At 34.4% G+C, this 70,748-nt stretch overlaps 9 protein-coding genes across 9 annotated transcripts; all 9 read left to right on the forward strand.

The window, feature by feature from the left end:
• Positions 1–1,255: 1,255 nt before the first annotated feature.
• Positions 1,256–2,431, forward strand: LOC145127825 (putative 1-phosphatidylinositol-3-phosphate 5-kinase FAB1D). Its single transcript, XM_079062948.1, has 4 exons — positions 1,256–1,319; positions 1,424–1,700; positions 1,787–2,285; positions 2,426–2,431. Exons 1-4 carry the CDS (start codon positions 1,256–1,258, stop codon positions 2,429–2,431), a joined length of 846 nt encoding a protein of 281 aa, XP_078919074.1.
• A 3,831-nt stretch (positions 2,432–6,262) lies between these two features.
• Positions 6,263–7,439, forward strand: LOC145127826 (putative 1-phosphatidylinositol-3-phosphate 5-kinase FAB1D). The gene is made up of 4 exons (XM_079062949.1): positions 6,263–6,326; positions 6,431–6,707; positions 6,794–7,292; positions 7,434–7,439. The coding sequence occupies exons 1-4, from the start codon at positions 6,263–6,265 to the stop codon at positions 7,437–7,439; spliced, it is 846 nt and encodes a 281-aa protein (XP_078919075.1).
• Positions 7,440–11,271: 3,832 nt separating this feature from the next.
• On the forward strand, positions 11,272–12,447 carry LOC145127827 (putative 1-phosphatidylinositol-3-phosphate 5-kinase FAB1D). The gene is made up of 4 exons (XM_079062950.1): positions 11,272–11,335; positions 11,440–11,716; positions 11,803–12,301; positions 12,442–12,447. Exons 1-4 carry the CDS (start codon positions 11,272–11,274, stop codon positions 12,445–12,447), a joined length of 846 nt encoding a protein of 281 aa, XP_078919076.1.
• A 3,830-nt stretch (positions 12,448–16,277) lies between these two features.
• Positions 16,278–17,453, forward strand: LOC145127828 (putative 1-phosphatidylinositol-3-phosphate 5-kinase FAB1D). The gene is made up of 4 exons (XM_079062951.1): positions 16,278–16,341; positions 16,446–16,722; positions 16,809–17,307; positions 17,448–17,453. Exons 1-4 carry the CDS (start codon positions 16,278–16,280, stop codon positions 17,451–17,453), a joined length of 846 nt encoding a protein of 281 aa, XP_078919077.1.
• Positions 17,454–21,287: 3,834 nt separating this feature from the next.
• Positions 21,288–22,464, forward strand: LOC145127829 (putative 1-phosphatidylinositol-3-phosphate 5-kinase FAB1D). The gene is made up of 4 exons (XM_079062952.1): positions 21,288–21,351; positions 21,456–21,732; positions 21,819–22,317; positions 22,459–22,464. Exons 1-4 carry the CDS (start codon positions 21,288–21,290, stop codon positions 22,462–22,464), a joined length of 846 nt encoding a protein of 281 aa, XP_078919078.1.
• A 3,832-nt stretch (positions 22,465–26,296) lies between these two features.
• Positions 26,297–27,472, forward strand: LOC145127831 (putative 1-phosphatidylinositol-3-phosphate 5-kinase FAB1D). The gene is made up of 4 exons (XM_079062953.1): positions 26,297–26,360; positions 26,465–26,741; positions 26,828–27,326; positions 27,467–27,472. The coding sequence occupies exons 1-4, from the start codon at positions 26,297–26,299 to the stop codon at positions 27,470–27,472; spliced, it is 846 nt and encodes a 281-aa protein (XP_078919079.1).
• A 3,833-nt stretch (positions 27,473–31,305) lies between these two features.
• On the forward strand, positions 31,306–32,481 carry LOC145127832 (putative 1-phosphatidylinositol-3-phosphate 5-kinase FAB1D). Its single transcript, XM_079062954.1, has 4 exons — positions 31,306–31,369; positions 31,474–31,750; positions 31,837–32,335; positions 32,476–32,481. The coding sequence occupies exons 1-4, from the start codon at positions 31,306–31,308 to the stop codon at positions 32,479–32,481; spliced, it is 846 nt and encodes a 281-aa protein (XP_078919080.1).
• A 3,832-nt stretch (positions 32,482–36,313) lies between these two features.
• Positions 36,314–37,489, forward strand: LOC145127833 (putative 1-phosphatidylinositol-3-phosphate 5-kinase FAB1D). The gene is made up of 4 exons (XM_079062955.1): positions 36,314–36,377; positions 36,482–36,758; positions 36,845–37,343; positions 37,484–37,489. The coding sequence occupies exons 1-4, from the start codon at positions 36,314–36,316 to the stop codon at positions 37,487–37,489; spliced, it is 846 nt and encodes a 281-aa protein (XP_078919081.1).
• A 3,829-nt stretch (positions 37,490–41,318) lies between these two features.
• LOC145127834 (putative 1-phosphatidylinositol-3-phosphate 5-kinase FAB1D) lies at positions 41,319–42,494 on the forward strand. Its single transcript, XM_079062957.1, has 4 exons — positions 41,319–41,382; positions 41,487–41,763; positions 41,850–42,348; positions 42,489–42,494. Exons 1-4 carry the CDS (start codon positions 41,319–41,321, stop codon positions 42,492–42,494), a joined length of 846 nt encoding a protein of 281 aa, XP_078919083.1.
• The last annotated feature ends 28,254 nt before the right edge of the window (positions 42,495–70,748 follow it).

Below are 70,748 nucleotides of genomic sequence, written 5' to 3' on the forward strand. Positions count from 1 at the left end.
ACCGAATTAATTTTTTTAAAGAAGCAACTAGAACACCAACCAAAATGACAACAAAAACTCCAACGACAACTCGATCAACTGTGATGTGATAGCGTTATTAAGCAAAAACTCATATGTAGACGGGTACTCCAAAAGCTCGAAAAGAAACAAAGTCGAATATAAACAAAAAGAGTTTGCGGGTGATGCTTGGAGTTGTAATGAACATGAAAATGTGAGGTGGTTTGCGCCATGAGACAACGACCACCACTTACATATAAAAAATGTATATAAATACAACATAATAACATATATATAAACGAAAATATACCCAAAATGCATATAAAATTTTACTTGGACTTAATATGTATAAATAGAAAAACAATAATGACTTATTTAGTTCATCAAGTCATAAGGACCTGGTATACACAAATCCATTAACTATAAGGACTTATTAAGCAAAGAAGAAAACAAGAAGGACTTATAATAGAGAAAACTGAAAGTCATTTTCTCATTTTTTTTACCCACTTTAAGTTCCCCGAAATTACCTTTCATGCTCTACACGTCCGCTTTCTTATTCTTCCTTCATCACCTTTCTTCCCTAAGCTCATAGTAGGGTTTTGTTTCAGTTAATATACTACTTGGCTGGCTGAGATTTAATCATAAACGTTGCATTTTCATAAACAAGAAGGACTCTACATTGGTAAGTATCACATTAACCTTCTCCAGTTTTTGTTGAATAAGTTTCAAGTCTCTGTTTCTTGATTTTTAGTTCATCAAACTAGTGTAGTACTCAGTTCTTGTTCTTGACTTATTTTTAACCTGTCATTGTGATTTTGCGTTCGTAAGTTTGCCAAGAACGTCTGTAATATTTAACTATCAAATTTCTGTAATATTTAACTATCACCTTTCTTCTCTATCTAAGATAACAAGAATAGGGTTTTTGTTTCAGTTAATATACTACATAACGATTGCATTTTTATATTTGGGTTCTTTACCGGGAAGTATATCATTACCATTCCCCAGTTCTCGTTGAATAAGCTTCAAGCTTCTCCTTTCTTGATTTCTGGTTTATCCGATTAGGGTAGGACTCGGTTCTTGTTCTTGACTTGTAGTTAACCTGTCATTGTGCTTTTGCGTTCGTAAATTTGCCAACTGTAATATTTAACTATCAAATTTCATGTTGCGCAGAATGTTAATTAGCTGATATCTACTTTGCAAAACCCCAATTTGTGAAGTTTTGGAGAATTCGACGCCCTAAATGAATGTAAACGATATAATGGAGAATCATCTTGTGGAATTCAATAACAGAAAAGGAGATTTAGAACGTGGAGAAACTTCTGGTACGTAAAGAAAAGGGTTTTCTTCTTCGTAATCTATTTTTAATACATTTCATTAACATGCATTTAAAGTTATTAACTTTAGCTTGTTTGTTGTGTGAAAACAGAGCGTATTGAAACAGAGTATCACTGTATCAATGATCCCGACATTTGGCTTCCCCCTGAAGTGGGTGACGAAGAGGATGATGTTGATGAGGTTATAAATGAAAATTTAAAGACTCTTCTGAAAAATATTGTTAAATCAACGGAAAAATATGGTTATAATTGGGTGGATCTAATTACATCTTTATTATGGAACGTTTCTCCTTTTTCGAAAGGGGAAGTCATGGATCCTGATTGTTACGTGAAGGTCAAATGTCTTCCTACTGGCTCTCCAAGTCAAAGGTTGACTTTTCATTCCCTTTATTTGTTGTATATACTCGTACTATTTTTGTTTGCTTGTTTTGACGATGCTAATTGTGTTTTTTCAGTGAAGTGTTTGATGGGTTGGTATTCAAAGCAAGTGTTTTAGAAGAAATGCCAAGAAGACTTGATAGCGAGATTAGAGAAAAGGCAACAAGATTTGAAAGCCCAAAACTAATATTGATCAAGGGTGCTATAAATGATTTTGAAGGGTTGTTATCTGTTAAGGAAATTGATGACGAAAGGAACAGACTCCGTTTGTTTATTGGGATGATAGAGAAATGCAATCCAGATGTGATGATAGTAGAAAAAAACGTTTCACGTGATATTCAGATATACACTTTTGAAAGAAAGATGGCATTAGTTTATGATATGAACATTAGCCGATTAGAGAGAATTGCTAGATGTACGGGGTCATCCATTTTGTCATATGGTGATCAATTCAGTGATGAAAATTTGGGAAAATGTGATTCGTTTTATTTAGAAGAACATGGTGTTTCTGAAGGTGGAGAAAAGCCAAAGACGTTAATGTTTCTTAAAGGATTACCTAATCGAATGGGCTGCACGGTAATTCTCATTATCTTTCCTTATATTATTTATTTATCTATAAGTTCACAGTGATTACTAAAATGAAATCGCAAGTTACAAAAGTGGCCCCCGTGTGTTTTTTTTTTGTTTTTTACCTTTTGTTTAGTTGATTGTTTCAGTTTTGATCCTTGTTTTAAGGTTCAATATTGATCTTAGCCCCTGGAACTTTGAAATAAGGACCAAAATTTAAAAAGTCCCTATATCATAAAGTACTAGTGACCAAATTTCATAATAGAAAAACCTTAAAATATCTACGAAAATTAAAATAACTATTCATTATGGAGTGAACACAGTAAATACAAGAAAGCACAGGGACCATGTTTGTAGCTTACTATTTAAAAGTTTAAAAGGAGTAAAGTATACGTTTGATCCTCAAAAACTCTTTTTTGCACTTTTGGTCCTTATTTGAGGTTCTTTTGCAACATTTTTTTTTCTCTTTTCCCATTGGCCCCTGAGTGTAGCTGTGTTTTACAATTTTTGTCCCATAGAGAGTCATTTTATTTGAGATAGGGACAAAAAGGTAACAAAAACCTCAAATAATGACCAAAATTGCAAGATAAAACTTTATGGTATCAAATTAAAAACAATCAGATATACTCAGGGACGAAAATGGTAATTCTCTCAATTAGAAGTTTTCAATTCTATCTGATGTTTTGTGTATGAACTTGCAGATTTTGCTGAAAGGATCCCAGAGTGATGAACTCAAAAAAATAAAAAATGTTGTTCAGTTTGCATATCATCAAATCCTTGAAGATTCATTTCTTCTACATCAAAGGGTAATATTTTCCACCATTTCATCTATATATTTCCTACCAAAATCCCCACCATAGACATCATTCCATCAATTAAAAATCATTTTCTTGATTTAGAATTTTATGATTCAATAATCGAGCCATACACATACACCCCTGTTTTCTGTCTCATCTCTCAAAGTTTCGTTAATAAAATAGTTGTAATTCGTGTTAGTGTATATATTTATTTGTAAGGTGTTACGTTAGTCCACTCATTATCTTGTTAGTGTATTACATTAGTGAATGCCCATGTTGTGTGTATTTTATGAGGCCTGGTTCCTTTATTATCTATTTATTTTGTAAGCCTGTGTTAGTGTATATATTCATTTGTATAGTGTTACGTTAGTTAGTAAAGGCCCATCTTGTATGTGTCTTATGAGGCCTAGTCCATTTATTATTTTGTATTATAACCATATATATGTTTTAGTGTATATATTTATTTGTATAGTGTTACGTTAGTAAAGGGCTAAAGGCCATCTTGTATGTATTTTATGAGGCTTAGTCCATTTAATATCTTGTACCCTATATATAAGTTTTCGGTCATGTTTTAATTTGTCCTATGTCACTAAAATGTATATAATGGTAACTTTACAACTAATTAAGTTAGTGTGATTGTATATATGTACTACTACAGTCACAATTATAAAAACATTACGTGACTATAAAAGATTCACATCAATGGTCTTAATCATGTATATATGACGACTATGATAAAAGTAAGTCACACTGAATAATTTCTGAGTGTCTAAATAATAAAATTGGTCACACTGAAAAGCAATTTGTTGTGGGCATGAGGTGCACAGCACATACACTTGTGTCTATAAATCAATTATAGTCACTTTCTAATTCTAATTGGTTTCACGTGTTAAAACATATAATTCACACTTCTACATTTTTTTATATATTTGACTAATAGCAACGACCATGATAAAAAAATATGTGTAGCTGTAAGTTACACGATTACCATAGTCAAAAGAAAGTTGTGCGTCTTCAACATAGTTTTAGTCATGCTTAATGTTTTCTCAACGATAGACAATAGTCATAATAAGCAAAAAGAAAATATAACAAATAACTAGCCTAACGTCACAGTTAAAAAAAATTCATGTGACCATTTGGTTAACAAAGCCATCATTGGCCTAATTGTGTGTCTCTAAAAGATAGCAACAGTCATAATAAATAATTTTTTTTGTGTGACAAATTACTATCAAAACACCGCACTGAAAAATAACTATGTTGTCATTTGGTGAGACACAGTCACCGAGAATTTTGAAATGTGTTTACCGCTACAATAATAGATAAAATGATTAATTATAACAAAAAAATTAATACCCAATAGTCATATTTTCATGCTACCGTCACATTTTTTCATAGGCCACAATATTTTGAAATGACCATAAGAATACCAAAAGTGACACGACCTTCGCTGATATTTTCAATAAAAAAATGTGTCACTATATAAAAATATTATATATATTTGTTATTTTTGATTATCTCGTTTAGTATTAAACCACACTGCTATTAAAAAAAAAAAAAAAAAAAAACAAAGATATGATTAAACTCACGGAAGACCGAAGGTTGAGCCAACCTTAAGTTAAAAGCAAGGTACTATGCTCACTAGATTACAAATAATTAAATGATGATTCCCCTCGATTAAGAAGGAACTATGTTCCTCGATGATTATGTAAAGGCCTCTATTGGAAAAAAAGAAATAAAGAATATTCTCGCTCAAGGCTACTGTTGTGTCGCAAAGTAAATTAAGGAGAAGAGTCAACCTAAGGGGCATAAAGAGCCTACTAATGATATGGTTGGCATGTTGCCATGTTGGCAAGAAAGTTTCATTAGTTTTTTTTATAACCTTATAAAGTTTCCTAAAGATGGTTAACATAACACGTACTAGACAAACGACGGTAACCGAATTAATTTTTTTAAAGAAGCAACTAGAACACCAACCAAAATGACAACAAAAACTCCAACGACAACTCGATCAACTGTGATGTGATAGCGTTATTAAGCAAAAACTCATATGTAGACGGGTACTCCAAAAGCTCGAAAAGAAACAAAGTCGAATATAAACAAAAAGAGTTTGCGGGTGATGCTTGGAGTTGTAATGAACATGAAAATGTGAGGTGGTTTGCGCCATGAGACAACGACCACCACTTACATATAAAAAATGTATATAAATACAACATAATAACATATATATAAACGAAAATATACCCAAAATGCATATAAAATTTTACTTGGACTTAATATGTATAAATAGAAAAACAATAATGACTTATTTAGTTCATCAAGTCATAAGGACCTGGTATACACAAATCCATTAACTATAAGGACTTATTAAGCAAAGAAGAAAACAAGAAGGACTTATAATAGAGAAAACTGAAAGTCATTTTCTCATTTTTTTTACCCACTTTAAGTTCCCCGAAATTACCTTTCATGCTCTACACGTCCGCTTTCTTATTCTTCCTTCATCACCTTTCTTCCCTAAGCTCATAGTAGGGTTTTGTTTCAGTTAATATACTACTTGGCTGGCTGAGATTTAATCATAAACGTTGCATTTTCATAAACAAGAAGGACTCTACATTGGTAAGTATCACATTAACCTTCTCCAGTTTTTGTTGAATAAGTTTCAAGTCTCTGTTTCTTGATTTTTAGTTCATCAAACTAGTGTAGTACTCAGTTCTTGTTCTTGACTTATTTTTAACCTGTCATTGTGATTTTGCGTTCGTAAGTTTGCCAAGAACGTCTGTAATATTTAACTATCAAATTTCTGTAATATTTAACTATCACCTTTCTTCTCTATCTAAGATAACAAGAATAGGGTTTTTGTTTCAGTTAATATACTACATAACGATTGCATTTTTATATTTGGGTTCTTTACCGGGAAGTATATCATTACCATTCCCCAGTTCTCGTTGAATAAGCTTCAAGCTTCTCCTTTCTTGATTTCTGGTTTATCCGATTAGGGTAGGACTCGGTTCTTGTTCTTGACTTGTAGTTAACCTGTCATTGTGCTTTTGCGTTCGTAAATTTGCCAACTGTAATATTTAACTATCAAATTTCATGTTGCGCAGAATGTTAATTAGCTGATATCTACTTTGCAAAACCCCAATTTGTGAAGTTTTGGAGAATTCGACGCCCTAAATGAATGTAAACGATATAATGGAGAATCATCTTGTGGAATTCAATAACAGAAAAGGAGATTTAGAACGTGGAGAAACTTCTGGTACGTAAAGAAAAGGGTTTTCTTCTTCGTAATCTATTTTTAATACATTTCATTAACATGCATTTAAAGTTATTAACTTTAGCTTGTTTGTTGTGTGAAAACAGAGCGTATTGAAACAGAGTATCACTGTATCAATGATCCCGACATTTGGCTTCCCCCTGAAGTGGGTGACGAAGAGGATGATGTTGATGAGGTTATAAATGAAAATTTAAAGACTCTTCTGAAAAATATTGTTAAATCAACGGAAAAATATGGTTATAATTGGGTGGATCTAATTACATCTTTATTATGGAACGTTTCTCCTTTTTCGAAAGGGGAAGTCATGGATCCTGATTGTTACGTGAAGGTCAAATGTCTTCCTACTGGCTCTCCAAGTCAAAGGTTGACTTTTCATTCCCTTTATTTGTTGTATATACTCGTACTATTTTTGTTTGCTTGTTTTGACGATGCTAATTGTGTTTTTTCAGTGAAGTGTTTGATGGGTTGGTATTCAAAGCAAGTGTTTTAGAAGAAATGCCAAGAAGACTTGATAGCGAGATTAGAGAAAAGGCAACAAGATTTGAAAGCCCAAAACTAATATTGATCAAGGGTGCTATAAATGATTTTGAAGGGTTGTTATCTGTTAAGGAAATTGATGACGAAAGGAACAGACTCCGTTTGTTTATTGGGATGATAGAGAAATGCAATCCAGATGTGATGATAGTAGAAAAAAACGTTTCACGTGATATTCAGATATACACTTTTGAAAGAAAGATGGCATTAGTTTATGATATGAACATTAGCCGATTAGAGAGAATTGCTAGATGTACGGGGTCATCCATTTTGTCATATGGTGATCAATTCAGTGATGAAAATTTGGGAAAATGTGATTCGTTTTATTTAGAAGAACATGGTGTTTCTGAAGGTGGAGAAAAGCCAAAGACGTTAATGTTTCTTAAAGGATTACCTAATCGAATGGGCTGCACGGTAATTCTCATTATCTTTCCTTATATTATTTATTTATCTATAAGTTCACAGTGATTACTAAAATGAAATCGCAAGTTACAAAAGTGGCCCCCGTGTGTTTTTTTTTTTGTTTTTTACCTTTTGTTTAGTTGATTGTTTCAGTTTTGATCCTTGTTTTAAGGTTCAATATTGATCTTAGCCCCTGGAACTTTGAAATAAGGACCAAAATTTAAAAAGTCCCTATATCATAAAGTACTAGTGACCAAATTTCATAATAGAAAAACCTTAAAATATCTACGAAAATTAAAATAACTATTCATTATGGAGTGAACACAGTAAATACAAGAAAGCACAGGGACCATGTTTGTAGCTTACTATTTAAAAGTTTAAAAGGAGTAAAGTATACGTTTGATCCTCAAAAACTCTTTTTTGCACTTTTGGTCCTTATTTGAGGTTCTTTTGCAACATTTTTTTTTCTCTTTTCCCATTGGCCCCTGAGTGTAGCTGTGTTTTACAATTTTGGTCCCATAGAGAGTCATTTTATTTGAGATAGGGACAAAAAGGTAACAAAAACCTCAAATAATGACCAAAATTGCAAGATAAAACTTTATGGTATCAAATTAAAAACAATCAGATATACTCAGGGACGAAAATGGTAATTCTCTCAATTAGAAGTTTTCAATTCTATCTGATGTTTTGTGTATGAACTTGCAGATTTTGCTGAAAGGATCCCAGAGTGATGAACTCAAAAAAATAAAAAATGTTGTTCAGTTTGCATATCATCAAATCCTTGAAGATTCATTTCTTCTACATCGAAGGGTAATATTTTCCACCATTTCATCTATATATTTCCTACCAAAATCCCCACCATAGACATCATTCCATCAATTAAAAATCATTTTCTTGATTTAGAATTTTATGATTCAATAATCGAGCCATACACATACACCCCTGTTTTCTGTCTCATCTCTCAAAGTTTCGTTAATAAAATAGTTGTAATTCGTGTTAGTGTATATATTTATTTGTAAGGTGTTACGTTAGTCCACTCATTATCTTGTTAGTGTATTACATTAGTGAATGCCCATGTTGTGTGTATTTTATGAGGCCTGGTTCCTTTATTATCTATTTATTTTGTAAGCCTGTGTTAGTGTATATATTCATTTGTATAGTGTTACGTTAGTTAGTAAAGGCCCATCTTGTATGTGTCTTATGAGGCCTAGTCCATTTATTATTTTGTATTATAACCATATATATGTTTTAGTGTATATATTTATTTGTATAGTGTTACGTTAGTAAAGGGCTAAAGGCCATCTTGTATGTATTTTATGAGGCTTAGTCCATTTAATATCTTGTACCCTATATATAAGTTTTCGGTCATGTTTTAATTTGTCCTATGTCACTAAAATGTATATAATGGTAACTTTACAACTAATTAAGTTAGTGTGATTGTATATATGTACTACTACAGTCACAATTATAAAAACATTACGTGACTATAAAAGATTCACATCAATGGTCTTAATCATGTATATATGACGACTATGATAAAAGTAAGTCACACTGAATAATTTCTGAGTGTCTAAATAATAAAATTGGTCACACTGAAAAGCAATTTGTTGTGGGCATGAGGTGCACAGCACATACACTTGTGTCTATAAATCAATTATAGTCACTTTCTAATTCTAATTGGTTTCACGTGTTAAAACATATAATTCACACTTCTACATTTTTTTATATATTTGACTAATAGCAACGACCATGATAAAAAAATATGTGTAGCTGTAAGTTACACGATTACCATAGTCAAAAGAAAGTTGTGCGTCTTCAACATAGTTTTAGTCATGCTTAATGTTTTCTCAACGATAGACAATAGTCATAATAAGCAAAAAGAAAATATAACAAATAACTAGCCTAACGTCACAGTTAAAAAAAATTCATGTGACCATTTGGTTAACAAAGCCATCATTGGCCTAATTGTGTGTCTCTAAAAGATAGCAACAGTCATAATAAATAATTTTTTTTGTGTGACAAATTACTATCAAAACACCGCACTGAAAAATAACTATGTTGTCATTTGGTGAGACACAGTCACCGAGAATTTTGAAATGTGTTTACCGCTACAATAATAGATAAAATGATTAATTATAACAAACAAATTAATACCCAATAGTCATATTTTCATGCTACCGTCACATTTTTTCATAGGCCACAATATTTTGAAATGACCATAAGAATACCAAAAGTGACACGACCTTCGCTGATATTTTCAATAAAAAAATGTGTCACTATATAAAAATATTATATATATTTGTTATTTTTGATTATCTCGTTTAGTATTAAACCACACTGCTATTAAAAAAAAAAAAAAAAAAAAAAACAAAGATATGATTAAACTCACGGAAGACCGAAGGTTGAGCCAACCTTAAGTTAAAAGCAAGGTACTATGCTCACTAGATTACAAATAATTAAATGATGATTCCCCTCGATTAAGAAGGAACTATGTTCCTCGATGATTATGTAAAGGCCTCTATTGGAAAAAAAGAAATAAAGAATATTCTCGCTCAAGGCTACTGTTGTGTCGCAAAGTAAATTAAGGAGAAGAGTCAACCTAAGGGGCATAAAGAGCCTACTAATGATATGGTTGGCATGTTGCCATGTTGGCAAGAAAGTTTCATTAGTTTTTTTTATAACCTTATAAAGTTTCCTAAAGATGGTTAACATAACACGTACTAGACAAACGACGGTAACCGAATTAATTTTTTTAAAGAAGCAACTAGAACACCAACCAAAATGACAACAAAAACTCCAACGACAACTCGATCAACTGTGATGTGATAGCGTTATTAAGCAAAAACTCATATGTAGACGGGTACTCCAAAAGCTCGAAAAGAAACAAAGTCGAATATAAACAAAAAGAGTTTGCGGGTGATGCTTGGAGTTGTAATGAACATGAAAATGTGAGGTGGTTTGCGCCATGAGACAACGAACACCACTTACATATAAAAAATGTATATAAATACAACATAATAACATATATATAAACGAAAATATACCCAAAATGCATATAAAATTTTACTTGGACTTAATATGTATAAATAGAAAAACAATAATGACTTATTTAGTTCATCAAGTCATAAGGACCTGGTATACACAAATCCATTAACTATAAGGACTTATTAAGCAAAGAAGAAAACAAGAAGGACTTATAATAGAGAAAACTGAAAGTCATTTTCTCATTTTTTTACCCACTTTAAGTTCCCCGAAATTACCTTTCATGCTCTACACGTCCGCTTTCTTATTCTTCCTTCATCACCTTTCTTCCCTAAGCTCATAGTAGGGTTTTGTTTCAGTTAATATACTACTTGGCTGGCTGAGATTTAATCATAAACGTTGCATTTTCATAAACAAGAAGGACTCTACATTGGTAAGTATCACATTAACCTTCTCCAGTTTTTGTTGAATAAGTTTCAAGTCTCTGTTTCTTGATTTTTAGTTCATCAAACTAGTGTAGTACTCAGTTCTTGTTCTTGACTTATTTTTAACCTGTCATTGTGATTTTGCGTTCGTAAGTTTGCCAAGAACGTCTGTAATATTTAACTATCAAATTTCTGTAATATTTAACTATCACCTTTCTTCTCTATCTAAGATAACAAGAATAGGGTTTTTGTTTCAGTTAATATACTACATAACGATTGCATTTTTATATTTGGGTTCTTTACCGGGAAGTATATCATTACCATTCCCCAGTTCTCGTTGAATAAGCTTCAAGCTTCTCCTTTCTTGATTTCTGGTTTATCCGATTAGGGTAGGACTCGGTTCTTGTTCTTGACTTGTAGTTAACCTGTCATTGTGCTTTTGCGTTCGTAAATTTGCCAACTGTAATATTTAACTATCAAATTTCATGTTGCGCAGAATGTTAATTAGCTGATATCTACTTTGCAAAACCCCAATTTGTGAAGTTTTGGAGAATTCGACGCCCTAAATGAATGTAAACGATATAATGGAGAATCATCTTGTGGAATTCAATAACAGAAAAGGAGATTTAGAACGTGGAGAAACTTCTGGTACGTAAAGAAAAGGGTTTTCTTCTTCGTAATCTATTTTTAATACATTTCATTAACATGCATTTAAAGTTATTAACTTTAGCTTGTTTGTTGTGTGAAAACAGAGCGTATTGAAACAGAGTATCACTGTATCAATGATCCCGACATTTGGCTTCCCCCTGAAGTGGGTGACGAAGAGGATGATGTTGATGAGGTTATAAATGAAAATTTAAAGACTCTTCTGAAAAATATTGTTAAATCAACGGAAAAATATGGTTATAATTGGGTGGATCTAATTACATCTTTATTATGGAACGTTTCTCCTTTTTCGAAAGGGGAAGTCATGGATCCTGATTGTTACGTGAAGGTCAAATGTCTTCCTACTGGCTCTCCAAGTCAAAGGTTGACTTTTCATTCCCTTTATTTGTTGTATATACTCGTACTATTTTTGTTTGCTTGTTTTGACGATGCTAATTGTGTTTTTTCAGTGAAGTGTTTGATGGGTTGGTATTCAAAGCAAGTGTTTTAGAAGAAATGCCAAGAAGACTTGATAGCGAGATTAGAGAAAAGGCAACAAGATTTGAAAGCCCAAAACTAATATTGATCAAGGGTGCTATAAATGATTTTGAAGGGTTGTTATCTGTTAAGGAAATTGATGACGAAAGGAACAGACTCCGTTTGTTTATTGGGATGATAGAGAAATGCAATCCAGATGTGATGATAGTAGAAAAAAACGTTTCACGTGATATTCAGATATACACTTTTGAAAGAAAGATGGCATTAGTTTATGATATGAACATTAGCCGATTAGAGAGAATTGCTAGATGTACGGGGTCATCCATTTTGTCATATGGTGATCAATTCAGTGATGAAAATTTGGGAAAATGTGATTCGTTTTATTTAGAAGAACATGGTGTTTCTGAAGGTGGAGAAAAGCCAAAGACGTTAATGTTTCTTAAAGGATTACCTAATCGAATGGGCTGCACGGTAATTCTCATTATCTTTCCTTATATTATTTATTTATCTATAAGTTCACAGTGATTACTAAAATGAAATCGCAAGTTACAAAAGTGGCCCCCGTGTGTTTTTTTTTTGTTTTTTACCTTTTGTTTAGTTGATTGTTTCAGTTTTGATCCTTGTTTTAAGGTTCAATATTGATCTTAGCCCCTGGAACTTTGAAATAAGGACCAAAATTTAAAAAGTCCCTATATCATAAAGTACTAGTGACCAAATTTCATAATAGAAAAACCTTAAAATATCTACGAAAATTAAAATAACTATTCATTATGGAGTGAACACAGTAAATACAAGAAAGCACAGGGACCATGTTTGTAGCTTACTATTTAAAAGTTTAAAAGGAGTAAAGTATACGTTTGATCCTCAAAAACTCTTTTTTGCACTTTTGGTCCTTATTTGAGGTTCTTTTGCAACATTTTTTTTTCTCTTTTCCCATTGGCCCCTGAGTGTAGCTGTGTTTTACAATTTTTGTCCCATAGAGAGTCATTTTATTTGAGATAGGGACAAAAAGGTAACAAAAACCTCAAATAATGACCAAAATTGCAAGATAAAACTTTATGGTATCAAATTAAAAACAATCAGATATACTCAGGGACGAAAATGGTAATTCTCTCAATTAGAAGTTTTCAATTCTATCTGATGTTTTGTGTATGAACTTGCAGATTTTGCTGAAAGGATCCCAGAGTGATGAACTCAAAAAAATAAAAAATGTTGTTCAGTTTGCATATCATCAAATCCTTGAAGATTCATTTCTTCTACATCAAAGGGTAATATTTTCCACCATTTCATCTATATATTTCCTACCAAAATCCCCACCATAGACATCATTCCATCAATTAAAAATCATTTTCTTGATTTAGAATTTTATGATTCAATAATCGAGCCATACACATACACCCCTGTTTTCTGTCTCATCTCTCAAAGTTTCGTTAATAAAATAGTTGTAATTCGTGTTAGTGTATATATTTATTTGTAAGGTGTTACGTTAGTCCACTCATTATCTTGTTAGTGTATTACATTAGTGAATGCCCATGTTGTGTGTATTTTATGAGGCCTGGTTCCTTTATTATCTATTTATTTTGTAAGCCTGTGTTAGTGTATATATTCATTTGTATAGTGTTACGTTAGTTAGTAAAGGCCCATCTTGTATGTGTCTTATGAGGCCTAGTCCATTTATTATTTTGTATTATAACCATATATATGTTTTAGTGTATATATTTATTTGTATAGTGTTACGTTAGTAAAGGGCTAAAGGCCATCTTGTATGTATTTTATGAGGCTTAGTCCATTTAATATCTTGTACCCTATATATAAGTTTTCGGTCATGTTTTAATTTGTCCTATGTCACTAAAATGTATATAATGGTAACTTTACAACTAATTAAGTTAGTGTGATTGTATATATGTACTACTACAGTCACAATTATAAAAACATTACGTGACTATAAAAGATTCACATCAATGGTCTTAATCATGTATATATGACGACTATGATAAAAGTAAGTCACACTGAATAATTTCTGAGTGTCTAAATAATAAAATTGGTCACACTGAAAAGCAATTTGTTGTGGGCATGAGGTGCACAGCACATACACTTGTGTCTATAAATCAATTATAGTCACTTTCTAATTCTAATTGGTTTCACGTGTTAAAACATATAATTCACACTTCTACATTTTTTTATATATTTGACTAATAGCAACGACCATGATAAAAAAATATGTGTAGCTGTAAGTTACACGATTACCATAGTCAAAAGAAAGTTGTGCGTCTTCAACATAGTTTTAGTCATGCTTAATGTTTTCTCAACGATAGACAATAGTCATAATAAGCAAAAAGAAAATATAACAAATAACTAGCCTAACGTCACAGTTAAAAAAAATTCATGTGACCATTTGGTTAACAAAGCCATCATTGGCCTAATTGTGTGTCTCTAAAAGATAGCAACAGTCATAATAAATAATTTTTTTTGTGTGACAAATTACTATCAAAACACCGCACTGAAAAATAACTATGTTGTCATTTGGTGAGACACAGTCACCGAGAATTTTGAAATGTGTTTACCGCTACAATAATAGATAAAATGATTAATTATAACAAACAAATTAATACCCAATAGTCATATTTTCATGCTACCGTCACATTTTTTCATAGGCCACAATATTTTGAAATGACCATAAGAATACCAAAAGTGACACGACCTTCGCTGATATTTTCAATAAAAAAATGTGTCACTATATAAAAATATTATATATATTTGTTATTTTTGATTATCTCGTTTAGTATTAAACCACACTGCTATTAAAAAAAAAAAAAAAAAAAAACAAAGATATGATTAAACTCACGGAAGACCGAAGGTTGAGCCAACCTTAAGTTAAAAGCAAGGTACTATGCTCACTAGATTACAAATAATTAAATGATGATTCCCCTCGATTAAGAAGGAACTATGTTCCTCGATGATTATGTAAAGGCCTCTATTGGAAAAAAAGAAATAAAGAATATTCTCGCTCAAGGCTACTGTTGTGTCGCAAAGTAAATTAAGGAGAAGAGTCAACCTAAGGGGCATAAAGAGCCTACTAATGATATGGTTGGCATGTTGCCATGTTGGCAAGAAAGTTTCATTAGTTTTTTTTATAACCTTATAAAGTTTCCTAAAGATGGTTAACATAACACGTACTAGACAAACGACGGTAACCGAATTAATTTTTTTAAAGAAGCAACTAGAACACCAACCAAAATGACAACAAAAACTCCAACGACAACTCGATCAACTGTGATGTGATAGCGTTATTAAGCAAAAACTCATATGTAGACGGGTACTCCAAAAGCTCGAAAAGAAACAAAGTCGAATATAAACAAAAAGAGTTTGCGGGTGATGCTTGGAGTTGTAATGAACATGAAAATGTGAGGTGGTTTGCGCCATGAGACAACGAACACCACTTACATATAAAAAATGTATATAAATACAACATAATAACATATATATAAACGAAAATATACCCAAAATGCATATAAAATTTTACTTGGACTTAATATGTATAAATAGAAAAACAATAATGACTTATTTAGTTCATCAAGTCATAAGGACCTGGTATACACAAATCCATTAACTATAAGGACTTATTAAGCAAAGAAGAAAACAAGAAGGACTTATAATAGAGAAAACTGAAAGTCATTTTCTCATTTTTTTACCCACTTTAAGTTCCCCGAAATTACCTTTCATGCTCTACACGTCCGCTTTCTTATTCTTCCTTCATCACCTTTCTTCCCTAAGCTCATAGTAGGGTTTTGTTTCAGTTAATATACTACTTGGCTGGCTGAGATTTAATCATAAACGTTGCATTTTCATAAACAAGAAGGACTCTACATTGGTAAGTATCACATTAACCTTCTCCAGTTTTTGTTGAATAAGTTTCAAGTCTCTGTTTCTTGATTTTTAGTTCATCAAACTAGTGTAGTACTCAGTTCTTGTTCTTGACTTATTTTTAACCTGTCATTGTGATTTTGCGTTCGTAAGTTTGCCAAGAACGTCTGTAATATTTAACTATCAAATTTCTGTAATATTTAACTATCACCTTTCTTCTCTATCTAAGATAACAAGAATAGGGTTTTTGTTTCAGTTAATATACTACATAACGATTGCATTTTTATATTTGGGTTCTTTACCGGGAAGTATATCATTACCATTCCCCAGTTCTCGTTGAATAAGCTTCAAGCTTCTCCTTTCTTGATTTCTGGTTTATCCGATTAGGGTAGGACTCGGTTCTTGTTCTTGACTTGTAGTTAACCTGTCATTGTGCTTTTGCGTTCGTAAATTTGCCAACTGTAATATTTAACTATCAAATTTCATGTTGCGCAGAATGTTAATTAGCTGATATCTACTTTGCAAAACCCCAATTTGTGAAGTTTTGGAGAATTCGACGCCCTAAATGAATGTAAACGATATAATGGAGAATCATCTTGTGGAATTCAATAACAGAAAAGGAGATTTAGAACGTGGAGAAACTTCTGGTACGTAAAGAAAAGGGTTTTCTTCTTCGTAATCTATTTTTAATACATTTCATTAACATGCATTTAAAGTTATTAACTTTAGCTTGTTTGTTGTGTGAAAACAGAGCGTATTGAAACAGAGTATCACTGTATCAATGATCCCGACATTTGGCTTCCCCCTGAAGTGGGTGACGAAGAGGATGATGTTGATGAGGTTATAAATGAAAATTTAAAGACTCTTCTGAAAAATATTGTTAAATCAACGGAAAAATATGGTTATAATTGGGTGGATCTAATTACATCTTTATTATGGAACGTTTCTCCTTTTTCGAAAGGGGAAGTCATGGATCCTGATTGTTACGTGAAGGTCAAATGTCTTCCTACTGGCTCTCCAAGTCAAAGGTTGACTTTTCATTCCCTTTATTTGTTGTATATACTCGTACTATTTTTGTTTGCTTGTTTTGACGATGCTAATTGTGTTTTTTCAGTGAAGTGTTTGATGGGTTGGTATTCAAAGCAAGTGTTTTAGAAGAAATGCCAAGAAGACTTGATAGCGAGATTAGAGAAAAGGCAACAAGATTTGAAAGCCCAAAACTAATATTGATCAAGGGTGCTATAAATGATTTTGAAGGGTTGTTATCTGTTAAGGAAATTGATGACGAAAGGAACAGACTCCGTTTGTTTATTGGGATGATAGAGAAATGCAATCCAGATGTGATGATAGTAGAAAAAAACGTTTCACGTGATATTCAGATATACACTTTTGAAAGAAAGATGGCATTAGTTTATGATATGAACATTAGCCGATTAGAGAGAATTGCTAGATGTACGGGGTCATCCATTTTGTCATATGGTGATCAATTCAGTGATGAAAATTTGGGAAAATGTGATTCGTTTTATTTAGAAGAACATGGTGTTTCTGAAGGTGGAGAAAAGCCAAAGACGTTAATGTTTCTTAAAGGATTACCTAATCGAATGGGCTGCACGGTAATTCTCATTATCTTTCCTTATATTATTTATTTATCTATAAGTTCACAGTGATTACTAAAATGAAATCGCAAGTTACAAAAGTGGCCCCCGTGTGTTTTTTTTTTGTTTTTTACCTTTTGTTTAGTTGATTGTTTCAGTTTTGATCCTTGTTTTAAGGTTCAATATTGATCTTAGCCCCTGGAACTTTGAAATAAGGACCAAAATTTAAAAAGTCCCTATATCATAAAGTACTAGTGACCAAATTTCATAATAGAAAAACCTTAAAATATCTACGAAAATTAAAATAACTATTCATTATGGAGTGAACACAGTAAATACAAGAAAGCACAGGGACCATGTTTGTAGCTTACTATTTAAAAGTTTAAAAGGAGTAAAGTATACGTTTGATCCTCAAAAACTCTTTTTTGCACTTTTGGTCCTTATTTGAGGTTCTTTTGCAACATTTTTTTTTCTCTTTTCCCATTGGCCCCTGAGTGTAGCTGTGTTTTACAATTTTTGTCCCATAGAGAGTCATTTTATTTGAGATAGGGACAAAAAGGTAACAAAAACCTCAAATAATGACCAAAATTGCAAGATAAAACTTTATGGTATCAAATTAAAAACAATCAGATATACTCAGGGACGAAAATGGTAATTCTCTCAATTAGAAGTTTTCAATTCTATCTGATGTTTTGTGTATGAACTTGCAGATTTTGCTGAAAGGATCCCAGAGTGATGAACTCAAAAAAATAAAAAATGTTGTTCAGTTTGCATATCATCAAATCCTTGAAGATTCATTTCTTCTACATCAAAGGGTAATATTTTCCACCATTTCATCTATATATTTCCTACCAAAATCCCCACCATAGACATCATTCCATCAATTAAAAATCATTTTCTTGATTTAGAATTTTATGATTCAATAATCGAGCCATACACATACACCCCTGTTTTCTGTCTCATCTCTCAAAGTTTCGTTAATAAAATAGTTGTAATTCGTGTTAGTGTATATATTTATTTGTAAGGTGTTACGTTAGTCCACTCATTATCTTGTTAGTGTATTACATTAGTGAATGCCCATGTTGTGTGTATTTTATGAGGCCTGGTTCCTTTATTATCTATTTATTTTGTAAGCCTGTGTTAGTGTATATATTCATTTGTATAGTGTTACGTTAGTTAGTAAAGGCCCATCTTGTATGTGTCTTATGAGGCCTAGTCCATTTATTATTTTGTATTATAACCATATATATGTTTTAGTGTATATATTTATTTGTATAGTGTTACGTTAGTAAAGGGCTAAAGGCCATCTTGTATGTATTTTATGAGGCTTAGTCCATTTAATATCTTGTACCCTATATATAAGTTTTCGGTCATGTTTTAATTTGTCCTATGTCACTAAAATGTATATAATGGTAACTTTACAACTAATTAAGTTAGTGTGATTGTATATATGTACTACTACAGTCACAATTATAAAAACATTACGTGACTATAAAAGATTCACATCAATGGTCTTAATCATGTATATATGACGACTATGATAAAAGTAAGTCACACTGAATAATTTCTGAGTGTCTAAATAATAAAATTGGTCACACTGAAAAGCAATTTGTTGTGGGCATGAGGTGCACAGCACATACACTTGTGTCTATAAATCAATTATAGTCACTTTCTAATTCTAATTGGTTTCACGTGTTAAAACATATAATTCACACTTCTACATTTTTTTATATATTTGACTAATAGCAACGACCATGATAAAAAAATATGTGTAGCTGTAAGTTACACGATTACCATAGTCAAAAGAAAGTTGTGCGTCTTCAACATAGTTTTAGTCATGCTTAATGTTTTCTCAACGATAGACAATAGTCATAATAAGCAAAAAGAAAATATAACAAATAACTAGCCTAACGTCACAGTTAAAAAAAATTCATGTGACCATTTGGTTAACAAAGCCATCATTGGCCTAATTGTGTGTCTCTAAAAGATAGCAACAGTCATAATAAATAATTTTTTTTGTGTGACAAATTACTATCAAAACACCGCACTGAAAAATAACTATGTTGTCATTTGGTGAGACACAGTCACCGAGAATTTTGAAATGTGTTTACCGCTACAATAATAGATAAAATGATTAATTATAACAAAAAAATTAATACCCAATAGTCATATTTTCATGCTACCGTCACATTTTTTCATAGGCCACAATATTTTGAAATGACCATAAGAATACCAAAAGTGACACGACCTTCGCTGATATTTTCAATAAAAAAATGTGTCACTATATAAAAATATTATATATATTTGTTATTTTTGATTATCTCGTTTAGTATTAAACCACACTGCTATTAAAAAAAAAAAAAAAAAAAAAAAACAAAGATATGATTAAACTCACGGAAGACCGAAGGTTGAGCCAACCTTAAGTTAAAAGCAAGGTACTATGCTCACTAGATTACAAATAATTAAATGATGATTCCCCTCGATTAAGAAGGAACTATGTTCCTCGATGATTATGTAAAGGCCTCTATTGGAAAAAAAGAAATAAAGAATATTCTCGCTCAAGGCTACTGTTGTGTCGCAAAGTAAATTAAGGAGAAGAGTCAACCTAAGGGGCATAAAGAGCCTACTAATGATATGGTTGGCATGTTGCCATGTTGGCAAGAAAGTTTCATTAGTTTTTTTTATAACCTTATAAAGTTTCCTAAAGATGGTTAACATAACACGTACTAGACAAACGACGGTAACCGAATTAATTTTTTTAAAGAAGCAACTAGAACACCAACCAAAATGACAACAAAAACTCCAACGACAACTCGATCAACTGTGATGTGATAGCGTTATTAAGCAAAAACTCATATGTAGACGGGTACTCCAAAAGCTCGAAAAGAAACAAAGTCGAATATAAACAAAAAGAGTTTGCGGGTGATGCTTGGAGTTGTAATGAACATGAAAATGTGAGGTGGTTTGCGCCATGAGACAACGACCACCACTTACATATAAAAAATGTATATAAATACAACATAATAACATATATATAAACGAAAATATACCCAAAATGCATATAAAATTTTACTTGGACTTAATATGTATAAATAGAAAAACAATAATGACTTATTTAGTTCATCAAGTCATAAGGACCTGGTATACACAAATCCATTAACTATAAGGACTTATTAAGCAAAGAAGAAAACAAGAAGGACTTATAATAGAGAAAACTGAAAGTCATTTTCTCATTTTTTTTACCCACTTTAAGTTCCCCGAAATTACCTTTCATGCTCTACACGTCCGCTTTCTTATTCTTCCTTCATCACCTTTCTTCCCTAAGCTCATAGTAGGGTTTTGTTTCAGTTAATATACTACTTGGCTGGCTGAGATTTAATCATAAACGTTGCATTTTCATAAACAAGAAGGACTCTACATTGGTAAGTATCACATTAACCTTCTCCAGTTTTTGTTGAATAAGTTTCAAGTCTCTGTTTCTTGATTTTTAGTTCATCAAACTAGTGTAGTACTCAGTTCTTGTTCTTGACTTATTTTTAACCTGTCATTGTGATTTTGCGTTCGTAAGTTTGCCAAGAACGTCTGTAATATTTAACTATCAAATTTCTGTAATATTTAACTATCACCTTTCTTCTCTATCTAAGATAACAAGAATAGGGTTTTTGTTTCAGTTAATATACTACATAACGATTGCATTTTTATATTTGGGTTCTTTACCGGGAAGTATATCATTACCATTCCCCAGTTCTCGTTGAATAAGCTTCAAGCTTCTCCTTTCTTGATTTCTGGTTTATCCGATTAGGGTAGGACTCGGTTCTTGTTCTTGACTTGTAGTTAACCTGTCATTGTGCTTTTGCGTTCGTAAATTTGCCAACTGTAATATTTAACTATCAAATTTCATGTTGCGCAGAATGTTAATTAGCTGATATCTACTTTGCAAAACCCCAATTTGTGAAGTTTTGGAGAATTCGACGCCCTAAATGAATGTAAACGATATAATGGAGAATCATCTTGTGGAATTCAATAACAGAAAAGGAGATTTAGAACGTGGAGAAACTTCTGGTACGTAAAGAAAAGGGTTTTCTTCTTCGTAATCTATTTTTAATACATTTCATTAACATGCATTTAAAGTTATTAACTTTAGCTTGTTTGTTGTGTGAAAACAGAGCGTATTGAAACAGAGTATCACTGTATCAATGATCCCGACATTTGGCTTCCCCCTGAAGTGGGTGACGAAGAGGATGATGTTGATGAGGTTATAAATGAAAATTTAAAGACTCTTCTGAAAAATATTGTTAAATCAACGGAAAAATATGGTTATAATTGGGTGGATCTAATTACATCTTTATTATGGAACGTTTCTCCTTTTTCGAAAGGGGAAGTCATGGATCCTGATTGTTACGTGAAGGTCAAATGTCTTCCTACTGGCTCTCCAAGTCAAAGGTTGACTTTTCATTCCCTTTATTTGTTGTATATACTCGTACTATTTTTGTTTGCTTGTTTTGACGATGCTAATTGTGTTTTTTCAGTGAAGTGTTTGATGGGTTGGTATTCAAAGCAAGTGTTTTAGAAGAAATGCCAAGAAGACTTGATAGCGAGATTAGAGAAAAGGCAACAAGATTTGAAAGCCCAAAACTAATATTGATCAAGGGTGCTATAAATGATTTTGAAGGGTTGTTATCTGTTAAGGAAATTGATGACGAAAGGAACAGACTCCGTTTGTTTATTGGGATGATAGAGAAATGCAATCCAGATGTGATGATAGTAGAAAAAAACGTTTCACGTGATATTCAGATATACACTTTTGAAAGAAAGATGGCATTAGTTTATGATATGAACATTAGCCGATTAGAGAGAATTGCTAGATGTACGGGGTCATCCATTTTGTCATATGGTGATCAATTCAGTGATGAAAATTTGGGAAAATGTGATTCGTTTTATTTAGAAGAACATGGTGTTTCTGAAGGTGGAGAAAAGCCAAAGACGTTAATGTTTCTTAAAGGATTACCTAATCGAATGGGCTGCACGGTAATTCTCATTATCTTTCCTTATATTATTTATTTATCTATAAGTTCACAGTGATTACTAAAATGAAATCGCAAGTTACAAAAGTGGCCCCCGTGTGTTTTTTTTTTTGTTTTTTACCTTTTGTTTAGTTGATTGTTTCAGTTTTGATCCTTGTTTTAAGGTTCAATATTGATCTTAGCCCCTGGAACTTTGAAATAAGGACCAAAATTTAAAAAGTCCCTATATCATAAAGTACTAGTGACCAAATTTCATAATAGAAAAACCTTAAAATATCTACGAAAATTAAAATAACTATTCATTATGGAGTGAACACAGTAAATACAAGAAAGCACAGGGACCATGTTTGTAGCTTACTATTTAAAAGTTTAAAAGGAGTAAAGTATACGTTTGATCCTCAAAAACTCTTTTTTGCACTTTTGGTCCTTATTTGAGGTTCTTTTGCAACATTTTTTTTTCTCTTTTCCCATTGGCCCCTGAGTGTAGCTGTGTTTTACAATTTTGGTCCCATAGAGAGTCATTTTATTTGAGATAGGGACAAAAAGGTAACAAAAACCTCAAATAATGACCAAAATTGCAAGATAAAACTTTATGGTATCAAATTAAAAACAATCAGATATACTCAGGGACGAAAATGGTAATTCTCTCAATTAGAAGTTTTCAATTCTATCTGATGTTTTGTGTATGAACTTGCAGATTTTGCTGAAAGGATCCCAGAGTGATGAACTCAAAAAAATAAAAAATGTTGTTCAGTTTGCATATCATCAAATCCTTGAAGATTCATTTCTTCTACATCAAAGGGTAATATTTTCCACCATTTCATCTATATATTTCCTACCAAAATCCCCACCATAGACATCATTCCATCAATTAAAAATCATTTTCTTGATTTAGAATTTTATGATTCAATAATCGAGCCATACACATACACCCCTGTTTTCTGTCTCATCTCTCAAAGTTTCGTTAATAAAATAGTTGTAATTCGTGTTAGTGTATATATTTATTTGTAAGGTGTTACGTTAGTCCACTCATTATCTTGTTAGTGTATTACATTAGTGAATGCCCATGTTGTGTGTATTTTATGAGGCCTGGTTCCTTTATTATCTATTTATTTTGTAAGCCTGTGTTAGTGTATATATTCATTTGTATAGTGTTACGTTAGTTAGTAAAGGCCCATCTTGTATGTGTCTTATGAGGCCTAGTCCATTTATTATTTTGTATTATAACCATATATATGTTTTAGTGTATATATTTATTTGTATAGTGTTACGTTAGTAAAGGGCTAAAGGCCATCTTGTATGTATTTTATGAGGCTTAGTCCATTTAATATCTTGTACCCTATATATAAGTTTTCGGTCATGTTTTAATTTGTCCTATGTCACTAAAATGTATATAATGGTAACTTTACAACTAATTAAGTTAGTGTGATTGTATATATGTACTACTACAGTCACAATTATAAAAACATTACGTGACTATAAAAGATTCACATCAATGGTCTTAATCATGTATATATGACGACTATGATAAAAGTAAGTCACACTGAATAATTTCTGAGTGTCTAAATAATAAAATTGGTCACACTGAAAAGCAATTTGTTGTGGGCATGAGGTGCACAGCACATACACTTGTGTCTATAAATCAATTATAGTCACTTTCTAATTCTAATTGGTTTCACGTGTTAAAACATATAATTCACACTTCTACATTTTTTTATATATTTGACTAATAGCAACGACCATGATAAAAAAATATGTGTAGCTGTAAGTTACACGATTACCATAGTCAAAAGAAAGTTGTGCGTCTTCAACATAGTTTTAGTCATGCTTAATGTTTTCTCAACGATAGACAATAGTCATAATAAGCAAAAAGAAAATATAACAAATAACTAGCCTAACGTCACAGTTAAAAAAAATTCATGTGACCATTTGGTTAACAAAGCCATCATTGGCCTAATTGTGTGTCTCTAAAAGATAGCAACAGTCATAATAAATAATTTTTTTTGTGTGACAAATTACTATCAAAACACCGCACTGAAAAATAACTATGTTGTCATTTGGTGAGACACAGTCACCGAGAATTTTGAAATGTGTTTACCGCTACAATAATAGATAAAATGATTAATTATAACAAACAAATTAATACCCAATAGTCATATTTTCATGCTACCGTCACATTTTTTCATAGGCCACAATATTTTGAAATGACCATAAGAATACCAAAAGTGACACGACCTTCGCTGATATTTTCAATAAAAAAATGTGTCACTATATAAAAATATTATATATATTTGTTATTTTTGATTATCTCGTTTAGTATTAAACCACACTGCTATTAAAAAAAAAAAAAAAAAAAAAAACAAAGATATGATTAAACTCACGGAAGACCGAAGGTTGAGCCAACCTTAAGTTAAAAGCAAGGTACTATGCTCACTAGATTACAAATAATTAAATGATGATTCCCCTCGATTAAGAAGGAACTATGTTCCTCGATGATTATGTAAAGGCCTCTATTGGAAAAAAAGAAATAAAGAATATTCTCGCTCAAGGCTACTGTTGTGTCGCAAAGTAAATTAAGGAGAAGAGTCAACCTAAGGGGCATAAAGAGCCTACTAATGATATGGTTGGCATGTTGCCATGTTGGCAAGAAAGTTTCATTAGTTTTTTTTATAACCTTATAAAGTTTCCTAAAGATGGTTAACATAACACGTACTAGACAAACGACGGTAACCGAATTAATTTTTTTAAAGAAGCAACTAGAACACCAACCAAAATGACAACAAAAACTCCAACGACAACTCGATCAACTGTGATGTGATAGCGTTATTAAGCAAAAACTCATATGTAGACGGGTACTCCAAAAGCTCGAAAAGAAACAAAGTCGAATATAAACAAAAAGAGTTTGCGGGTGATGCTTGGAGTTGTAATGAACATGAAAATGTGAGGTGGTTTGCGCCATGAGACAACGAACACCACTTACATATAAAAAATGTATATAAATACAACATAATAACATATATATAAACGAAAATATACCCAAAATGCATATAAAATTTTACTTGGACTTAATATGTATAAATAGAAAAACAATAATGACTTATTTAGTTCATCAAGTCATAAGGACCTGGTATACACAAATCCATTAACTATAAGGACTTATTAAGCAAAGAAGAAAACAAGAAGGACTTATAATAGAGAAAACTGAAAGTCATTTTCTCATTTTTTTACCCACTTTAAGTTCCCCGAAATTACCTTTCATGCTCTACACGTCCGCTTTCTTATTCTTCCTTCATCACCTTTCTTCCCTAAGCTCATAGTAGGGTTTTGTTTCAGTTAATATACTACTTGGCTGGCTGAGATTTAATCATAAACGTTGCATTTTCATAAACAAGAAGGACTCTACATTGGTAAGTATCACATTAACCTTCTCCAGTTTTTGTTGAATAAGTTTCAAGTCTCTGTTTCTTGATTTTTAGTTCATCAAACTAGTGTAGTACTCAGTTCTTGTTCTTGACTTATTTTTAACCTGTCATTGTGATTTTGCGTTCGTAAGTTTGCCAAGAACGTCTGTAATATTTAACTATCAAATTTCTGTAATATTTAACTATCACCTTTCTTCTCTATCTAAGATAACAAGAATAGGGTTTTTGTTTCAGTTAATATACTACATAACGATTGCATTTTTATATTTGGGTTCTTTACCGGGAAGTATATCATTACCATTCCCCAGTTCTCGTTGAATAAGCTTCAAGCTTCTCCTTTCTTGATTTCTGGTTTATCCGATTAGGGTAGGACTCGGTTCTTGTTCTTGACTTGTAGTTAACCTGTCATTGTGCTTTTGCGTTCGTAAATTTGCCAACTGTAATATTTAACTATCAAATTTCATGTTGCGCAGAATGTTAATTAGCTGATATCTACTTTGCAAAACCCCAATTTGTGAAGTTTTGGAGAATTCGACGCCCTAAATGAATGTAAACGATATAATGGAGAATCATCTTGTGGAATTCAATAACAGAAAAGGAGATTTAGAACGTGGAGAAACTTCTGGTACGTAAAGAAAAGGGTTTTCTTCTTCGTAATCTATTTTTAATACATTTCATTAACATGCATTTAAAGTTATTAACTTTAGCTTGTTTGTTGTGTGAAAACAGAGCGTATTGAAACAGAGTATCACTGTATCAATGATCCCGACATTTGGCTTCCCCCTGAAGTGGGTGACGAAGAGGATGATGTTGATGAGGTTATAAATGAAAATTTAAAGACTCTTCTGAAAAATATTGTTAAATCAACGGAAAAATATGGTTATAATTGGGTGGATCTAATTACATCTTTATTATGGAACGTTTCTCCTTTTTCGAAAGGGGAAGTCATGGATCCTGATTGTTACGTGAAGGTCAAATGTCTTCCTACTGGCTCTCCAAGTCAAAGGTTGACTTTTCATTCCCTTTATTTGTTGTATATACTCGTACTATTTTTGTTTGCTTGTTTTGACGATGCTAATTGTGTTTTTTCAGTGAAGTGTTTGATGGGTTGGTATTCAAAGCAAGTGTTTTAGAAGAAATGCCAAGAAGACTTGATAGCGAGATTAGAGAAAAGGCAACAAGATTTGAAAGCCCAAAACTAATATTGATCAAGGGTGCTATAAATGATTTTGAAGGGTTGTTATCTGTTAAGGAAATTGATGACGAAAGGAACAGACTCCGTTTGTTTATTGGGATGATAGAGAAATGCAATCCAGATGTGATGATAGTAGAAAAAAACGTTTCACGTGATATTCAGATATACACTTTTGAAAGAAAGATGGCATTAGTTTATGATATGAACATTAGCCGATTAGAGAGAATTGCTAGATGTACGGGGTCATCCATTTTGTCATATGGTGATCAATTCAGTGATGAAAATTTGGGAAAATGTGATTCGTTTTATTTAGAAGAACATGGTGTTTCTGAAGGTGGAGAAAAGCCAAAGACGTTAATGTTTCTTAAAGGATTACCTAATCGAATGGGCTGCACGGTAATTCTCATTATCTTTCCTTATATTATTTATTTATCTATAAGTTCACAGTGATTACTAAAATGAAATCGCAAGTTACAAAAGTGGCCCCCGTGTGTTTTTTTTTTGTTTTTTACCTTTTGTTTAGTTGATTGTTTCAGTTTTGATCCTTGTTTTAAGGTTCAATATTGATCTTAGCCCCTGGAACTTTGAAATAAGGACCAAAATTTAAAAAGTCCCTATATCATAAAGTACTAGTGACCAAATTTCATAATAGAAAAACCTTAAAATATCTACGAAAATTAAAATAACTATTCATTATGGAGTGAACACAGTAAATACAAGAAAGCACAGGGACCATGTTTGTAGCTTACTATTTAAAAGTTTAAAAGGAGTAAAGTATACGTTTGATCCTCAAAAACTCTTTTTTGCACTTTTGGTCCTTATTTGAGGTTCTTTTGCAACATTTTTTTTTCTCTTTTCCCATTGGCCCCTGAGTGTAGCTGTGTTTTACAATTTTTGTCCCATAGAGAGTCATTTTATTTGAGATAGGGACAAAAAGGTAACAAAAACCTCAAATAATGACCAAAATTGCAAGATAAAACTTTATGGTATCAAATTAAAAACAATCAGATATACTCAGGGACGAAAATGGTAATTCTCTCAATTAGAAGTTTTCAATTCTATCTGATGTTTTGTGTATGAACTTGCAGATTTTGCTGAAAGGATCCCAGAGTGATGAACTCAAAAAAATAAAAAATGTTGTTCAGTTTGCATATCATCAAATCCTTGAAGATTCATTTCTTCTACATCAAAGGGTAATATTTTCCACCATTTCATCTATATATTTCCTACCAAAATCCCCACCATAGACATCATTCCATCAATTAAAAATCATTTTCTTGATTTAGAATTTTATGATTCAATAATCGAGCCATACACATACACCCCTGTTTTCTGTCTCATCTCTCAAAGTTTCGTTAATAAAATAGTTGTAATTCGTGTTAGTGTATATATTTATTTGTAAGGTGTTACGTTAGTCCACTCATTATCTTGTTAGTGTATTACATTAGTGAATGCCCATGTTGTGTGTATTTTATGAGGCCTGGTTCCTTTATTATCTATTTATTTTGTAAGCCTGTGTTAGTGTATATATTCATTTGTATAGTGTTACGTTAGTTAGTAAAGGCCCATCTTGTATGTGTCTTATGAGGCCTAGTCCATTTATTATTTTGTATTATAACCATATATATGTTTTAGTGTATATATTTATTTGTATAGTGTTACGTTAGTAAAGGGCTAAAGGCCATCTTGTATGTATTTTATGAGGCTTAGTCCATTTAATATCTTGTACCCTATATATAAGTTTTCGGTCATGTTTTAATTTGTCCTATGTCACTAAAATGTATATAATGGTAACTTTACAACTAATTAAGTTAGTGTGATTGTATATATGTACTACTACAGTCACAATTATAAAAACATTACGTGACTATAAAAGATTCACATCAATGGTCTTAATCATGTATATATGACGACTATGATAAAAGTAAGTCACACTGAATAATTTCTGAGTGTCTAAATAATAAAATTGGTCACACTGAAAAGCAATTTGTTGTGGGCATGAGGTGCACAGCACATACACTTGTGTCTATAAATCAATTATAGTCACTTTCTAATTCTAATTGGTTTCACGTGTTAAAACATATAATTCACACTTCTACATTTTTTTATATATTTGACTAATAGCAACGACCATGATAAAAAAATATGTGTAGCTGTAAGTTACACGATTACCATAGTCAAAAGAAAGTTGTGCGTCTTCAACATAGTTTTAGTCATGCTTAATGTTTTCTCAACGATAGACAATAGTCATAATAAGCAAAAAGAAAATATAACAAATAACTAGCCTAACGTCACAGTTAAAAAAAATTCATGTGACCATTTGGTTAACAAAGCCATCATTGGCCTAATTGTGTGTCTCTAAAAGATAGCAACAGTCATAATAAATAATTTTTTTTGTGTGACAAATTACTATCAAAACACCGCACTGAAAAATAACTATGTTGTCATTTGGTGAGACACAGTCACCGAGAATTTTGAAATGTGTTTACCGCTACAATAATAGATAAAATGATTAATTATAACAAAAAAATTAATACCCAATAGTCATATTTTCATGCTACCGTCACATTTTTTCATAGGCCACAATATTTTGAAATGACCATAAGAATACCAAAAGTGACACGACCTTCGCTGATATTTTCAATAAAAAAATGTGTCACTATATAAAAATATTATATATATTTGTTATTTTTGATTATCTCGTTTAGTATTAAACCACACTGCTATTAAAAAAAAAAAAAAAAAAAAAAACAAAGATATGATTAAACTCACGGAAGACCGAAGGTTGAGCCAACCTTAAGTTAAAAGCAAGGTACTATGCTCACTAGATTACAAATAATTAAATGATGATTCCCCTCGATTAAGAAGGAACTATGTTCCTCGATGATTATGTAAAGGCCTCTATTGGAAAAAAAGAAATAAAGAATATTCTCGCTCAAGGCTACTGTTGTGTCGCAAAGTAAATTAAGGAGAAGAGTCAACCTAAGGGGCATAAAGAGCCTACTAATGATATGGTTGGCATGTTGCCATGTTGGCAAGAAAGTTTCATTAGTTTTTTTTATAACCTTATAAAGTTTCCTAAAGATGGTTAACATAACACGTACTAGACAAACGACGGTAACCGAATTAATTTTTTTAAAGAAGCAACTAGAACACCAACCAAAATGACAACAAAAACTCCAACGACAACTCGATCAACTGTGATGTGATAGCGTTATTAAGCAAAAACTCATATGTAGACGGGTACTCCAAAAGCTCGAAAAGAAACAAAGTCGAATATAAACAAAAAGAGTTTGCGGGTGATGCTTGGAGTTGTAATGAACATGAAAATGTGAGGTGGTTTGCGCCATGAGACAACGACCACCACTTACATATAAAAAATGTATATAAATACAACATAATAACATATATATAAACGAAAATATACCCAAAATGCATATAAAATTTTACTTGGACTTAATATGTATAAATAGAAAAACAATAATGACTTATTTAGTTCATCAAGTCATAAGGACCTGGTATACACAAATCCATTAACTATAAGGACTTATTAAGCAAAGAAGAAAACAAGAAGGACTTATAATAGAGAAAACTGAAAGTCATTTTCTCATTTTTTTTACCCACTTTAAGTTCCCCGAAATTACCTTTCATGCTCTACACGTCCGCTTTCTTATTCTTCCTTCATCACCTTTCTTCCCTAAGCTCATAGTAGGGTTTTGTTTCAGTTAATATACTACTTGGCTGGCTGAGATTTAATCATAAACGTTGCATTTTCATAAACAAGAAGGACTCTACATTGGTAAGTATCACATTAACCTTCTCCAGTTTTTGTTGAATAAGTTTCAAGTCTCTGTTTCTTGATTTTTAGTTCATCAAACTAGTGTAGTACTCAGTTCTTGTTCTTGACTTATTTTTAACCTGTCATTGTGATTTTGCGTTCGTAAGTTTGCCAAGAACGTCTGTAATATTTAACTATCAAATTTCTGTAATATTTAACTATCACCTTTCTTCTCTATCTAAGATAACAAGAATAGGGTTTTTGTTTCAGTTAATATACTACATAACGATTGCATTTTTATATTTGGGTTCTTTACCGGGAAGTATATCATTACCATTCCCCAGTTCTCGTTGAATAAGCTTCAAGCTTCTCCTTTCTTGATTTCTGGTTTATCCGATTAGGGTAGGACTCGGTTCTTGTTCTTGACTTGTAGTTAACCTGTCATTGTGCTTTTGCGTTCGTAAATTTGCCAACTGTAATATTTAACTATCAAATTTCATGTTGCGCAGAATGTTAATTAGCTGATATCTACTTTGCAAAACCCCAATTTGTGAAGTTTTGGAGAATTCGACGCCCTAAATGAATGTAAACGATATAATGGAGAATCATCTTGTGGAATTCAATAACAGAAAAGGAGATTTAGAACGTGGAGAAACTTCTGGTACGTAAAGAAAAGGGTTTTCTTCTTCGTAATCTATTTTTAATACATTTCATTAACATGCATTTAAAGTTATTAACTTTAGCTTGTTTGTTGTGTGAAAACAGAGCGTATTGAAACAGAGTATCACTGTATCAATGATCCCGACATTTGGCTTCCCCCTGAAGTGGGTGACGAAGAGGATGATGTTGATGAGGTTATAAATGAAAATTTAAAGACTCTTCTGAAAAATATTGTTAAATCAACGGAAAAATATGGTTATAATTGGGTGGATCTAATTACATCTTTATTATGGAACGTTTCTCCTTTTTCGAAAGGGGAAGTCATGGATCCTGATTGTTACGTGAAGGTCAAATGTCTTCCTACTGGCTCTCCAAGTCAAAGGTTGACTTTTCATTCCCTTTATTTGTTGTATATACTCGTACTATTTTTGTTTGCTTGTTTTGACGATGCTAATTGTGTTTTTTCAGTGAAGTGTTTGATGGGTTGGTATTCAAAGCAAGTGTTTTAGAAGAAATGCCAAGAAGACTTGATAGCGAGATTAGAGAAAAGGCAACAAGATTTGAAAGCCCAAAACTAATATTGATCAAGGGTGCTATAAATGATTTTGAAGGGTTGTTATCTGTTAAGGAAATTGATGACGAAAGGAACAGACTCCGTTTGTTTATTGGGATGATAGAGAAATGCAATCCAGATGTGATGATAGTAGAAAAAAACGTTTCACGTGATATTCAGATATACACTTTTGAAAGAAAGATGGCATTAGTTTATGATATGAACATTAGCCGATTAGAGAGAATTGCTAGATGTACGGGGTCATCCATTTTGTCATATGGTGATCAATTCAGTGATGAAAATTTGGGAAAATGTGATTCGTTTTATTTAGAAGAACATGGTGTTTCTGAAGGTGTAGAAAAGCCAAAGACGTTAATGTTTCTTAAAGGATTACCTAATCGAATGGGCTGCACGGTAATTCTCATTATCTTTCCTTATATTATTTATTTATCTATAAGTTCACAGTGATTACTAAAATGAAATCGCAAGTTACAAAAGTGGCCCCCGTGTGTTTTTTTTTTGTTTTTTACCTTTTGTTTAGTTGATTGTTTCAGTTTTGATCCTTGTTTTAAGGTTCAATATTGATCTTAGCCCCTGGAACTTTGAAATAAGGACCAAAATTTAAAAAGTCCCTATATCATAAAGTACTAGTGACCAAATTTCATAATAGAAAAACCTTAAAATATCTACGAAAATTAAAATAACTATTCATTATGGAGTGAACACAGTAAATACAAGAAAGCACAGGGACCATGTTTGTAGCTTACTATTTAAAAGTTTAAAAGGAGTAAAGTATACGTTTGATCCTCAAAAACTCTTTTTTGCACTTTTGGTCCTTATTTGAGGTTCTTTTGCAACATTTTTTTTTCTCTTTTCCCATTGGCCCCTGAGTGTAGCTGTGTTTTACAATTTTGGTCCCATAGAGAGTCATTTTATTTGAGATAGGGACAAAAAGGTAACAAAAACCTCAAATAATGACCAAAATTGCAAGATAAAACTTTATGGTATCAAATTAAAAACAATCAGATATACTCAGGGACGAAAATGGTAATTCTCTCAATTAGAAGTTTTCAATTCTATCTGATGTTTTGTGTATGAACTTGCAGATTTTGCTGAAAGGATCCCAGAGTGATGAACTCAAAAAAATAAAAAATGTTGTTCAGTTTGCATATCATCAAATCCTTGAAGATTCATTTCTTCTACATCAAAGGGTAATATTTTCCACCATTTCATCTATATATTTCCTACCAAAATCCCCACCATAGACATCATTCCATCAATTAAAAATCATTTTCTTGATTTAGAATTTTATGATTCAATAATCGAGCCATACACATACACCCCTGTTTTCTGTCTCATCTCTCAAAGTTTCGTTAATAAAATAGTTGTAATTCGTGTTAGTGTATATATTTATTTGTAAGGTGTTACGTTAGTCCACTCATTATCTTGTTAGTGTATTACATTAGTGAATGCCCATGTTGTGTGTATTTTATGAGGCCTGGTTCCTTTATTATCTATTTATTTTGTAAGCCTGTGTTAGTGTATATATTCATTTGTATAGTGTTACGTTAGTTAGTAAAGGCCCATCTTGTATGTGTCTTATGAGGCCTAGTCCATTTATTATTTTGTATTATAACCATATATATGTTTTAGTGTATATATTTATTTGTATAGTGTTACGTTAGTAAAGGGCTAAAGGCCATCTTGTATGTATTTTATGAGGCTTAGTCCATTTAATATCTTGTACCCTATATATAAGTTTTCTGTCATGTTTTAATTTGTCCTATGTCACTAAAATGTATATAATGGTAACTTTACAACTAATTAAGTTAGTGTGATTGTATATATGTACTACTACAGTCACAATTATAAAAACATTACGTGACTATAAAAGATTCACATCAATGGTCTTAATCATGTATATATGATGACTATGATAAAAGTAAGTCACACTGAATAATTTCTGAGTGTCTAAATAATAAAATTGGTCACACTGAAAAGCAATTTGTTGTGGGCATGAGGTGCACAGCACATACACTTGTGTCTATAAATCAATTATAGTCACTTTCTAATTCTAATTGGTTTCACGTGTTAAAACATATAATTCACACTTCTACATTTTTTTATATATTTGACTAATAGCAACGACCATGATAAAAAAATATGTGTAGCTGTAAGTTACACGATTACCATAGTCAAAAGAAAGTTGTGCGTCTTCAACATAGTTTTAGTCATGCTTAATGTTTTCTCAACGATAGACAATAGTCATAATAAGCAAAAAGAAAATATAACAAATAACTAGCCTAACGTCACAGTTAAAAAAAATTCATGTGACCATTTGGTTAACAAAGCCATCATTGGCCTAATTGTGTGTCTCTAAAAGATAGCAACAGTCATAATAAATAATTTTTTTTGTGTGACAAATTACTATCAAAACACCGCACTGAAAAATAACTATGTTGTCATTTGGTGAGACACAGTCACCGAGAATTTTGAAATGTGTTTACCGCTACAATAATAGATAAAATGATTAATTATAACAAAAAAATTAATACCCAATAGTCATATTTTCATGCTACCGTCACATTTTTTCATAGGCCACAATATTTTGAAATGACCATAAGAATACCAAAAGTGACACGACCTTCGCTGATATTTTCAATAAAAAAATGTGTCACTATATAAAAATATTATATATATTTGTTATTTTTGATTATCTCGTTTAGTATTAAACCACACTGCTATTAAAAAAAAAAAAAAAAAAAAAAACAAAGATATGATTAAACTCACGGAAGACCGAAGGTTGAGCCAACCTTAAGTTAAAAGCAAGGTACTATGCTCACTAGATTACAAATAATTAAATGATGATTCCCCTCGATTAAGAAGGAACTATGTTCCTCGATGATTATGTAAAGGCCTTTATTGGAAAAAAAGAAATAAAGAATATTCTCGCTCAAGGCTACTGTTGTGTCGCAAAGTAAATTAAGGAGAAGAGTCAACCTAAGGGGCATAAAGAGCCTACTAATGATATGGTTGGCATGTTGCCATGTTGGCAAGAAAGTTTCATTAGTTTTTTTTATAACCTTATAAAGTTTCCTAAAGATGGTTAACATAACACGTACTAGACAAACGACGGTGACCGAATTAATTTTTTTAAAGAAGCAACTAGAACACCAACCAAAATGACAACAAAAACTCCAACGACAACTCGATCAACTGTGATGTGATAGCGTTATTAAGCAAAAACTCATATGTAGACGGGTATTCCAAAAGCTCGAAAAGAAACAAAGTCGAATATAAACAAAAAGAGTTTGCGGGTGATGCTTGGAGTTGTAATGAACATGAAAATGTGAGGTGGTTTGCGCCATGAGACAACGACCACCACTTACATATAAAAAATGTATATAAATACAACATAATAACATATATATAAACGAAAATATACCCAAAATGCATATAAAATTTTACTTGGACTTAATATGTATAAATAGAAAAACAATAATGACTTATTTAGTTCATCAAGTCATAAGGACCTGGTATACACAAATCCATTAACTATAAGGACTTATTAATCAAAGAAGAAAACAAGAAGGACTTATAATAGAGAAAACTGAAAGTCATTTTCTCATTTTTTTACCCACTTTAAGTTCCCCGAAATTACCTTTCATGCTCTACACGTCCGCTTTCTTATTCTTCCTTCATCACCTTTCTTCCCTAAGCTCATAGTAGGGTTTTGTTTCAGTTAATATACTACTTGGCTGGCTGAGATTTAATCATAAACGTTGCATTTTCATAAACAAGAAGGACTCTACATTGGTAAGTATCACATTAACCTTCTCCAGTTTTTGTTGAATAAGTTTCAAGTCTCTGTTTCTTGATTTTTAGTTCATCAAACTAGTGTAGTACTCAGTTCTTGTTCTTGACTTATTTTTAACCTGTCATTGTGATTTTGCGTTCGTAAGTTTGCCAAGAACGTCTGTAATATTTAACTATCAAATTTCTGTAATATTTAACTATCACCTTTCTTCTCTATCTAAGATAACAAGAATAGGGTTTTTGTTTCAGTTAATATACTACATAACGATTGCATTTTTATATTTGGGTTCTTTACCGGGAAGTATATCATTACCATTCCCCAGTTCTCGTTGAATAAGCTTCAAGCTTCTCCTTTCTTGATTTCTGGTTTATCCGATTAGGGTAGGACTCGGTTCTTGTTCTTGACTTGTAGTTAACCTGTCATTGTGCTTTTGCGTTCGTAAATTTGCCAACTGTAATATTTAACTATCAAATTTCATGTTGCGCAGAATGTTAATTAGCTGATATCTACTTTGCAAAACCCCAATTTGTGAAGTTTTGGAGAATTCGACGCCCTAAATGAATGTAAACGATATAATGGAGAATCATCTTGTGGAATTCAATAACAGAAAAGGAGATTTAGAACGTGGAGAAACTTCTGGTACGTAAAGAAAAGGGTTTTCTTCTTCGTAATCTATTTTTAATACATTTCATTAACATGCATTTAAAGTTATTAACTTTAGCTTGTTTGTTGTGTGAAAACAGAGCGTATTGAAACAGAGTATCACTGTATCAATGATCCCGACATTTGGCTTCCCCCTGAAGTGGGTGACGAAGAGGATGATGTTGATGAGGTTATAAATGAAAATTTAAAGACTCTTCTGAAAAATATTGTTAAATCAACGGAAAAATATGGTTATAATTGGGTGGATCTAATTACATCTTTATTATGGAACGTTTCTCCTTTTTCGAAAGGGGAAGTCATGGATCCTGATTGTTACGTGAAGGTCAAATGTCTTCCTACTGGCTCTCCAAGTCAAAGGTTGACTTTTCATTCCCTTTATTTGTTGTATATACTCGTACTATTTTTGTTTGCTTGTTTTGACGATGCTAATTGTGTTTTTTCAGTGAAGTGTTTGATGGGTTGGTATTCAAAGCAAGTGTTTTAGAAGAAATGCCAAGAAGACTTGATAGCGAGATTAGAGAAAAGGCAACAAGATTTGAAAGCCCAAAACTAATATTGATCAAGGGTGCTATAAATGATTTTGAAGGGTTGTTATCTGTTAAGGAAATTGATGACGAAAGGAACAGACTCCGTTTGTTTATTGGGATGATAGAGAAATGCAATCCAGATGTGATGATAGTAGAAAAAAACGTTTCACGTGATATTCAGATATACACTTTTGAAAGAAAGATGGCATTAGTTTATGATATGAACATTAGCCGATTAGAGAGAATTGCTAGATGTACGGGGTCATCCATTTTGTCATATGGTGATCAATTCAGTGATGAAAATTTGGGAAAATGTGATTCGTTTTATTTAGAAGAACATGGTGTTTCTGAAGGTGGAGAAAAGCCAAAGACGTTAATGTTTCTTAAAGGATTACCTAATCGAATGGGCTGCACGGTAATTCTCATTATCTTTCCTTATATTATTTATTTATCTATAAGTTCACAGTGATTACTAAAATGAAATCGCAAGTTACAAAAGTGGCCCACGTGTGTTTTTTTTTTGTTTTTTACCTTTTGTTTAGTTGATTGTTTCAGTTTTGATCCTTGTTTTAAGGTTCAATATTGATCTTAGCCCCTGGAACTTTGAAATAAGGACCAAAATTTAAAAAGTCCCTATATCATAAAGTACTAGTGACCAAATTTCATAATAGAAAAACCTTAAAATATCTACGAAAATTAAAATAACTATTCATTATGGAGTGAACACAGTAAATACAAGAAAGCACAGGGACCATGTTTGTAGCTTACTATTTAAAAGTTTAAAAGGAGTAAAGTATACGTTTGATCCTCAAAAACTCTTTTTTGCACTTTTGGTCCTTATTTGAGGTTCTTTTGCAACATTTTTTTTTCTCTTTTCCCATTGGCCCCTGAGTGTAGCTGTGTTTTACAATTTTGGTCCCATAGAGAGTCATTTTATTTGAGATAGGGACAAAAAGGTAACAAAAACCTCAAATAATGACCAAAATTGCAAGATAAAACTTTATGGTATCAAATTAAAAACAATCAGATATACTCAGGGACGAAAATGGTAATTCTCTCAATTAGAAGTTTTCAATTCTATCTGATGTTTTGTGTATGAACTTGCAGATTTTGCTGAAAGGATCCCAGAGTGATGAACTCAAAAAAATAAAAAATGTTGTTCAGTTTGCATATCATCAAATCCTTGAAGATTCATTTCTTCTACATCAAAGGGTAATATTTTCCACCATTTCATCTATATATTTCCTACCAAAATCCCCACCATAGACATCATTCCATCAATTAAAAATCATTTTCTTGATTTAGAATTTTATGATTCAATAATCGAGCCATACACATACACCCCTGTTTTCTGTCTCATCTCTCAAAGTTTCGTTAATAAAATAGTTGTAATTCGTGTTAGTGTATATATTTATTTGTAAGGTGTTACGTTAGTCCACTCATTATCTTGTTAGTGTATTACATTAGTGAATGCCCATGTTGTGTGTATTTTATGAGGCCTGGTTCCTTTATTATCTATTTATTTTGTAAGCCTGTGTTAGTGTATATATTCATTTGTATAGTGTTACGTTAGTTAGTAAAGGCCCATCTTGTATGTGTCTTATGAGGCCTAGTCCATTTATTATTTTGTATTATAACCATATATATGTTTTAGTGTATATATTTATTTGTATAGTGTTACGTTAGTAAAGGGCTAAAGGCCATCTTGTATGTATTTTATGAGGCTTAGTCCATTTAATATCTTGTACCCTATATATAAGTTTTCGGTCATGTTTTAATTTGTCCTATGTCACTAAAATGTATATAATGGTAACTTTACAACTAATTAAGTTAGTGTGATTGTATATATGTACTACTACAGTCACAATTATAAAAACATTACGTGACTATAAAAGATTCACATCAATGGTCTTAATCATGTATATATGACGACTATGATAAAAGTAAGTCACACTGAATAATTTCTGAGTGTCTAAATAATAAAATTGGTCACACTGAAAAGCAATTTGTTGTGGGCATGAGGTGCACAACACATACACTTGTGTCTATAAATCAATTATAGTCACTTTCTAATTCTAATTGGTTTCACGTGTTAAAACATATAATTCACACTTCTACATTTTTTTTATATATTTGACTAATAGCAACGACCATGATAAAAAAATATGTGTAGCTGTAAGTTACACGATTACCATAGTCAAAAGAAAGTTGTGCGTCTTCAACATAGTTTTAGTCATGCTTAATGTTTTCTCAACGATAGACAATAGTCATAATAAGCAAAAAGAAAATATAACAAATAACTAGCCTAACGTCACAGTTAAAAAAAATTCATGTGACCATTTGGTTAACAAAGCCATCATTGGCCTAATTGTGTGTCTCTAAAAGATAGCAACAGTCATAATAAATAATTTTTTTTGTGTGACAAATTACTATCAAAACACCGCACTGAAAAATAACTATGTTGTCATTTGGTGAGACACAGTCACCGAGAATTTTGAAATGTGTTTACCGCTACAATAATAGATAAAATGATTAATTATAACAAAAAAATTAATACCCAATAGTCATATTTTCATGCTACCGTCACATTTTTTCATAGGCCACAATATTTTGAAATGACCATAAGAATACCAAAAGTGACACGACCTTCGCTGATATTTTCAATAAAAAAATGTGTCACTATATAAAAATATTATATATATTTGTTATTTTTGATTATCTCGTTTAGTATTAAACCACACTGCTATTAAAAAAAAAAAAAAAAAAACAAAGATATGATTAAACTCACGGAAGACCGAAGGTTGAGCCAACCTTAAGTTAAAAGCAAGGTACTATGCTCACTAGATTACAAATAATTAAATGATGATTCCCCTCGATTAAGAAGGAACTATGTTCCTCGATGATTATGTAAAGGCCTTTATTGGAAAAAAAGAAATAAAGAATATTCTCGCTCAAGGCTACTGTTGTGTCGCAAAGTAAATTAAGGAGAAGAGTCAACCTAAGGGGCATAAAGAGCCTACTAATGATATGGTTGGCATGTTGCCATGTTGGCAAGAAAGTTTCATTAGTTTTTTTTATAACCTTATAAAGTTTCCTAAAGATGGTTAACATAACACGTACTAGACAAACGACGGTGACCGAATTAATTTTTTTAAAGAAGCAACTAGAACACCAACCAAAATGACAACAAAAACTCCAACGACAACTCGATCAACTGTGATGTGATAGCGTTATTAAGCAAAAACTCATATGTAGACGGGTACTCCAAAAGCTCGAAAAGAAACAAAGTCGAATATAAACAAAAAGAGTTTGCGGGTGATGCTTGGAGTTGTAATGAACATGAAAATGTGAGGTGGTTTGCGCCATGAGACAACGACCACCACTTACATATAAAAAATGTATATAAATACAACATAATAACATATATATAAACGAAAATATACCCAAAATGCATATAAAATTTTACTTGGACTTAATATGTATAAATAGAAAAACAATAATGACTTATTTAGTTCATCAAGTCATAAGGACCTGGTATACACAAATCCATTAACTATAAGGACTTATTAAGCAAAGAAGAAAACAAGAAGGACTTATAATAGAGAAAACTGAAAGTCATTTTCTCATTTTTTTACCCACTTTAAGTTCCCCGAAATTACCTTTCATGCTCTACACGTCCGCTTTCTTATTCTTCCTTCATCACCTTTCTTCCCTAAGCTCATAGTAGGGTTTTGTTTCAGTTAATATACTACTTGGCTGGCTGAGATTTAATCATAAACGTTGCATTTTCATAAACAAGAAGGACTCTACATTGGTAAGTATCACATTAACCTTCTCCAGTTTTTGTTGAATAAGTTTCAAGTCTCTGTTTCTTGATTTTTAGTTCATCAAACTAGTGTAGTACTCAGTTCTTGTTCTTGACTTATTTTTAACCTGTCATTGTGATTTTGCGTTCGTAAGTTTGCCAAGAACGTCTGTAATATTTAACTATCAAATTTCTGTAATATTTAACTATCACCTTTCTTCTCTATCTAAGATAACAAGAATAGGGTTTTTGTTTCAGTTAATATACTACATAACGATTGCATTTTTATATTTGGGTTCTTTACCGGGAAGTATATCATTACCATTCCCCAGTTCTCGTTGAATAAGCTTCAAGCTTCTCCTTTCTTGATTTCTGGTTTATCCGATTAGGGTAGGACTCGGTTCTTGTTCTTGACTTGTAGTTAACCTGTCATTGTGCTTTTGCGTTCGTAAATTTGCCAACTGTAATATTTAACTATCAAATTTCATGTTGCGCAGAATGTTAATTAGCTGATATCTACTTTGCAAAACCCCAATTTGTGAAGTTTTGGAGAATTCGACGCCCTAAATGAATGTAAACGATATAATGGAGAATCATCTTGTGGAATTCAATAACAGAAAAGGAGATTTAGAACGTGGAGAAACTTCTGGTACGTAAAGAAAAGGGTTTTCTTCTTCGTAATCTATTTTTAATACATTTCATTAACATGCATTTAAAGTTATTAACTTTAGCTTGTTTGTTGTGTGAAAACAGAGCGTATTGAAACAGAGTATCACTGTATCAATGATCCCGACATTTGGCTTCCCCCTGAAGTGGGTGACGAAGAGGATGATGTTGATGAGGTTATAAATGAAAATTTAAAGACTCTTCTGAAAAATATTGTTAAATCAACGGAAAAATATGGTTATAATTGGGTGGATCTAATTACATCTTTATTATGGAACGTTTCTCCTTTTTCGAAAGGGGAAGTCATGGATCCTGATTGTTACGTGAAGGTCAAATGTCTTCCTACTGGCTCTCCAAGTCAAAGGTTGACTTTTCATTCCCTTTATTTGTTGTATATACTCGTACTATTTTTGTTTGCTTGTTTTGACGATGCTAATTGTGTTTTTTCAGTGAAGTGTTTGATGGGTTGGTATTCAAAGCAAGTGTTTTAGAAGAAATGCCAAGAAGACTTGATAGCGAGATTAGAGAAAAGGCAACAAGATTTGAAAGCCCAAAACTAATATTGATCAAGGGTGCTATAAATGATTTTGAAGGGTTGTTATCTGTTAAGGAAATTGATGACGAAAGGAACAGACTCCGTTTGTTTATTGGGATGATAGAGAAATGCAATCCAGATGTGATGATAGTAGAAAAAAACGTTTCACGTGATATTCAGATATACACTTTTGAAAGAAAGATGGCATTAGTTTATGATATGAACATTAGCCGATTAGAGAGAATTGCTAGATGTACGGGGTCATCCATTTTGTCATATGGTGATCAATTCAGTGATGAAAATTTGGGAAAATGTGATTCGTTTTATTTAGAAGAACATGGTGTTTCTGAAGGTGGAGAAAAGCCAAAGACGTTAATGTTTCTTAAAGGATTACCTAATCGAATGGGCTGCACGGTAATTCTCATTATCTTTCCTTATATTATTTATTTATCTATAAGTTCACAGTGATTACTAAAATGAAATCGCAAGTTACAAAAGTGGCCCACGTGTGTTTTTTTTTTGTTTTTTACCTTTTGTTTAGTTGATTGTTTCAGTTTTGATCCTTGTTTTAAGGTTCAATATTGATCTTAGCCCCTGGAACTTTGAAATAAGGACCAAAATTTAAAAAGTCCCTATATCATAAAGTACTAGTGACCAAATTTCATAATAGAAAAACCTTAAAATATCTACGAAAATTAAAATAACTATTCATTATGGAGTGAACACAGTAAATACAAGAAAGCACAGGGACCATGTTTGTAGCTTACTATTTAAAAGTTTAAAAGGAGTAAAGTATACGTTTGATCCTCAAAAACTCTTTTTTGCACTTTTGGTCCTTATTTGAGGTTCTTTTGCAACATTTTTTTTTCTCTTTTCCCATTGGCCCCTGAGTGTAGCTGTGTTTTACAATTTTGGTCCCATAGAGAGTCATTTTATTTGAGATAGGGACAAAAAGGTAACAAAAACCTCAAATAATGACCAAAATTGCAAGATAAAACTTTATGGTATCAAATTAAAAACAATCAGATATACTCAGGGACGAAAATGGTAATTCTCTCAATTAGAAGTTTTCAATTCTATCTGATGTTTTGTGTATGAACTTGCAGATTTTGCTGAAAGGATCCCAGAGTGATGAACTCAAAAAAATAAAAAATGTTGTTCAGTTTGCATATCATCAAATCCTTGAAGATTCATTTCTTCTACATCAAAGGGTAATATTTTCCACCATTTCATCTATATATTTCCTACCAAAATCCCCACCATAGACATCATTCCATCAATTAAAAATCATTTTCTTGATTTAGAATTTTATGATTCAATAATCGAGCCATACACATACACCCCTGTTTTCTGTCTCATCTCTCAAAGTTTCGTTAATAAAATAGTTGTAATTCGTGTTAGTGTATATATTTATTTGTAAGGTGTTACGTTAGTCCACTCATTATCTTGTTAGTGTATTACATTAGTGAATGCCCATGTTGTGTGTATTTTATGAGGCCTGGTTCCTTTATTATCTATTTATTTTGTAAGCCTGTGTTAGTGTATATATTCATTTGTATAGTGTTACGTTAGTTAGTAAAGGCCCATCTTGTATGTGTCTTATGAGGCCTAGTCCATTTATTATTTTGTATTATAACCATATATATGTTTTAGTGTATATATTTATTTGTATAGTGTTACGTTAGTAAAGGGCTAAAGGCCATCTTGTATGTATTTTATGAGGCTTAGTCCATTTAATATCTTGTACCCTATATATAAGTTTTCGGTCATGTTTTAATTTGTCCTATGTCACTAAAATGTATATAATGGTAACTTTACAACTAATTAAGTTAGTGTGATTGTATATATGTACTACTACAGTCACAATTATAAAAACATTACGTGACTATAAAAGATTCACATCAATGGTCTTAATCATGTATATATGACGACTATGATAAAAGTAAGTCACACTGAATAATTTCTGAGTGTCTAAATAATAAAATTGGTCACACTGAAAAGCAATTTGTTGTGGGCATGAGGTGCACAACACATACACTTGTGTCTATAAATCAATTATAGTCACTTTCTAATTCTAATTGGTTTCACGTGTTAAAACATATAATTCACACTTCTACATTTTTTTTATATATTTGACTAATAGCAACGACCATGATAAAAAAATATGTGTAGCTGTAAGTTACACGATTACCATAGTCAAAAGAAAGTTGTGCGTCTTCAACATAGTTTTAGTCATGCTTAATGTTTTCTCAACGATAGACAATAGTCATAATAAGCAAAAAGAAAATATAACAAATAACTAGCCTAACGTCACAGTTAAAAAAAATTCATGTGACCATTTGGTTAACAAAGCCATCATTGGCCTAATTGTGTGTCTCTAAAAGATAGCAACAGTCATAATAAATAATTTTTTTTGTGTGACAAATTACTATCAAAACACCGCACTGAAAAATAACTATGTTGTCATTTGGTGAGACACAGTCACCGAGAATTTTGAAATGTGTTTACCGCTACAATAATAGATAAAATGATTAATTATAACAAAAAAATTAATACCCAATAGTCATATTTTCATGCTACCGTCACATTTTTTCATAGGCCACAATATTTTGAAATGACCATAAGAATACCAAAAGTGACACGACCTTCGCTGATATTTTCAATAAAAAAATGTGTCACTATATAAAAATATTATATATATTTGTTATTTTTGATTATCTCGTTTAGTATTAAACCACACTGCTATTAAAAAAAAAAAAAAAAAAACAAAGATATGATTAAACTCACGGAAGACCGAAGGTTGAGCCAACCTTAAGTTAAAAGCAAGGTACTATGCTCACTAGATTACAAATAATTAAATGATGATTCCCCTCGATTAAGAAGGAACTATGTTCCTCGATGATTATGTAAAGGCCTTTATTGGAAAAAAAGAAATAAAGAATATTCTCGCTCAAGGCTACTGTTGTGTCGCAAAGTAAATTAAGGAGAAGAGTCAACCTAAGGGGCATAAAGAGCCTACTAATGATATGGTTGGCATGTTGCCATGTTGGCAAGAAAGTTTCATTAGTTTTTTTTATAACCTTATAAAGTTTCCTAAAGATGGTTAACATAACACGTACTAGACAAACGACGGTGACCGAATTAATTTTTTTAAAGAAGCAACTAGAACACCAACCAAAATGACAACAAAAACTCCAACGACAACTCGATCAACTGTGATGTGATAGCGTTATTAAGCAAAAACTCATATGTAGACGGGTACTCCAAAAGCTCGAAAAGAAACAAAGTCGAATATAAACAAAAAGAGTTTGCGGGTGATGCTTGGAGTTGTAATGAACATGAAAATGTGAGGTGGTTTGCGCCATGAGACAACGACCACCACTTACATATAAAAAATGTATATAAATACAACATAATAACATATATATAAACGAAAATATACCCAAAATGCATATAAAATTTTACTTGGACTTAATATGTATAAATAGAAAAACAATAATGACTTATTTAGTTCATCAAGTCATAAGGACCTGGTATACACAAATCCATTAACTATAAGGACTTATTAAGCAAAGAAGAAAACAAGAAGGACTTATAATAGAGAAAACTGAAAGTCATTTTCTCATTTTTTTTACCCACTTTAAGTTCCCCGAAATTACCTTTCATGCTCTACACGTCCGCTTTCTTATTCTTCCTTCATCACCTTTCTTCCCTAAGCTCATAGTAGGGTTTTGTTTCAGTTAATATACTACTTGGCTGGCTGAGATTTAATCATAAACGTTGCATTTTCATAAACAAGAAGGACTCTACATTGGTAAGTATCACATTAACCTTCTCCAGTTTTTGTTGAATAAGTTTCAAGTCTCTGTTTCTTGATTTTTAGTTCATCAAACTAGTGTAGTACTCAGTTCTTGTTCTTGACTTATTTTTAACCTGTCATTGTGATTTTGCGTTCGTAAGTTTGCCAAGAACGTCTGTAATATTTAACTATCAAATTTCTGTAATATTTAACTATCACCTTTCTTCTCTATCTAAGATAACAAGAATAGGGTTTTTGTTTCAGTTAATATACTACATAACGATTGCATTTTTATATTTGGGTTCTTTACCGGGAAGTATATCATTACCATTCCCCAGTTCTCGTTGAATAAGCTTCAAGCTTCTCCTTTCTTGATTTCTGGTTTATCCGATTAGGGTAGGACTCGGTTCTTGTTCTTGACTTGTAGTTAACCTGTCATTGTGCTTTTGCGTTCGTAAATTTGCCAACTGTAATATTTAACTATCAAATTTCATGTTGCGCAGAATGTTAATTAGCTGATATCTACTTTGCAAAACCCCAATTTGTGAAGTTTTGGAGAATTCGACGCCCTAAATGAATGTAAACGATATAATGGAGAATCATCTTGTGGAATTCAATAACAGAAAAGGAGATTTAGAACGTGGAGAAACTTCTGGTACGTAAAGAAAAGGGTTTTCTTCTTCGTAATCTATTTTTAATACATTTCATTAACATGCATTTAAAGTTATTAACTTTAGCTTGTTTGTTGTGTGAAAACAGAGCGTATTGAAACAGAGTATCACTGTATCAATGATCCCGACATTTGGCTTCCCCCTGAAGTGGGTGACGAAGAGGATGATGTTGATGAGGTTATAAATGAAAATTTAAAGACTCTTCTGAAAAATATTGTTAAATCAACGGAAAAATATGGTTATAATTGGGTGGATCTAATTACATCTTTATTATGGAACGTTTCTCCTTTTTCGAAAGGGGAAGTCATGGATCCTGATTGTTACGTGAAGGTCAAATGTCTTCCTACTGGCTCTCCAAGTCAAAGGTTGACTTTTCATTCCCTTTATTTGTTGTATATACTCGTACTATTTTTGTTTGCTTGTTTTGACGATGCTAATTGTGTTTTTTCAGTGAAGTGTTTGATGGGTTGGTATTCAAAGCAAGTGTTTTAGAAGAAATGCCAAGAAGACTTGATAGCGAGATTAGAGAAAAGGCAACAAGATTTGAAAGCCCAAAACTAATATTGATCAAGGGTGCTATAAATGATTTTGAAGGGTTGTTATCTGTTAAGGAAATTGATGACGAAAGGAACAGACTCCGTTTGTTTATTGGGATGATAGAGAAATGCAATCCAGATGTGATGATAGTAGAAAAAAACGTTTCACGTGATATTCAGATATACACTTTTGAAAGAAAGATGGCATTAGTTTATGATATGAACATTAGCCGATTAGAGAGAATTGCTAGATGTACGGGGTCATCCATTTTGTCATATGGTGATCAATTCAGTGATGAAAATTTGGGAAAATGTGATTCGTTTTATTTAGAAGAACATGGTGTTTCTGAAGGTGGAGAAAAGCCAAAGACGTTAATGTTTCTTAAAGGATTACCTAATCGAATGGGCTGCACGGTAATTCTCATTATCTTTCCTTATATTATTTATTTATCTATAAGTTCACAGTGATTACTAAAATGAAATCGCAAGTTACAAAAGTGGCCCCTGTGTGTTTTTTTTTTTGTTTTTTACCTTTTGTTTAGTTGATTGTTTCAGTTTTGATCCTTGTTTTAAGGTTCAATATTGATCTAAGCCCCTGGAACTTTGAAATAAGGACCAAAATTTAAAAAGTCCGTATATCATAAAGTACTAGTGACCAAATTTCATAATAGAAAAACCTTAAAATATCTACGAAAATTAAAATAACTATTCATTATGGAGTGAACACAGTAAATACAAGAAAGCACAGGGACCATGTTTGTAGCTTACTATTTAAAAGTTTAAAAGGAGTAAAGTATACGTTTGATCCTCAAAAACTCTTTTTTGCACTTTTGGTCCTTATTTGAGGTTCTTTTGCAACATTTTTTTTTCTCTTTTCCCATTGGCCCCTGAGTGTAGCTGTGTTTTACAATTTTGGTCCCATAGAGAGTCATTTTATTTGAGATAGGGACAAAAAGGTAACAAAAACCTCAAATAATGACCAAAATTGCAAGATAAAACTTTATGGTATCAAATTAAAAACAATCAGATATACTCAGGGACGAAAATGGTAATTCTCTCAATTAGAAGTTTTCAATTCTATCTGATGTTTTGTGTATGAACTTGCAGATTTTGCTGAAAGGATCCCAGAGTGATGAACTCAAAAAAATAAAAAATGTTGTTCAGTTTGCATATCATCAAATCCTTGAAGATTCATTTCTTCTACATCAAAGGGTAATATTTTCCACCATTTCATCTATATATTTCCTACCAAAATCCCCACCATAGACATCATTCCATCAATTAAAAATCATTTTCTTGATTTAGAATTTTATGATTCAATAATCGAGCCATACACATACACCCCTGTTTTCTGTCTCATCTCTCAAAGTTTCGTTAATAAAATAGTTGTAATTCGTGTTAGTGTATATATTTATTTGTAAGGTGTTACGTTAGTCCACTCATTATCTTGTTAGTGTATTACATTAGTGAATGCCCATGTTGTGTGTATTTTATGAGGCCTGGTTCCTTTATTATCTATTTATTTTGTAAGCCTGTGTTAGTGTATATATTCATTTGTATAGTGTTACGTTAGTTAGTAAAGGCCCATCTTGTATGTGTCTTATGAGGCCTAGTCCATTTATTATTTTGTATTATAACCATATATATGTTTTAGTGTATATATTTATTTGTATAGTGTTACGTTAGTAAAGGGCTAAAGGCCATCTTGTATGTATTTTATGAGGCTTAGTCCATTTAATATCTTGTACCCTATATATATTATCATGAATGAAATGAGATGACTAAGTGAGTGATGATTCTCAGGCGACAAAAAGTACAGAAGAACATATTGAAAGTACGGATGATATTGATATGAACAAAGTGTTAGAAATCTAAAAGTGTTATGGTTTTAAAGTCAAAGCGGAATGTGACAAAAGGAAGCATCTGTGAAAATGATCATTTTTCTACTATCAAATTCTACCAAGCTTCCGATATGCCTATTGGAAAGTTTTTGCGTGACGAAATACTCAATCAGGTTCTCCAAAATCGAATTTATTTCTCCTTTTTTTTAGCAATACTTTTTTTCAACAAAAGGCTAAAAGAGTAATTTACTTTTTTTTTTCTATGAATCTATACAGAAGCTTTTATGTAAACCTTGTGGCCAACCATCAGATGCTCATTCTCACTACTATGCACATCACTGTATGCAACTCACAATTGAAGTAAGACGTCTTTCTATAGAGAAACATTTAGCTGGTGAAGATGAAGGGAGACTTTGGATGTGGAGTTGCTGTGGGAAATGTAAACCCCTAAAGTTTACAAAAAGAGTCGTACTTTCTACAGCTGCTTGCAGTTTGTCATTTGGGATGTTTTTGGAGCTTGGCTTCTCAAACCAGTCTTCATGTGATATGACATCTAGCTGTGGGCATCTGTTTCATAGAGACTATTTACACTTTTTTGGGTATGCATATTCTCACCTATACGCACCTATATCAGTTTGTATGCATGATAGTTTTGATGAGTGAAATTTATTGTGATTTGCAGATTAGGCTCCATGGTTGCAATATTTAGATACTCTCCGGTGCCTAGTTACTCTGTGTCTCTACCACATTGGAAAGTGGAGTTCAGCGATTCAATTGGTGATGAATTTATGAGAAAAGAAGTTGAGCATGTATGATTACTTATAATTACTTGGTTGAGATTATATGATAACTTTGTTCAGGTTTTAACAAATTTGTTGTGTTAATGAAGGTGTGTGACAAAGGAATTTCAGTGTTTGAGGACGTTGAAAAACACTTGACGAAAATGAAATCCGAATTTGTGGAATCGGGATCCTTTTGTCATGTTGAGGCGATGCTGAATGAAGAACGTTATCAATTTGAGGTTGGTTAATTATCAATCAAATCAAATATACCACTGTATTATTCAATTTCAAACCTCGCTAACTATGCAGCATCTTGAATTTGTAGGCGTTAAAAACTGCTAATGATGGTGCTTTGAGGAACATGCCTCTATTCTTAAATCATCTTCATTGGAAACTTTTCCTCGAATCAAGCATCTGGGATACCCGGCTTTATTCACTTCTAACATCTGACCAAGAGAGTTTACCTTTGAAATCAATTGAAGTTGATTCAGATATTGGTATAAAAGTTTCAAAATCAACCGATCAAACGGGATGGATGTGGACACCGTTTCAGAAAATCGAAAGTTCTTATATGAAGGATCTCCAGAGAAGTTACTTACCGGAATTTGAACCAATCAGAAGCTTCACCACCGCAGAATTGACTATATACACAATAATCACCGGAAAAGAAAGGTCAAGGCTTCATTTTCCGGTGGGTCCCGGGAACCATTACATGGTATCGGATTATGAAAATGAATTATCGAGCATAATCGCGTGTGCTTTAACGCTTATCAAAGACAAAAAAAATTCACCGGAAGTATCACATTTTTTCAGATTCGAAGGGCTCGGTTTGTTGGACTCGGTGGATTCTTCTTCGAGGTATCTTCATCCGGTAGTCTCACTGGGTCGGTTTTAACAAGGTTAGATATACAGTGGGTTGCCTATTTGCGAATGAGTTTGTGGATCTTAGAAGTCGGTGTGGGTTATCGGAATTGGATTTTATCGCCGCCTTAAGTCGGTGTAAACCTTGGGATGCGAAAGGTGGGAAGAGTAAAGCATTTTTTGCTAAAACAATTGATGGACGGTTTATTATAAAAGAAATTCAAAAGACCGAGTGTCGTTCTTTTTTGCAATTCGGTTCGAAATATTTTAAGCACATGAATCAGTGTTTGGAGAATGGGAAAGAGACCTGTTTGGCAAAAATTTTGGGGATTTATCACGTGAAGAAAGAGGAAGTGACTTATCTTTTGATGGTAATGGAAAACATTACTTATTGTCGAAACCTGATTAGGCAATATGATCTGAAAGGAGCTTTACATAAGCGTTTAGTACCTTCTGATGATGTTGAGGGGAATGTTCTCTTGGACCAAAATTTTGTCAACGACATGAATGTTTCTCCTTTATATGTTAGTGAGGAAGCAAAACGAAACCTACGAGAGACTGTTTTGAATGACACGGATTTCCTCAATGTGAGTCCTTTTTTATTATTATTATTATTTTTTTTTTTAATTTTTTCTTTTTTGATATCTAATTATCTATCCCTGCTTTGTGTAACATTTGTCAAAATGATTTGTTTATGAAATACAGTCGATAGATGTGATGGATTATTCGTTATTGATTGGAGTGGATGCGGAAAAAGGGGAGCTTGTATGCGGCATAATAGATTACATGAGGCAGTATACTTGGGACAAGATATTTGAGACTTGTGTGAAGTCGTTTTTGGTTCCTAAGGACGTGAAGCCAACTGTAATCTCACCAAAAGAGTATAAGAAGAGGTTCATAGAGTTCATAGAGATGCATTTTTTTAGTGTGCCGGATGATTGGTGCTCACATCGTCCATCTAACTTGTAGTCTAGCTTTGTAATGTGGCCAAAAAAGGAAACATCTCATGATGGTTCCCCCCACTTATATTGCTATTTTGAAGCAAATTTTGGGGATTTAGTGACAGTTTGACTAGTGTGGTAGCTTCTTGTATATCCAATCCAACACAAAATCCTATTTTTTGCATTATTTTGTTTCGACCTAATATCATTTGTTGAAGGAAAAATCTAATGTTACCAATAGATATGAGGTGAGGTGTAACCTGACTGAAAGTTTATACCTCAAGCTTTGGGAGTATTACCATATGCATATATTATATGAGAAATAAATACTAAATATGGTTTTTGTTTGTTATTATTAAGGTGTAGTATTATATAAAAAAAAACAAATTGTAAATATGCATATGGAATAAAATGACATTTTGGGCGTATTATCATAAACTAATACTTTTAAAATGTCAATAATACATTAGAACATACTTAAATATTGGTCAAATCTCATCTACAAATTTTACGAAAAACTTGCCGCTGAGCCAAATTGGAACAACATTACAACAATCGTGTAACATATAATGAAATACAAAAAATTGGGTAGGATAGAAGTTTTTATTTTAAGTTCAGTAATTAAGTAATTATAATTATGAATTAGTTTTATGAAATGTTTTTAAGAAATTATCCATCACAAAGATTAACAAAAATCATTTTAAATGAGAAAATAAAGTTACTAATAATTACAAAAATTGCAATGACACTAGATTTATTTGTTGTGAGTATCAGTAGAATATATCTCCATATATATTTGTATTTATTGTAAATTGATAGTGATTAGCCATTTTCTAGAATAACTCTTTGTATATCCCTGTAATCTCTCTTATACCTGTTGTATATATAGAGGGGAAATTAAATATCCTCCTATCTTTTGTTCCTACTTATCTTCCTACCCAATGAAATTGTGACATGTGTCATATTTAGATAAGATTAATAATATTTTAATACACTTGTCATCATTTCAAATGGGTAGGAAGATATGTAGCAAGAAAATTAGGAGGATATTTAATTTCTCTATATAGAGGGCTCCTCATTACAATAAGATCATCAAGATTTACATAATTACATGGTATCAGAGCCAAGCTCAGTACCGTTTCTAAACATTCTGCAACAGCTACGGCTATGTAGTCTCCACCCTTCTCTCCCTGCAAATTACTAACTTTCCCCTATGGGTGACAAATTCGATCCTACCCCCACCAAAGCCATCCATCTCGTTTACACTGTTACAAACATTCAAAACGAAGTCAGCGTTCTTGATGGAAAGAAGGTAACCTACTCCTCTTGGGTTAAGCTCTTCAAACTCCATGCTCGTGGATATAAAGTACTCTCCCACATTGATGGACCCCCCCATCCAAAACAAATCAAGACTATGAGTCATGCTCTGAGATTGACGCCATTATTCTTCAATGGATCTATGGGACACTCTCTGACGATCTTCTCACCCGTGTTCTTGAACCGGATTCAACTGCTTATGAAGCTTGGACCAGAATATTGTTGGGTTATGAGCAAAACATCAATCCTATGGTGCACATACAAACCCTAAAGCTTTGGATCTAGGTTTTTCTATTTGTACATGCAATAATCATCCAAAGCTCTCAAACCCTAGATCTAGCATATCAAATCGAAATCAACATAAATAAACTAGTAAGAATGTTACCTTTGATTGTAGCTTGATGATCTTGAGCTTTCAAAGCTCTCAAACCCTAGATCTAGCATATCAAATCGAAATCAACATAAATAAACTAGTAAGAATGTTACCTTTGATTGTAGCTTGATGATCTTGAGCTTTCGAGAACCTAGCACCTCAAATGCGATGTCTCTAATGAATCACAAACACCAAAGCAATTGGATGATCTTGGAGAGAGAGGGGAAAGGTTCAAAACCGGCTCTGTAATCCTTAGGGTTCAAGTGGCCGGTTTTGGGATGCCAAAGGGGTCCTTATATAGCTGAAGAATTAGGGTTTCAGTCAAAGACTTCATCCGGTTGCTTAGGCTCTAAGCAACCCACAAGAATCTTCCAGAACCCTAGCCCTTGGACGAAATCCTTATGGGCTCCTAGAAGATTTCGTCCAACCCTTTTCCAAAGGGTTCCTTAGCCCATTATGCAATTATCTTATAATTATAACTTCAGTCCCTTTAATTCATTTAACCTCTTTTGACCACAAAATTAATTCTAAATTAATTCTTGGCCAATGTTAATTAAATAATATGAATTCTCTTTTAATATATTATTCATATAATATATTAATAAACCATAATAACCTCTTTCTCCATTATTCATCCAGTCAAGTTGCTCTGGTGAAGGCAACTCAAAAGGACCATGCTACAACCGGGTCAAGTACATACCAAATATAGTTATGGGCTTAGACACCTAATCCAACAGTCTCCCACTTGAATATATCTAATAACTATAAATACAAGTACGACTTCAAAATCCGATTAGCAATCGTAGCTCTCAAAAGCCGCTGTCGAACTCTGACACGTCCTTTAGATAAGGGATCGTATAGTCCTTCGTTCTCAAGATATCGTGTGGACAATCACATGGAACATAGTCATACTTATTGTCCAGCAGTTTGTTTCTCGATCTCTGATTTGTCTGACATAGAACTTAATTGAACACATCAATTTAGTCCTGACCGGGCCCGACACATAAGTCAAGACAAAATCATCGAGGGGCCCAAGATATCGCTTTTAGCCTCATAGGATAAAAGGAATAGGTAAACTTCGACTTATATGCTTGTACTATTGTCACACCCCCAAACCGGAACGACGGAAACGTTCGGGGAAAGAGGACGTCATGTACAGTATCACAACAATTGCATAATCGTAATCAAAGTACAACAACCATGCATTGATAAAGTATAAGTTTTTACATATGTATTCAAGTCATTGTATATATGACACCAAAAAGTTAAAAGACATGAGTCAATGAAGCTCCGTCTTCTCAAAAAATTCGTGGATGTACCTGTCTACTGATTTCCCGAGAATACAAGTAGTTTTGAAAAGAGTGTCAACAATTAAGTTGGTGAGTTCATAAGTATGTTTGTAACTGAAATCTGATATTTGTTCTTTGAAAATGTAAGTATGTTTTCCCCAGAAAATCCTATATTTTCTGTTGTAGTATGTTGTACTCAAAACACGTAAATGTTATCGTACTCTGATATAGTATGCTATAATTTTAATCCGTATGAAACCATGAGAAGTGTGTTTTCTCTATACTGCAATAGTGTTCTGTAATTGTATTTGTATGAAGACTGTGTGTTTGTAACTGTCTAGTTTCAACAAATATAATTGTATTATAGTTTTATTATTATATAAAACTATGTGAAGTTGTTTACTTATTCACACACTAATCCTATTGTTCAATACCAAATTGTGAGTTATCATAACCATGCTTGATGACATCGGAATGCCTGAACACGATGTTCTTTAGGCATCGTAATTGGTACGACATTTGTCACCACAGGCCTGCCGGCCTAGCTGTTGCAAGCAGCTCAAGTGAGGGATTGTCAGTCCCATATAGATCTATATACAAGTGTCACGCTCTCCCTCCAGGAGACTCTGGTTATAATTTCAGGATTGGGATTTGATGTATGTCTCACAAAGCTATATCGACGGTTACGTGTAGAATAATGAAAATTCATTTTGAAATGAATAAATAGTATATATGTCTCATAAACTATACCTATCATAGTTTATATGTTTGTTTCTGTATTCTAACCTGAATTTGTAAAATAGTAAGTTCGTTTCATAAACTATACCTATTATAGTTTATATGTTGTTTTTATATGAAATCCTGAACTAGTAAAATAATATGTTTATCCTAGTAAAACGACAGTTGAAAATTATTTGAATAGTTTTGTTATTAACACAAGATTTCCTTGTGTTTTACTTGTATTCCCCCCTTAATATATAAAAATATAGTGAAAACGTAGGGGTATAAACTCACTTGATAAAGGTGGTGATTTGAACATCACTTCGCTTCTAGAAATGATTTTTCTTGACGAAACCGGGAGTTTTTGTTGAAAACCGGGCATTACGAGGGTCGAGTTTCAAACTGAAAGACTCTTTTCTTGGGGACTTCGGGTGCTTCGGGGCTTTCTTCGGGTGTTAGGGAGGTTCCCGAGGCTTCGGGGGGTTGTAAAATGGCTTAAGAGGGTTTCAAGAGTGAAAAAGTGTGAAAAATTCTAACCAAAACCGGGAAGATTTGCATGCTATATATAGCAGGTCCGAAGTCTCGCTGGTGGCAACAGACATCGGATGTGCGAGGGTGCGACGTGGCTCGCTTCGGACACGCCACGGATCGGACACGGGTCCGATTTTCGGAGGTGGTTCGCTTCGTATGCGCCACGACTTGTAACACGCGTCGGACATGCGAGGGTGCTACGTGGCCGAATCCGAGCCTAGTACATGCGAAGGTTCTCGGATTTTGTGCCCGGAATTTCAAAAATTCATAACTTTCGCATACGATCTCCGTTTTCGATGCTATTTATATCCACGCGTGGGTGAGACCGTACTCTACGACTTTCGTTTAGACTATGTCGGCTAATTTTGACATTATTTTTAATATTATATTTTTAACAGGCTGGGACAGGAAAAGTCCGTTAAAAATTCATAACATCTTCATTCGACGTCCGTTTTCATCTGTCTTTTTACCGTCGAACTACTATTGACGAGATCTTCGATTTTCGTTTAGGTTGTGTCGGCTAAAAATCGTTCGATCTTTAACTCGAATTTCGTGTTGTGTACTGCTATGTCGAATCTTAGAAAAATCATAACTTTGTTATACGAAGTTAGATTTGGACGTTCTTTTTATGCACACTCTCGGTTTAACGTATAATACAACTTTCATTTAGATATATAAGGCTAAAAATCCTTTTATTGTAAACTTACTTTTTACGTTACACAGCGTTTTGCCGATTTTGTTGCGGATCTTCGATAGGTCATAACTTCTTCGTTATAACTCGGATTTCGGTGTTCTTTATATTTTAGGAATCCTTGTTACGATCTCTACCACTTTATTAATTCCAATCAAGTTTATTTAACATTTTTATTTTTGACGATCATTTTTATTACATCTTTAAAAATAATTAAATGCACATAATATTCAAATAATTTCTCTTTATTACTTTAAAACTAGTTACAATGGTTGACCTAGACTATTACACTGACTTGAAATATCGGGTTGATACATAATCCCCCCGTTAGAGGGAATTTCGTCCCGGAATTTTTTCTAAAGTGGTACTCATGAACTAGGGAAAAGATGTGGATACTTTTGTTTCATTTGATCTTCCCGTTCCCAAGTGAATTCAGGTCCCCGCTTGGCATTCCAGCGAACCTTCACTATTGGTATACGACTTTGTTTTATTCTTTTTATTTCCTTATCCATGATTTCCACTGGTTCTTCTATGAAGTGTAGACTCTCGTTTAACTCGTTTTGGTCAAGTGGAATTACAAGATTCTCGTCAGACAAACACTTCTTGAGATTAGAGACGTGAAAAGTGGGATGAATGTTACTAAGTTCTTGCGGTAGTTTGAGTTTGTAAGCAATCGGACCAATGCTAGCAAGAATCTCGAATGGTCCGATGTACCTTGGATTTAGTTTTCCACTTTTGCCGAAATGTATCATTCCTTTCCAGGGTGAGACCTTTAATAAGACGCGGTCACCAACCTGGAATTCCAAGGGTTTTCGTCGTTTGTCCGCATAACTTTTCTATCTGTCTCTAGAAGCTTTCAATCGTTCCCGGATTTGTACAATCTCTTCTGTGGTTTCTCGAATGATCTCGGGACCGGTTACAGTGCTATCAGGTATTTGGTTCTTGGCTAGTTGTGTATCACCTACTTCAGTCCAACACAGAGGAGATCTGCACTTGCGGCCATAGAGGTCTTCAAATGGAGCAACTTTGATGCTAGTGTGATAGCTGTTGTTGAACGAGAATTCGACGAGTGGTAAATGGGTATCCCAAGCTTTACCAAAATCTATCACACAAGCTCTCAACATGTCTTCCAATTTTTTTATGGTCCTCTCGCTTTGCCCATCCATCTGAGGATGGTACGCTGTACTCATGGACTATATCTAAGGACTTTTGCAGTGATTGCCAAAACCGTGAGGTAAACCTACTATCTCGGTCAGAGATAATAGATATTGGCACACCATGAAATCGTACTATATCTTTAATGTACATCCTAGTTAACTTCTCCATTTTGTCAGTTTCTTTTATTTGCAGGAAGTGTGCGGATTTGGTTAATCTGTCGACGATTACCCAAATGGTGTCATGACCACCCGTTGTCCTGGGTAGTTTGGTTATGAAATCCATTGTAATCCGCTCCCACTTCCACTCAAGTATTTATGGTTGTTGAAGTAAACCCGAGGGATTTTGATATTCTACCTTGACTTTAGCGCAAGTTAGGCACTTGCCCACATAGGTAGCAATTTCAGCTTTCAAGTTCGGCCACCAATAGAGCTTCTTGAGGACCAGATACATCTTGTCTGAACCTGGATGAACAGAGTATCGAGTTTTATGGGCTTCGTTCATGACAACATTTATGTAGTCACCAAACTTTGGTGTCCTGATCCAATTCCTTAGATAACGAACTCTGTCCCCTTGATTTCCAAGTTCTTTTCCATTCCTCTTAATGCTTCACCCGTCACGTTCTCAGGTTTCAAGGCTTCCAGCTAAGCCTCCTTGATCTGTGTGGATAGGTGGGAAAGGATAGTCATAGTTAGAGACTTTACTCGGTGGCCCGAGTACTCTTTCCGACTAAGGGCATCTGCTAACACATTGGATTTGCCAGGATGATAGCGAATCTCATATTCGTAATCGTTGAGTAGCTCTACCCATCGTCGTTGTCTCATGTTAAGTTCCTTCTGATCAAATATATGTTGGAGGCTTTTATGATCAGTAAAGACTGTGCATTTCGTACCATACAGGTAATGTCTCCAAATCTTCAAAGCGAAAACCACTGCTCCCAGTTCGATATCATGCGTGGTATAGTTAACCTCGTGGTTCTTAAGCTGTCTCGTGGCATAGGATATGACCTTTCCTCGCTGCATAAGAACGCAACCTAGCTCTTGATTTGATGCAACGCAGTAAACTACAAAATCTTCCGTCCCTTCTGGGAGGGACAAGATCGGTGCGCTGCAGAGGGCTTGCTTTAGCGTCTGGAAAGCAGTTTCTTGTTTCTCCTCCCAGTTGAATGTTACACCTTTCTGGGTCAAGGTGGTGAGTGGCTTCGCGATCTTTGAAAAGTTTTGAATAAATCTCTGTGACAACCCGATACTATCTAGTCAACAAAAGTCAATTCTGTTAAATAAAATTTCGAATTTTATTTGTTCCGTTAAGTTCTTGTGGGTTAGAAAATAATCTAAAATATATAATTAGAGGTTATATAAGTTTTCAGAACCAAAAACCCTCGAAAAATCAAGATTTCCCTCGAAAAATCAGCAAACTCGTCCAGCCATGCATTTACGGCCGTAAACCCCTGGGCCGTAAACTCCTAGGCCGTAAACCCGTTTACAGCCGGGAACCCATTTCCAGCCGTAAACCCAACCGGTATAAAGGTTTTTCCCGGAGAGATTTTTCATTTCTCACCTTTTTCACCCGAAAACTCTCTCAAGTTGCTCCCAATAACCTCCCAAGAACATTCATATCCTCAAGAACAAACCTTCAAATCTTCATATTTTCACCAAGAACAACCTTCATATCTTCAAAGGCCACAAACCCAGTTCACGGCCGCAAACAACCTTGAGCCGAGAAGCTTGGCCGAAAACCCTCTTTTTCCACTTCAAACAAATCTCGGTAACATTCCTAACCCAAAAGCAAGTGTTTTCTAACACTTTAATTAATGGTTTCGCTAATTAATATACAATTATGTGCTTAATTATCATTAGGACCGTTAATTCCGCGTACTCCAACTCGAGAGTCATCTTTCCGGTTTTGCTGTGGAGCACGTACACATAATCAACTGTGAGTTCATACCCCTACAATTTTACTGTTTTTAACATTTTCAGGGGGGATACAAGCAAAACACAAAGAAACTTTGTGTTCTTATATAAATAATTTCATCAGAATTAAAAATTATGCAATTGATACAACCAAGAGATCACTACGTTTTATAAAATATTTAGATATTTTATCCCTTTTGTAACATGCTGAGTATAAGGGAAGTTTTCAACATACAACCATAATTGCAAAGTTTTCAGTACAATATGTGAATCGAATACATAACATACATGCAAACTATAATAGGTATAGTTTGGGATTCAACACACGGTTTTATAAATTCCAGAGCTTATACATTAACAAACATATAAACTATGATAGATATAGTTTATGGCATACAATACTATTTTATGAACACGAGAGTACAATACTAAATAATTATTTAAGTGTAATTATTTTTACTCTACAAGTATACATACAGTTTCAAGTACAAGAGAACACTACAACACTGCACGTAAACTAGTTAATACAGGGTTGTGAGGCACTACTTCAATTGTACCCTTCGGGGCTGAACTAAATCCTACCACAGTACAACCAGAGTCTCCTGGAGTGAGAGCGTGAGATTTGTGAATAGATCTATTCGGGACTGACAATCCCAAACCTAAACGGCTAGCTACAGTTTGGCAGGCATGCCTGGGGTGACAAATATCACACCTTTCTGACACCTGAAGAACGTCGTAGAGGTCACTAGTTCATATCAAGCATTATTATATCAAACTCACAACAGTATAACTAACCAATGTTTACGGGATTTCATTCTTCATTAGTTTTATTTTAATTAATAGAACTACTATTCATTACACTGGAATATTTCATGTAACGCCCGGGTTTCGGGGCTAAGCATTTTTAGACGATGTAATAGTCTAGGTCAACTATTGTAACTCTTTTTGAAGTAATAAAGATGAAATATTTGAATACTATGTGATTATGTGTATTTGTGTGCTTATAAAGGTATAATTAATAAACAGTAAAAATAAGCGTCAAAAATTAAAGTGTGAGATAAACCCGATATCTTTACATAAAGTTGTAGTGGTCGAAACAAGGATTCCGGGGATATAAATAACGCCGAAATCCGAATTATAACGAAGAAGTTATGACCCGTCGAAGTTTCGCGACGGAACCGACACGACATCGGGAAGCGTAAATAGTGAATTTTCGATAGATCGACTTTTAGCCTTAGAAATCTAAATGAAAGTCGTAGAATACGTTAAAACGAGAGCGTCCATAAAAAGAACGCCCAAATCTGACTTCGTATGAGGAAGTTATGATTTTTCGAAGTTTCGGCTTAGTAGTGTACAGCCCGAAGTTCGAATATTAGATCGAGCGGTTTTTAACCGACACAACCTAAACGAGAATCGAAGATCTCGTTAATAGTAGCAAAAATATAAAAATACGGACGAAAACGAACGTCGGACGAAGAAGTTATGAGATTTTAACGGACCAATCCTGTCCCGGCCTGTTAATAATATAACTTTTAAAATAAAGTCAAAATTAGCCGACGAAGTCTAAACGAAAGTTGTAGAGTACGTTCCCGCCTACGCGTGGATATAATGAACGTCGAAAACGGAGCTCATATGCGAAAGTTATGAATTTTAGAAGTCGGGAAGCAAAATTGCGAATCTGCGAGAAGGGTGATGATGTGGCCGCATCTGAGCCGTTGCTTGTTGCCCAAGGTTTCGCTTCGGATGGAGACACGTCGCCTCGCATTACGCCCCGCGTCCGAAGTTGGGTACGCCCGGCGTACTTGATCTTGTGCGGTCCGAGAGATGGCCACGTAGCCCCACCGAAGCCTCGCCACCTGTACCTTATCCGAAGCTACGTGCAACGTAATGCTGGTCAACGCGCAGCGTAGGTCCGAAGTCCAGCGCCTATAAATAGGATGCGAATTCTTTCAAGTTTTTCACACCAATTCTCTTTCTCTCTCTAATTTCTTTCTCTCTCTAGGGTTTCTAATCCCCCCTAAAGCCTAGGTGAACCCTTAGCACCCGAAGGAAGCCCCGAGGCTCCCGGAGTCCCGAGAAAAAGGGTCTTTCGGTTCGGAAACGCTGCTCCAAGCAAAACCCAGTTTTCTATAAAACCCGTTGTAAGTGAGCTACGCCTACGCTATTTTTAATATAGCTTCTAATTAATTATAGTAACATTATTAAGAACTTAAAATAATTATTTAGGCTATTATTATGAGTTATATTGAGTGTTGTTTAACGCTTATATAATAATAATAATAGCTAGACTATTAATTAGTCGTGGTTATCGTTAGACTAAACCCTAGTGGTATTGATACTAGGTTTTGTCGAGGGAAAATTATTTTGAGATAACGAAGCGTTGTTCGAGTGAAGAGTCACCACCTTTCAAGTGAGTGCATAGTTACTTTCATCTTACACATAGATATGAAGTATTTTATATAAATTACGTGTTGTGTGTGCATATTATCTGTATACTTGCTATCTATGTTGGATGAACGATTTTATACATGTTTTAAAAGATTTAAACTGTATATGTATTTTATATCTACAAAATGTGTTGGGTAAAACATCGGTAGATGTAATAGTTGTTGTGTGACAAAATAAAATAATGAGAGGCCTCGTTATAGATGTTATTGATGATCCAGTCATCTAGCGGAGTATAGATGACGACCACGGACTATTCTAGACAGTCTAGTGGAACGCTAGCAGGCTCGCAACCTGTAGGTGTTTATTTGAACTGTGTGTTTACCAGCAGTACTCCATCCCCCACATGGTTGTTGTAACATCCGGATTTCCAGGTATGTTATTTTAATTATTTATTTTTGAGAATCATTGATCTACTCGACGAGTTGGTGCTATAACTCGTCGAGTAGAAGCGGGGTGGCCACGTGAGTTTAATGAACTACTCGACGAGTCCAAGAGTAGACTCGTCGAGTAGGCGCTGTAAGTGGAAACCCTAGATCCCTGGGTTTGGGACCTATTTAAAGGCACTTATAGCCTCATTTGCGGCCACACCTCTCAGAGAAGAAACCCTAATCGCCCCTTGAGCTTGTGAGAGAGTCTTGAGCCTTACTTGAGAATTTTGAGTGCATTTTGGTGAAGGAAAGGAAGATTCCAAGCTAGGATTGAGACGAGGCTGATAGATCTACTGCTTATTCGTCCAAGAGCTTCTATTAGAGGTATCAAGTTCGAACCTTTCCCTTTTATTTGAGTAGATCTCTCATTTTGAAATTAGGGCTTCTTTTCCTTTCATTTTGGGACTTTGAGGATTTGGGGTTCATGAGGAGGCTTGAACTCCAGATCTGGACCTTGGGAGGTCTCTAACACCCAAAGGTTCCTGCTTTATTCAGCCTTGATGGTATTTATGAGTGAAAACCCCATTTAGATCATGTTCTTGGCATTTCATGCCCAAAATTCCATGCATGGACGTAAAGTTTATGACTTTACGTGGTAAATGAGCCCTTAGAGTATGGATCTAGAGTTTGAGGAAGTATTCCACCTTAAAATCGTCTGAATGCAAGCAGAGTCTTAACAGACTCGCCGAGTTGATGAGCCGACTCGGCGAGTAGCTTAGGGTTTGTCCCAATGAGTTGAATCACGCGATAGCTCGATGAGTTAGGGGTTAACTCGAGGAGCTGGGTCTTCCTGAGTTCACTGAGAATCGATGGGACTCGACGAGTCGCACGAGTGCACTCGGCGAGTCTGGTCAGAGTTGGACCGTTGACTGGAGTTGACTTTCGTTGACTTCTAGGGTTGGTCAGCATTTGTATAACTGGACCATTGGAGGGGTAAAATGGTCTTTTTCCCTTCTGGGAGATTATAGGAAGGGATTAGTCTAGCCTATGAGAATCGTTGTTAATTATATATAAATTACTTTATGTGATTAGAGGCGGAGGCTAGATCGGGGATATCGAGCACGAGAGTTTACTAGACATCATACGAGGTGAGTCTTTTCACTATACATTACCTAGAGTGGTATCTATGTGTAGACCGGAGGGTCTTGTGTGCTATGTGTATGTATGAGATTATGTGCATTGTGATATATGTATGCTATGTGTTGTATAGACCGGACCGGAGGGTCCAACGATATAGACCGGACCGAAGGGTCCAACGATACAGACCGGACCGAAGGGTCCAACGAGCTACGGGACTGGAGGGTCCCGCTTAGACACATTGACCGGAGGGTCGTACTGTAGCCTCGAGTGGCGTATGTGTTGTATGTGGTATTTTGGGGAACTCACTAACCTTTTATGCTTACAGTGTTAAGTGTTATGTGTTTCAGGTACTAGCGAGGATCGTGGGAAGGCGCCGGCATGATCCGTACACACAGATGGAGTTTTATTTACATTGAGATCTTGGGAATTGTTTATCGAGATGATATTGATGCATGGATTTTGATATTACATATGAATTTTTATTATATTTGAAATGGAAAAATTGTTTTGAAAATTTACGTTGTTACAGTTGCCTTATTTGACATGAATTGCTGAGGAATCCCCGAAGCATGTGTTGTCACCCCAATGAAAGTCCTTAGACTAGGTCCCTTGTGTTAGATATTTTAGGGACGTAAAGTGAGGATAACGGGAATGGGTAATCGGGTTTGTTTGGTTTGATAAAGTTAATAAACTTATTTATTGTGGGTTGAAAACCCTATGTGCTCACCAGGCTCCCAAGCCTGACCCACTCAGTTTCTTGTATTACAGGTAGTGGCGCATGAGCATAGATGTTTGGATGAGAGATAAGGGATTATAGGCCTGTAAATACAAAATAATGTAGTAAGGCTTATGTTGTACTGTTTATGCTTTTGATCTGTATCGAACATGACATCCCGAGTCTTTTAATCAAATACATTTCTTTGGAAATGCTTTTGATAAATCTTTATCATATTTTGTTTCGGGACAAATTCCGCAATACTTTTATTTAAAATGTTACTCTGATTTTCAAACAAGCATAAACAAAATCGGTCTTTTCTGGCCGTGAAAATGGGGATGTCTCATTTCAGGGGATATAAATATATGGTTTTATTTTAAGTAATAAAATTACCATACCATACTGGTGGTAGCCAGAGTTTTTCATATAGAACATACTAGACATACCGGTGGTAGCCAGGGTTTTCATACAAAGGTTTTCGTACAAAACAACATTATACAGTACAGCCAGTGGTAACCATGCATACAAACTAACATTTTCATATACTACTACAGAATACAGTAATGAACATACGTTTTTGGTCTTAGGGTTTAAGACCACCCTACACTAATAAAGAAAATATTGGATTTTCTTGAGAAACATACAAACATTTTCACAGATTCAAGGATATGTTTTCATTACAAAAACATTCTTATGAACTCACCAACTTAAATGTTGATACACTTTCAAATTTGCTTGTATGCTCAAGGAACCAGTAGGCAGGTACCCCCACAGGCTTTTGAGAAGACGGAGCATATAGAGTCGAGTCTTTTATACTTTTGTTGTATATAAACTATGTATCGAACATATGTAAATACCTTATATATATATATTCAATGTAATGGTTGTGTTTACTTTGGCTACTATGATGCAATTGTTGTTGTAACGACCCAATTTTCAAAGTAAAATTTTCATTTTAGAATAAGCAAACATATTCCCATACATTAAGAAATCCAGTTTTAATTGTTTTCAAAACATAAGTCAAATACAACTTTTATGCCAAACATCAGAGTGTCCCATTAAATGTCTGTGAGAGAGTACACGCCGCGCCATCACGCCTTGCCCTTGCCCTTGGGATCTGAAGTACCTGAAACCATAAACAAACTTGTAAGCACGAAGCTGAGTAAGTTCCCCAGAGTATACCCCACACACAATCCACATAACATGTTAGCTATAAAATCTACCTCTACCACATAACACATATCAATTAGCTATAAAGCTACCTCTACCACATAATGCATATCAATTATGTAACAACGTAAAAATTTAAAACAATTTTTCATTTTTAAAAACAACCATAACTCATACAATAGTTCTCAAAATCTCATAATGTCAAATGTCATAGTAATAACAAATCCCAGAATCTCCAACAACTCTTCTTCCAGTGTGTACAGATCATGCCGGCGCCTTCCCGCGATCCTCACTGGTACCTGAAACACATATCACACAAACGGTAAGCATAAAAGCTTAGTGAGTTCCCCAAAATACCACATACATATCAATTAGCCACTCGAGGCTATAGATCTATGATGCCTTCCGGCCAATGTGTCTCAGTGGACCTTCCGGCTCCACAACTCGGGTAGACCTTCCGGCCCTACCCTGATGACCTTCCGGTCCATACACTGTTGACCTTCCGGTCCATACCATACTATTCAAAACATACATAGCACATACATATCATATAACAGCATACATCGCATTCTACTCGTAGCACATAAGACCTTCCGGTCACACATAATTACCACTCTAGGTAAAGTATAGTGAGAAGACTCACCTCGTACGATGTCGGATAACCTCTCGTATTTGATAACCCGACCTAGCCTCCTCCTATTAACATAATAACATTTCTAATCAATACCTTCTCATGTCCTTACTTCTAAAGGATGGGTAGAAGACCATTCTACCCCTCCCTGATCTCTCATGAACCAGCTTGACCAAAACCCTAAGGTCAACTGAAGTCAACTCCAATCAACGGTCAAACTTTGACCAGACTCGTCAAGTGCACTCGGGTGACTCGGCGAGTCCAAGCGTGTCCTCCAAATCCTTCTAAGGCCTCACTTGACTCGTCGAGTGAACCTTCCACTCGACGAGTTACCACTGGACATGAATCGCGGGGCAACCCCGACTCGACTCGTCGAGTCCTCTTATGGACTCGGCGAATTTCTTCCATAGCCACACTCAAATGGCCTTCTGAGGTCAGATCTGTTAATCTAACCTATAGATCTGACTTCCCAATGCTCAATAATCACGTAAAGGTCCAATCTTGGCGCTCATGCAACGTCCATAATGCTTTTTTTTGGTGAAATAGCTCCTAAAATGGCATCCTAGGTTCATACCTCTAATGGAACAGCGTAAAGAAGAATGGTTGGGACGCTCTGGACCTCTTAAGGTCCAGATCTAAGAGCTATTCCACTTTGGGACCTCACAAGCTTCGAAATCAAGCTAAAGAAGGGATAAGAAAACCCTAGATTCGAGTAGATCACCATAAACACAAGATTGAGCATAGATCCATACCTCCAGTAGCCTCTTCTGGTAAAATGGTAGTAGATCTGAGCTTCATAAGCCGTCTAGCTAGCCCTCCTTCCATCTTCCTTGCAAAATCACACTAAAGATGAAGAAAATGGCTTCCTTTCTCTCTCTCTACGCTCTCTAGTCCTCTGGTGCTCACAAGGGTGAAGGTGGCCGTAAATGAGGGCCATAAGGACCTTTAAATAGGGCTCAGGCCCAAGGATTTAGGGTTTCTGCCCACAGCGCGGACTCTTCGAGTCGACTCCCCGACTCGTCGAGTCCCTTCATTAAATCCAGTCAGCAAATCGCGATCCTACTCGACGAGTCTAGGCGTCAACTCGTCGAGTCCCTCTTTTGACAAAAATAAATAATTAAGATATGATACCTGGAATTCCGGATGTTACAAATTAGCTACAATTCTATCTCTACCGTTAGCCACAAAGGCTATCTCTACCCTTACCCATAAAGGCTATCTTTACCATTAGCCCTGAGGCTATCTCTACACTAGCCCTGAAGGCTATCTCTACCATTAGCCCTAAAGGCTATCTCTACCACTAGATGTAAAAGCTATCTCTACCACATATCAATGCATAACAATGCCACACACCTCTACACAACAAGTATACCAACTATCATAAAACGGGCCAGCCTTGGTGCCTTAGATCCATTGGTATGGTGAGAAGACTCACCTCGAATGTAGAGGCTTGCTGAAGAAATCCATAGCTTCTGCCCTGTCTTCTTCCAGAACCATCAATACCGACCAATAAACCCAATTAGCAATTGGGTCCCATACCATGATCCTTTATCCATGCATGGGGGTAAAATGACCATTCTACCCCTGGCCCAGTACGATCCAAAACTAAGGCCCAAATCCCAAAACAAAACCCAACACCAAGTAGGCTTTCCATGCCCACTAGTGGTCCACTAATGGCCCTATTTGCTCAATTGGGCCTAATCCCTCTAATGGGCCTTACCCTAAGCCCAAACATATTCTTGGCCCGAAACATCTGACTCCTGATGGCCCACTAAGGCCCAAAGGCCCAAAGTCCACTGCTTGGCCCAAACCGAGGCCCAAAACACAACAAGCCCCAAAACTGATGAGTATGCGGGGCGTACTCCTATGTACGCTAAGCGTACTGGCTGAAGGTGGTGTACGTTGCGCGTACCTGCATGTACACCCAGCGTACTCCTCTGTTAAGCTACTTTTCTATTAAGTGCTTAATACTCGGGATTTCAACATCAAACTTCAGATCTATGTCCATTAAGACGTCTTAAGGCATAAAGCTGGCAACTTTATGCCTTTGCATGCTCCAAATGCTCCCAACAACCCATTAAGACCTTTCCAAGGGTCTTGATCCATGCATGAGGTTAGAATACTCATCAAGATTGCATTTTTATGAAGTAGATGGACCAAAGGACCTCAGATCTACTCTTCCTAAGCTCTGGAGTTGCTCAACTCTCATGAGATGGTCCATAAGCTGATAAGAAACACTAAACAAGCCCTAACCTAGATCTCAAGCTATAAGATAACAAGGTAGAAACTTTATACCTTCTGAGACTTGTAAATGAGCTGGAGAACCTGGATCCAAAAGATCTTCCCTGATCAATGAGACTCCAAGATGATCACTCTTCTTCTAGAACACTAAGATGCACTCTAAGATGGCCTTACAAGCTCACACTCTCACAATTAGGGTTAGGGTTTCGAAGAGGGGTTAAAGGGGTGAGAAGGAGGCCGACCCTTGAGGGTGTAATGTTCTTTATATAGTGTCACACCCTAAAAATTAGGGTTTAGTGACTCTGGGCGTACGCTGGGCATACGTCTCCAACACCCGTGACCATTTACTTCATCTACGCTGGGCGTACCCCAACTTACGCTGGGTGTACTCTCGTGCTGGCCACCTTGCATGCATGGTCTGCTTGACACTAATTTCCATTAAGGGGTAAAATTGACAATAACTTCAAAGTGCCATAACTCCTTCATTATAAGTCTGTTTCCTACGAACTTTACATCCATGAAAAGGTGGCGGGAAGCCCTACGATCCTATCCATACCCCTAAGCCTAAAACCTTCCGAATAAGACCCGGGACCAATAAAAGACCGAATCGCCCCTACCTTTTGGCTTCCGAGAACACAACCGAGTACTTCGAAACAGGGTGTTACAACTCTCCCCCACTTAAATTAGACTTTGTCCTCGAAGTCATGCATCACCATCCCCGACATACCAGCCTACCTGAGCAACACGGCCACAAACCCGAGAATACCCCAGTCTCCCCAAGGCAGTCAAAACCAACCCTCGTAGGGTTCTAGAACACGAAGATGAACGAGTTCCTTACAACCTGATCACATCAGATCCCTCTGAAACCTAAAGTCTCGAGATGGTCTGTCTCCCTGACAGACTGCCCACATCGAATCATCCTTGAACTAGTTCCACAGAGACCAGCCTAGATAGAATACTTCCCACTCGTAATACTTTGAGGCTTCTTAAAGAACAAAGTCACCGATCAACTGCGACTACCGAGTAACCCGCAATTCCACACACAGACTCTAAATCACTGAAATCGCTCCTACTCCTCTTGCTGCCACATGGCTGCTTTCCTGAAGAACGGTCGGGACCCTCCTGGTCCCAACTTGCTTCTAACTATCTGAAGCATTGGGCACCTTCCCGTTTGCTGAGCCAGAGACACACGCTCAGCAGTCCCACATGATCTCCGAAGGACACTTCGTCTGACAATAACTACCCTGCCGATACCTCTTCTCTCGACTCCTTCAACCCTTGATCCATCCGATCATGACAGGCTGCCAATCCGTCACCACTGAATCTGACGCAAAGATGAATACTACAAGAACAACTATAGTATTACATCATACCCGATCTCCTTTGGCCCGTCTTTTCCCGGTTCTAACATGTCGTGGTCTCATTACTGATAGAACCAACTCGAGACACCTCGTGATGGCTTGAGCTACCATTGAACCAAACCCATTCGTTACCTTGGTATACTGCATGTGATGCCCTTGGCATCATTATGCTCCCAAATTCCATCTCTCAGAATCAAAATCATGTACTGAATATGCGCGAACCCTGATTCGGAGTCCTCTCCGAAACGGGTCGATACTCCGCCACTACCTCGAGATCCATTATGCATCATAATATCCGATTACCCTTACCTGGCCGATAAATAGGTACCTTTAGCTGATCCCCGAGATTTCGAGTCTCGCACCCGGTCCAACCACCAAGTTCCCAAGAGATCAAATACTGACTGGAACTCTACCTGGGTCCCCCTCCAGATCCTGCTATATGGTGTCAAGAAGACGCGATTCCAACATTGGGGAGTTTCCCGAATTCCCATCCCTCGATATCCTGCATTCAGTCAGCCCCTAAGGCCACCTTTCCTCCCCCCAATGGGGATGTGAAACGCATCCTCGATTCACACTCGCTTCCATCCTGGATATCTAAACGATTCTCCCCCACTTAGATTCAACTAAGTCCTCTCGGCACACGAGAATTAGAGGATTCCCCAAACCCTCTCCCGTCCCACTCGACAATGTGCTGACGGCCGGTGCCTAACAGAGCCAGAGCACCACGAATAACCCTTCCAAACAACATGACTCCTGAAAACCAGCTAGCACTTCTCAAATCCCAACAATGCCAATGACTCTAGCTGCTCAACCTAATACCACTCTCGCAGCACTCATCGTGTGGTCATCCGCAATCTCTACCTCGTGTGGGAATCTAGAGTTCTCGGCGCGTACCAGAACTTCTTGCTAAGCGCAAGTGACAAGAATGATCGGGTAGCACCCGAGTCAAACAAAACATGTACGGACATACCATTGACCGAAAAGGTCCTTATATAAACATACCGTACACATAAGTCATACAAATAATAAAGAGTAAAGAGTGATAGTCACGTACCAGCCACAACGTCTGGCAGTATTTGAGCCTCCTTAGTGGTAAACTAAAATATGCGGTTCTTCACCGCTGAAGTATCCGCCTTTGCAGGTCGGCCATCGGTAATCCTCAACGTGGCGGGTGCAGGCGCCGCCACCGCTCCTCCTCCTCCTTGCAACCTCGGACAGTTGACCCGCTTATGGCCAGTCTGGTTGCAGTGAAAACAAATCAAGCCCTTCGTGGGACAGTCCCTGCTCAAGGGGCCCGACTGGCCACATGCATAGCATCCC

This window comes from Lactuca virosa, chromosome 7, assembly GCF_052849685.1.
Source record: "Lactuca virosa cultivar CGN04683 chromosome 7, Lactuca_virosa_CGN04683_v6, whole genome shotgun sequence".
NCBI lineage: Eukaryota > Viridiplantae > Streptophyta > Magnoliopsida > Asterales > Asteraceae > Lactuca > Lactuca virosa.

Bases quoted from the DNA above. Each gene is read 5' to 3' on its own strand.
- LOC145127825 (XM_079062948.1), top strand. From the start codon at position 1,256: ATGGAGAATCATCTTGTGGAATTCAATAACAGAAAAGGAGATTTAGAA. The intron at 1,320-1,423 runs GTACGTAAAGAA...GTGTGAAAACAG, and splicing joins AGAACGTGGAGAAACTTCTG to AGCGTATTGAAACAGAGTAT. The intron at 1,701-1,786 runs GTTGACTTTTCA...GTGTTTTTTCAG, and splicing joins ACTGGCTCTCCAAGTCAAAG to TGAAGTGTTTGATGGGTTGG.
- LOC145127826 (XM_079062949.1), top strand. From the start codon at position 6,263: ATGGAGAATCATCTTGTGGAATTCAATAACAGAAAAGGAGATTTAGAA. The intron at 6,327-6,430 runs GTACGTAAAGAA...GTGTGAAAACAG, and splicing joins AGAACGTGGAGAAACTTCTG to AGCGTATTGAAACAGAGTAT. The intron at 6,708-6,793 runs GTTGACTTTTCA...GTGTTTTTTCAG, and splicing joins ACTGGCTCTCCAAGTCAAAG to TGAAGTGTTTGATGGGTTGG.
- LOC145127827 (XM_079062950.1), top strand. From the start codon at position 11,272: ATGGAGAATCATCTTGTGGAATTCAATAACAGAAAAGGAGATTTAGAA. The intron at 11,336-11,439 runs GTACGTAAAGAA...GTGTGAAAACAG, and splicing joins AGAACGTGGAGAAACTTCTG to AGCGTATTGAAACAGAGTAT. The intron at 11,717-11,802 runs GTTGACTTTTCA...GTGTTTTTTCAG, and splicing joins ACTGGCTCTCCAAGTCAAAG to TGAAGTGTTTGATGGGTTGG.
- LOC145127828 (XM_079062951.1), top strand. From the start codon at position 16,278: ATGGAGAATCATCTTGTGGAATTCAATAACAGAAAAGGAGATTTAGAA. The intron at 16,342-16,445 runs GTACGTAAAGAA...GTGTGAAAACAG, and splicing joins AGAACGTGGAGAAACTTCTG to AGCGTATTGAAACAGAGTAT. The intron at 16,723-16,808 runs GTTGACTTTTCA...GTGTTTTTTCAG, and splicing joins ACTGGCTCTCCAAGTCAAAG to TGAAGTGTTTGATGGGTTGG.
- LOC145127829 (XM_079062952.1), top strand. From the start codon at position 21,288: ATGGAGAATCATCTTGTGGAATTCAATAACAGAAAAGGAGATTTAGAA. The intron at 21,352-21,455 runs GTACGTAAAGAA...GTGTGAAAACAG, and splicing joins AGAACGTGGAGAAACTTCTG to AGCGTATTGAAACAGAGTAT. The intron at 21,733-21,818 runs GTTGACTTTTCA...GTGTTTTTTCAG, and splicing joins ACTGGCTCTCCAAGTCAAAG to TGAAGTGTTTGATGGGTTGG.
- LOC145127831 (XM_079062953.1), top strand. From the start codon at position 26,297: ATGGAGAATCATCTTGTGGAATTCAATAACAGAAAAGGAGATTTAGAA. The intron at 26,361-26,464 runs GTACGTAAAGAA...GTGTGAAAACAG, and splicing joins AGAACGTGGAGAAACTTCTG to AGCGTATTGAAACAGAGTAT. The intron at 26,742-26,827 runs GTTGACTTTTCA...GTGTTTTTTCAG, and splicing joins ACTGGCTCTCCAAGTCAAAG to TGAAGTGTTTGATGGGTTGG.
- LOC145127832 (XM_079062954.1), top strand. From the start codon at position 31,306: ATGGAGAATCATCTTGTGGAATTCAATAACAGAAAAGGAGATTTAGAA. The intron at 31,370-31,473 runs GTACGTAAAGAA...GTGTGAAAACAG, and splicing joins AGAACGTGGAGAAACTTCTG to AGCGTATTGAAACAGAGTAT. The intron at 31,751-31,836 runs GTTGACTTTTCA...GTGTTTTTTCAG, and splicing joins ACTGGCTCTCCAAGTCAAAG to TGAAGTGTTTGATGGGTTGG.
- LOC145127833 (XM_079062955.1), top strand. From the start codon at position 36,314: ATGGAGAATCATCTTGTGGAATTCAATAACAGAAAAGGAGATTTAGAA. The intron at 36,378-36,481 runs GTACGTAAAGAA...GTGTGAAAACAG, and splicing joins AGAACGTGGAGAAACTTCTG to AGCGTATTGAAACAGAGTAT. The intron at 36,759-36,844 runs GTTGACTTTTCA...GTGTTTTTTCAG, and splicing joins ACTGGCTCTCCAAGTCAAAG to TGAAGTGTTTGATGGGTTGG.
- LOC145127834 (XM_079062957.1), top strand. From the start codon at position 41,319: ATGGAGAATCATCTTGTGGAATTCAATAACAGAAAAGGAGATTTAGAA. The intron at 41,383-41,486 runs GTACGTAAAGAA...GTGTGAAAACAG, and splicing joins AGAACGTGGAGAAACTTCTG to AGCGTATTGAAACAGAGTAT. The intron at 41,764-41,849 runs GTTGACTTTTCA...GTGTTTTTTCAG, and splicing joins ACTGGCTCTCCAAGTCAAAG to TGAAGTGTTTGATGGGTTGG.